The sequence below is a fragment of the Vigna unguiculata genome, chromosome 4, assembly GCF_004118075.2.
Source record: "Vigna unguiculata cultivar IT97K-499-35 chromosome 4, ASM411807v1, whole genome shotgun sequence".
Classification (NCBI taxonomy): domain Eukaryota; kingdom Viridiplantae; phylum Streptophyta; class Magnoliopsida; order Fabales; family Fabaceae; genus Vigna; species Vigna unguiculata.
Window position 1 is genome coordinate 33,257,069 of NC_040282.1, and position 70,683 is coordinate 33,327,751.

Genomic DNA, 70,683 nt, shown 5'->3' on the forward strand with positions numbered 1-70,683 from the left:
ATTTAATCATATCTGATAATCATAAATAACTTGTTAATTACCATGATGATATTAACTATTAGGAATTCTCTTTTAAGTTAGTTTAATGATCATATTTCTATGTGCACCATTTATATGTATAATTTAGAAAATGAGATCTATTAATCTTTATGTGATAAAGACCTCTACAAATATATTGATCTATTCGGATTATGATGTCCTACGCTCAATAATCCTATGGTCAAGAACTATTTAAATCAATATTATGTATTATTTCTCATTATTATAATAACAAGTCTTTAATTTTTAATTGAGGAGCTTATCATATGAATTAAATAAATATGAAAATGAACTAAAAATAAACACAATTTTATTATTAATAACATGACAAGATTTAATCTAGGGCATACCTCAAATCCAACTGTTCTCCTCCATTAATTTCATTGTTTATGAAAGAAAAATTCTCTCATTTTTGCTAGTTACGCTACCAGTTACTAAAATTATGTATTGCTTTACCTATTTATTAAATTAATCTGAGGACTAGAAAATATCTACTTGTTTGCAGGGGGAAGGTTGCAGAAGGTATAGATTTTGATCGACATTATGGTCGACTAGTAATCATGTTTGGTGTTCCTTTTCAATACACATTAAGCAAGTGAGTTTCATTTGACTAAATTTCTGAATAAGTATAATTGAAACTATTAGAGTTCTTTACCTATTTTTTGTCAAAACTACAAGGTTAAAATGTGAGTTGCAGAACTTACTAGAGTAATAATTTTTCAGGATTTTGCTAGCACGCCTGGAATATCTGCGAGATACTTTTCAAATTAAGGAAGGAGATTTTCTGACTTTTGATGCATTGGTTTGACTCTCTCTCCCACATACATTCATGCACACAATTAGTGCTGATAATTTGATCCTTAGATTATTACTATACTCAGTGAATATTTTCTGCTTATGCAGAGACAAGCTGCTCAGTGTGTAGGTCGTGTAATCCGTTCAAAGGCTGATTATGGAATGATGATTTTCGCAGACAAAAGGTTAGTATCCTTACATCCATCTGCTTTCATGAGCAAAGTAGCACATTTTTTCGAAAATGTGAGGGTTGCATCTGTTATTCTTTGCTGAAGTTAAGTTGCTTTAATTTGTTTGAGCCTCTGAAAGTTTGCTAGTTCCCAGTTTTGATTCAAAAAGTACAATGCACTCTCTCAGTAGCTTTATTGAATCCCTCCTGAAATGGATTAGAAGTTATTGCCTGTCTCCAATAATGTTTATAACTTCTACACTCTGCAGGTATAGCCGTCATGACAAACGATCAAAATTGCCTAGTTGGATTCTCTCTCATTTACACGATGCCCACCTGAACTTGAGCACAGACATGGCTTTGCATATAGCACGTGAGGTATGTCCTTATATTATGTTCATTCTATTCTTTCATCCTCTTTTTCTGTTGGTTATTTCCCTTCAGATAAATTATTAGCTGCTATTTTATCTGAAGGAGTATGATTGTCCAAATTGCCTGGAGTTGAAATTTGGAAGTAGTAATTAAGACCCTAGGCCTTCTCGTGCAGTAGATTTAATGATCTTTTGTAAACCTTTGCTTGACATTTAACTAGTAGAACCTATTGAATGCAGTTCCTCAGGAAAATGGCTCAGCCATATGATAAAACTGGTGGCACCGGCAGGAAAACCTTGTTGTCCCAGGAAGACTTGCAGAAAATGGTTATCAGTGGCATAGATGATATGATGTTCTGAGGCATCATCACTCTGCTTGTCCTTACTATTTTTGGAGCTGGTTATTAATTCCACATGTACTTCTCATCTTCACAGATATAAAAGAAGTGCAATTTTGATGTGAATGGTTAGTTTCTTGGAGCAATCCATAATGATGTTTTTTGTAGTACTTAATCATGTTTAGGCTTGCAGTGAGACCTTTTGCATACTTATCATGGGTTCCATTATTTAACCTATTTATCATTCTAGTTTTTTATACTTTTGATAATGATTCTTGATCGATATCTTGTAATAGGGGAATGTCTAGATGCCCCTCATTTGAGGCTTCATGAGTAGCTTTTTTATCTCTTTTGGACAGTTGTCGGAAGGTATATATAAACGTGAAACAAAATTAAACAAAACACTGAATTTATGAAATTAGAATCAGTATATATTTTTGGTTGGCAAAAGTCACTATGAGAATTAAATTTAATGATTGTTGTGTATTATACATGAATTAAATTTATGAATGGTGATATTTGTGAGGGCGTAAAATGTATTTTAATGATAGATCATGTGATGGTTTAATGGAATTGTAATCGATTGAATCCGTTGAACATTGAAAACGGTTTAATGGAATTGTGGCTAAATAAATTCATAAGTAAAAGTTATAGTATATATGGTTTTTAAATAAACATGTATGTTATTTTTTTTAGGATAACAAAATATAATGAAATTATTATTATTATAATTTAAAAAACAAATATAAGAAACAAAATATTATTATGGATAATTTTTATTTATTTTGTAAATAACATTTATTTTTACTCTAGATGGTTATTTTAGTTAAAAGAATAATTAATTTAAAAAGAATGGTCAAATAAAAAATAGTGAAATTTTAGAAAAATATGAGTAAACTTGGTAAAATAGTTATTTCAATCTTTTAAAAAATATTAATTAAAAAGTAAAATTAGAAATAAAATGTGTAAAAAAGATTTTTTTTCTATAATTATATATATATATATATATATATATATATATATATATATATATATCTTTTTATAATTTTATGTTACTAAAGATGGAAGTATTATTATTATATTTGGTATATTTGATTCTTAGTATTTAAAATGAATATAAATTTTGAATAAAGTATATCATAATAGTTATGTTAAATTAATAAATTAAAAAATGTCAGTTCACAATAACGGTTTTTACAAATAAAGTACATTACTAAATAGAAAATTTATATAATATAAAACTATAAGATATACATATACGATTGATATAAATTATTAAATTGTATGTTTCATAACAAAAAATGATGATAGTTGATAGGAAGGTGACGATTGGAAGTGCTCGACCGCGGTTTGCAATCTACAGCAATGTTAACTTCATGGTTGAACTTTGATGGTGTTTTGAAGATAGTTATTATTGATACTAAAATATTTTATTTTATTATTCAAACTCAGCATTTTTAAATATAATTTCATTCTTAATTTTAAGAATTTCATTACATCACATAAGTTTGCTTCAATAGTATTTGTCTTTTGCAAAATTATATTCTTTAATATAATAATTTTCTCAAGACTTTTGTATTAGAGATTAGAAGTCGTTCTTTATGTTAAGAAGTAAAATTGCGATACTCTGAGAATATCCTCTGTATGTATAATGTTACTGTCATTACTTATTCAAAGAAATTCAACTATTTCTCCCTTAAAGGACAATTCGTGAGACATTTTTTCTTGATAATTGGCTTCCACAGAGTACTTTAATGGAATGTTGAATACATTCTAATAAAAAAAAAAATTAAGAAAGTAAAATTTGGAAGTCTTAGAAAATTTTAACATTGGAAAAATACTTTGAAATGTTTTAAGTTGGAAGATCTAAAAAATACTTTTACTTCATAATTATAAAGTTTTTTCTTATAAATTCATGCACCAAAACAAAAGTTTTATTTCGAAATTCGTAAAAATACTATTGTAGACTAAAACCAAACACGTTCTTAAAATTCTAAAATTTCGAAAGGAATGTTTTTGAAAAACAAAAAAACTTAATGACATGGGCCATAAAGATTAGGCCTATGCTGAGCCCAAGATCCATAAAATTACAAATACTTTGAAACTAAAGAAAAGAGAAAGAACAAGAAAAAATTGACTCAAAAGGGTTACACGAAAAAACTTACCTCCAAGAGCAGAAGCACTGAAACTAGTGAAGTGATTGATGGCTACAGAGGAAGAGAGTGCGGTGAAGGAGCCTTTGGATCTCATTAGGCTCAGCCTTGACGAACGTATCTACGTCAAGCTTCGTTCTGACAGAGAGCTTCGTGGCAAACTTCACGTAATTTCACTCCTTTTTTCCTTTTCAATAATTTCTGTTTGCTTTCAACTTTTGCACTCTTTTTTGTGGTTACCCATTAATGTACAGACTGGAGTAGGTTTTCTTAGATGTGAAATTTGTGATTTTTAAGGTGTTTTCAAGGTAATATAAATCTGGGTTGCTTGCAATTAATGGCAAATTTGTGCCTTTCTGACTGCCCTAACGTTTGTAAGAGTAATTGGTTGTTAGTACTTTCCGGTGGGGATTGAGCTGAATCTTTGATGTTCCAATTTTGGCTTTTGGAAGGAATTCTTGTTTATTGCTGAATGGAAATTTTAGTGTTTTGAACTAGAATTTAAAATAAACTGGTTTGGGATGAGGGATGATAAGTATGTATTGTTGGTTTTTAATATTTGTTAAATTCTTTGTTGGGTAAGGACTTCATGCAACCGGTTGAAGATTAGGCTAGAGTAATATGAACCCTTTGGGATTTCTAAGCCCTTTATGCGGAAAGGATTTAAATGGTTGGATGAGAGTAGCATATAATGATTATATTGTTTTTGAAGGTTCTTTTAGTGCTTTAACTAAGTGACTTTTTTTGGAGGGCGGTTGGTTGGTGTTTTTTATGCAATTATTTATTTACACTTCTTGAATTCCTATAAGATTACAATGATTTTGTTAATTAATTTACCGAATGGTTCCTATTTGTTAGTTGAAACTAAGCTGTGTTTGCAATGAATTTTATGAATTACACGTACTTGTCGTTGGTCTTTCTTGTTCATTTGATAGAAGTATAAATATGAGAAATATCTTAACTGCATAGGTTTCAGAATTTAGTTTGTTATGAAATGGGTGATGAGTGGTAAGGTAAAGTTTCAGCACGAAACCTGAAATTCGGTGATCCTTAAATTTGTGATGTGCTTAATAGTTTGAGTCCAATAGTTTGTACCACTTGTAAAATTGCTTAACTTGAACTCTGGAAGCAACCTCTGTATATCCCCAATGGCAGTCACTTGTCTGACTGCAACTACTATGTCTAATTTACTTAGTTAGTTACATAACTACAACTATTAATCTTTCAGATCCAATCTCTAATAGTTTTGTTGCTTCTTATCTTCTGTGCAAAGAGTAATGGTAAAATCACTCTCTGATAGAAGTAGTTAGTTACCTGATGGAAAAAATATTTTTAAATGACACACAGAAGTTAAAATGAGATATAAGTTTGGAGTCCCTATGTTGTTATTTTAAAGGGTCTTAACAGATTAAATTTGGTCTGATAAGTGCTTAAAATATGCTTACCCTAAAATTTGTTTATGGATTCATATTTAGTACACGGGAAAGACTTGTCTTTCTTTCTGATTTATTTATTTGCATACTGCAACGCAGTCAAATAATCTGTTGTCATGACACAACTAGGGTTAATGGCATCTATTTGATATGTATCTAGTCTAAAATTATAAAAAAAATTATATCCAATTAAAAAGGTAATATACAGAAAATATGAATTGCTTTATATTTAGGCTGCCTAAGCAAGATTTTGTAAGGGGAGATTCGTTTTAGAACTATTGTATCTGGCTCCTTCTGTTTCTCAAATTGTACTGGGTTTTCAATTTGGCATTGCAGGCTTACGATCAGCATCTTAATATGATTCTTGGTGATGTTGAAGAGGTTGTTACTACTGTGGAAATTGATGACGAGACATATGAAGAAATTGTGAGGGTAAGTTACAATCAGCAAACAAGGAAAAATACATATATATTGTTTTTTGGCAAAGCTAAGTGGTAGAACTATGATTAATTGATGGAAAATTTGAGTACTCGTAGATTATAGATATGTTATACTTGAGATTCAAAACAAAGAAAAATGTATGTTTAAAGGGCTTAAAGAACCTCTCTCACTATCTTCTATTTATAATAAAAAACTGATACAATAATACATAGAAGATTAAGAGACTGCACTAGACACCTAACTAGGTACAGCTGAATATATGTTTCCAACACTTTACATCGTGTACTTAGGCTTAATGATAATACCTGCCTGTTTTGGAGCAGCCATCGGCATCAGTTATACCTGCCTGTTTAGGTAGAGGTGATAGTTTATTATAAGAGGTTAACAAGAAACATTTTTTGAATGGACTAAAGATATGGCCAAAGAAAGTGTTCATCATTGATTAATGTATAGTCAAGCTAGAAACATCTGGTTCTGGGTGTTTTTCAAATGAGACTACAGGCATTATGCTCTTCCACTATTGACCTTATTATTTCACAACTTGGATGCTAACAAATGTGCAAAGCTATTTACTTGACTGACTTTTATAAACAGTAATACATTATGGAGAGCCAAAGAGGAACCACCTTTGAGATTTGTTCATATGTAGGGAATGCCAAATGCATATATTTATGAACTTCAATCTGCATCAACGTTAAAATATCTTCTGCAAATGCATGCTACATTGTTTCTAAGATAAATTTCTTTGGATGATCTTTTGTTTTCTTTCTGATTGCAGACTACTAAGCGGACGGTTCCTTTCCTGTTTGTTAGGGGAGATGGGGTGATATTGGTTTCGCCGCCCTTGAGGACTGCATAACATGAACCCATGATGAAGTATGTGATCATTTGAATAACAAGTGTCACTGTTTATGAAATTGTACAACTTAAGTAGTTATCTTCTTTCTTATCATTAGATTAGCTACTTAATTGGCTTGTGTGCTAGAGATTTATGTTAGACAGTCAATTTTCAATCATCTTTTTTATAGCTTAAAAGAATCATGGCAAGCCCATGTAAACAAGGATTTTTGCTGTTGTGTGGAGCTGCCATTGTATCAGTGACTCCATAAAAAGAGTAGGCCATGATTCTTGATTTGATATCTCTTCTTCATGTCCTTCTTTATTTTTAGTTACAATAGAATATATTAGAACTGGGATGATATTCCAGTTTGATGCATCTAATTATGAAGTTTTCCGAACATTTCTTTTAGTCAAAGGGAAACTTTTTTCCGAAGAAAAATTTGAGATGATTTTCATTCATGATTTGAAGGATTCAGGTAGCTTATTATAGTACAAAGCACGGTGAAATCATTGATGATTTGTTTGATAGAGGTAAGAATTGGTTAAATCGAAATTAGTTGGTATAGTGAGAATATAAATTAAGGAACGTGGTTGAAAAAAATAAAGATGAAAATGTGAAGAGAGATATAGAAATAAATGATGAATAATACAGTGTGATCTTTTTTATTTTTCTCCACCAAAGCCATATCAACCATTTCCTTTAACGAATGAAAGTTTACAAATCCAGTATACAAAAATAAGTGTGTCTTATATAAAATTTGAGTTTTTAGGCAATTTTAATACTGTAAATATATTTCCACGAGTGATCACATGTGTCAATAAACCGAGTTTATTTTTTTAGTGAGTTAGAACATTCAAAGAAATCCAGAGTTTTTTAGATGTCTTAAAATTGCGAGAAATTAGGGTATGATTCACTCATTATAAAATCTGTTTGTTGAGCATTTGGCCATACAAGGTAGTTTAAGCCTTTATCACAAGTAGGTTCACAAGCTTAACAAAAAATCTAAGATTTATTCGAATTTATAGGGAATAAACAAGTTTGTAATCCTCTTTCAATTTTCGGATTTAGTTTAAGCTTTTCAAAGGAAAAATGTCTGACAAGGGGTTGAGTTTTATTGTTCATAATTAGTTAAAGTGCGATTGATTTTTTGTTTTTCTTTGCCCATTTTTAGTCTTTTCCTGGATATTTTTTATTATTTGTTTTGGGACGAATGGACATAATTTTTTGTATAAATTGTATATCTTAACGAATTGGGGAAATAGAGCTAACGGGTGTTTTGAAATGTGTATTTTTATTATAGTCATTTGAAATAAAAAGGTTTGCCGATTTAACTTTGAAATGCTTTTGGAGGCAATAAAAGCAGTAATTCTTCATCAGTAACATGCTAAATTGCTACTTTATTCTAAATAAATGTTATAACCATAACAGACATGCTAACCACTTTTATCAGCACATATACAGAGCAGCTAAGAAGTTCTCTATAAGAACCTGCTAATAACAATGGAGAAAAAAAAAACAATGGGAAAACAAGTGCTTCTGAGTAGCCAAAAGTACAAGGAAATTTAACCACTTTCAGTATCATTCTGCTTCACCCTCAGCAGCAGCAGCAGCATAAAGCCCTTTGATTTCCTCAACATCATCATAGCTACCAAGGAAAACGGGAGATCGCTGGTGCAACTTCGTTGGAACTAAATCAAGTGCCTGATCACATAAAACATTCATCAATTCATTGCCAAATGGTGCCTTTGAAACTATCAGCCATATTTCCTTTGATTGCATTTGGTAGGGAGAAAGAAAGAAGAATCGATGAAGGATTAATAGATATTAGTGAATTTCATGCTATTCCAACTCTGTTTTCATTCCATCAAAGAACTACAAAATACTAATGGATCTCGTTTCTTATTTTCATTTCACGTCACTTTCACTCTCTATTTACACTCTTCTCCACCTATTTTCGTACGAAGCAATAGCAAGAGTGTTTAAGTCTGATTCAAGTTTCAAGTTAAAGGAAAAGGTTTAATTAATATTTTACTCCTTGTTTTAATTTAAGTCATACGAAATAAGCATCAAACCGGGCATGATACAAACACTGACATAAAAGAAAAGACTTGGAGACATCACATACACGCAGAGAGAGAAACAATAATGAAATGAGTAATAAAACAAAATGTTAAAGCTGATGAAGTAAAGCCTAGTTAATATCACCGTGTGTCCATGCATATGGTGTCTTTCAGTTTTGTGAAGGTGTTAGTATGTGAACAATTGTCAGAAAGTGTTGGCCTGGGAAGAGTACTTCAAATAAGAGAGATGTTTGTGCTTTATAGTTTATATCTAAAAGCTCAATTCTTTAATTCTTGTAGGGACCGTTTTTTTGTTAGGTTGTTTAAACCAAGGAAATTTTGGCAGAGTCAGATAAAAGTGAATGTAAATTACCCTTTCCTTGCCCGTGAAAGACTGTCCTCCTGCCTGTTCCACCAAAAATGACATTGGGAAGACTTCATACAAAACACTACATAAAAAAGGTCAATTAATAAACCAACAATTTCTAATGAATGAACGAATAAATATGAAGGTTGAACATGACATACCGAAGTTTTCCATTTGGATTTTTCTTATCACCAGGGTACAAAAAGATGCCTCCGTAAAGCAATGTACGATGAACATCAGCTACCATGCTGTTAATGCATAGACATGTCATAAATTGCAAAAAGAAGTTGAAACTTATAGGTTAGTCATTCTGTGGTTTGATTCAAGAGCAGTACTTCATGAGGATAATGCAAACCAAAGTTGAGTTGAACTCATAATAGCTATTAACAAACTCTGTTAGCAGATTACTTTCAGACAGGTTAAACATTATATGTAGTTCTAAAAGCATAAATGAAATGACTATTGAATCATCCCATTATTCAGAACACACAAATTATTGTTTTTTCGTGAACAAACGAACCAAGTTATCAATTTAACAATTGCATCTATGGATTACATCACAGGTCTTTTTATCTTCTATGACTCATCCTTTATCTATGGTCCGGTAAATTTCAACCAGAAGAAAGTTCACTGTTCAGAGTAAATTGATGCCAGAAAATAAAAATCAACTGCTAGAAAATTGATGATTTGACAAACTATGGCAACGAGTGCTAATTAAAGATAGCTGTTAATACTTAAACTCAACTTTACTCTTAGTTGAAAATTTGAAAGCTTCATTATAGAACAAACCATTACCAAGGAGAGTCTTAGGGTGACTTCTTTTTACTTATTATTAAATGTAACTCTTCGTACCTGTTTTTAAATTTAACTTTGGTCTGATTATTATTTCTAATCGTTGTTTGCATTAGCTGTTAGAAAATAAGTTGCGGGGTGGCAATTAACTAATTCAACCGAGGACTAAAACAAGGGAGCTAAGTAAATTGAACTGCTTCAAGGATTGAGAATCTAATTATACCTTCCAATATATCTTAGAGACTTTGGCGATGAACCATCTTCTGGAAACTTGCATTTTTCAACGTAACTGAACAGAAGCAAAAAACAAGTTACAAGATGGCAAAATTTGCTCTGTAGTGCCTGAGAACACTTTAAGATTACTAAATTCGAACATACGCTGCAGTAGGACCATCCCAGTGTTTGGCATTTCCTTCATTAACTGAATAAATATTTCCTTTCTTTGGGATCTGCACAAAGAACAACACATCGAATGATCAGCATATGCCTCAAGTGACCCACAGATGGCGTGGTTATACGTGTGTTTATATTTTATATGAATTGTTGCACTGACTTTCTCTGCCTTAAAATCAGGTAAAGATCAATAAATACTGGTGCGATGATAAAAAAAATCATGAATATCAAAGAACACTAGACAGGAACATAATTCCTACTTTGGCAGGTTTAAATAGGGACTCTTTCAGGTTAAAAAAATCAACAGAAGAAGGAACATACGCCCTCGTACATTTCTATTATTCGAGGAGAACAGATCATGTCAATAATTCTTTTTATGTGAATCATCTAAATAGTTAATAAATATTGTTGGGCAAAATATGGTTCTTCAAAATAGTTTGAAATTGAACATAAGCTCTTATAAAATTTAACACATGTTTTTAGTTCCTATACAAAATACATGCTTTTAATCCCTGAAAAGGGGTTAAAACCACATTACTTTCGGTAGAAGATATTAAAAATGCATTCAGTTTTTATATAGATTAAATCTGAATTTTAAGATATTTGGAGGGACCCAGATATATTTTACCTGATATTGTCCAACATTTATTCTAAAGACGGAAAGTGATTAGTTGTCATTTTAACTAAATTAAAATAAGTTGAGCAAGCTCGTATGGGAAGTAAAGCCTCCGGCATCCAATTTTAAATTGCTCAGTCTTTGACCAAAGAAACTTTTGTGGACTTTGGGCATAGTTTAAGGACAAGAGAAAATTTTCCTTAGATTCAGTGTGAACATAGATTATCAAGCAGGCGCTGACTTTCACAAGAGCCGAGCAGCCAGGCAAGCATTTCCTGGGAGAAGACAATTTTTTATTAGTGACGCATAAGTGATAAGAGTAATACCTTAATGCCAGGGTGAGTTAGGATGAATTCACCAAGAGATGGGTCAAGGGTGAAACCATTAACACCAGCTCCAGTACTTATCACAAGCTGCAAAACCAATAGGTCAAATTGAAATTAAGTTATTAAGAATTGCAAGTTTACTATGAAAGCAAAGGAAAATTCTCAGTCCTCTGCTATTCAAGAAAAAAAAGAAGAATGAATATTGTTTTCTTCTTCCTCTAAAAATGTGAAACAAAAACTCATACCATTATGCTAAATTTTGTCCAAAAGGATAAAATATGTAACAGAATGAAGAACAAGCAGAAAACAGACGCACCCAACAAATACTGGTATCTAAATTCTAAGCAATAAAAAAATATATAGGCTTGTCATACCGTGCAAGAGCTTCCATACATACAATAACCAGCTGCCACCATTTTCTTCCCAGGACGCAGGACATCCTCTACAGTTGGTTCATGGACATCCGCTAACGTATAAATTCCAAAAATCTACAACATATTCAATTGGCAGACGCAATATCCAGTTAGTCTGGAATTTTAATCCTTCCATACATAACTCAAGCAGCTTCCATTAAAAGCACAATTATAGTATTATTATTATTGGCGGTGGTGGTGGACAAAAGTTACACGTACTTGTGTAGTTTCTTAGATGATTTTGTTACAGCAGTTTTTAGTTAGAATTGAAGTTTACTTAAGTAAAAACATTGCATATGAAGTCAAGGAATGCTAGTAACACATTCTTTCTATCACAGTTTATAATTGACTAAAATTTATTAAAAACTACAAAATCAGTAGATAGAATTCTTAAACCTATAAAAGTTTTGTAACTTTCTATGAACACTAATGTGTTAGAGATTGTTGTTAGCATTTTCTGTTAAGTTTAGACTATAATTTTAACTAAGAACAACACGGAAAACAAGTAAGAAATTGCATTTAATTTTTTATCATAGCAGTAAGAATTGCAAGATGGAAGAGGGGTCGTACAGTGCCAATGGAAACCCCACAATCAATGTTAGACGAGCCATCCAAGGGGTCAAAAACAACACAGTACCTGCCCAGCAATTGCAAACCAAAACATCGAACAAACTAATCAGAACAGAAAACTCAAAAAAAACATTTTCTATTAGGTTTTTAATTGCAGAAACTGTCCCGTGATGCAACTGTAACTTGCACAAGTCACAATTGCCCAACAAGTGACAGTGTTGTTGCAACTGTAATTTAAACCCTCGTACACAGAGCAAAAACTAACAGAACAAGGAAACAGGGAGAATGGACAACTTTCCACGCTTAGATGGCTCCACAATTATCGCGTCTTCGTCTTCTTCAGAAACCAAGATGCACTGTTCAAAGATAAATAACACTATTACCTGAAGCCTCATTCATTGAATCCCAGAAAAAATAAATAATAAATAAACATATAAATCAAAGTCTTAGATTATGATCATGGTTTTGTTGTGATTGTCAAGATGGCGTGACTTTGTGAACAAACAAGGGCACCACAAAGTGGTAATAAAAAACTTGATTTTGCAGGCAAAGGACTGCTTTTTTAGACCTTAAAATAACGAAGGTTTAAAAAAATTGTTACGGTTTCGTTGTAATTTCGACATTGTGTAAAATTGTTAACAAATGCATTCATACAGAATCCAGAACCCTTCACGACTAAATCGTAGTCTGAACCATTTTGAAAACCTCAAAATAAATCAAAATTTTCAATTGATGTCGGTGTTTTTGCTGGGTAAAATTGTGAACAAATAGAATCGTAAAAAAAAAAAAATCCCAAGACCTTGTGTTGCAACGCAGATCCTTCTTCAGAACCTCAAAATAAATAAAAGGAAAACAAAAAAATCACACAATCACTTACAGTTCGGCCACTGCTTACGAGAGCCTTGATAAAAACCTCATTGGAAAGAACATCTAGTTTCTTCTGTTCTTCACCCTTCATTCCAAACACACATGCAACCAAAATAAACAAATAATTAATGAAATAAATAAAATTCACACAATCGTTGATATTACAAGAAATTACAGACAAATAGCCACAATCGTAGTGGCATTGCAGTGTTGTAAAATCTCACAACACCAAAAAAAAAAACAGTAAAAAAAAATTTCATCGGATCTATTTATGAAGAAGCATGCACACACATACCTGAACATTGGTCTCTCCAGCGAGTCCAATAAGCTTAGCAAGTCCAGCCTGCACAGGTCACGACGTATTAATTCAAGCACAAACACATAAATCGTAAAAAAAGTTTCATTAGTGTTCATCATGATTCTGTAGTAAAATTAATGGAGAGATTGAAGGCAGTACCTTATTAACCGAGGAGCAAACGAACTTGCAACCGAGAACAATGTGATTGAGAAGGATGGTGAAATCGCCGCGTGACTCGGGGTGCTTGGATTGCTCGTTCAACACGAAACGCGTTATGGTCATCAAGTCCGTGCGCAGTGCATCGGCACTGTGGTCCATTTTCAATTCCAAGAATCTTCAATAACCTGAAAACTGCAATCCCACGTCGGAAACGTCACATGCGTGAGCGAATAGATGTATAAATTTAAAGAAGAAGAAGACGAAATTAAATGATAACGCTAAATAAAAAGTAATGAAGTAGAGACCAGTCAATGGCTCCACTTGGGAGATTAGGTGCGGATTTCGAGGTTTGTTAGAAAGGAGTGAGGAAAAGATAAAAGATGCGATGGGGCTAGTATGACACGTGGCAGTCCAAAGTGTGGAAGGTCATGTTTGTTGCTGATGCCGCGGATAACGATTATCGTACCTCACTTTCACAGGAGTTCAGTTTCTCTATCGTGAGAAAACGTGCCGTGTCTTTGCGGTTTATTTGAACGTCCCTTTCAGTATTATAATTTAAATAATATATTTAATGTGATTAAACGGTAGTGTTTTAGAAATCACTTTAATGTTATAAAACTTGTTTATGAAAATAACAGTGGTGGGCACAAAGAGTGTTTTGGTGTTTTTTTTTTTTGTAAAAAACTTCTGATGAATGAAATAGTGGTTCTAAAGAAATTTATTAAAAGAAAATTTCTTTTAAAAAATTTGTTTAAAGTTTATTTTTGACAATTGTAAATAATTTTGAAATGTAAAAATTATAAGGATAAAAATAAAAGAAGTAATAATTTGAGTATTTAGGTAAAGTGATTTAATATATAAATTAAAAAAAATTATTTTAATATGTATATATAAATTATAGTTAAGTTTGTGTATTCATTTGATCTCAAATTGAAGAAGACAATTTTAGATCGTTTTAAATTATAGAAATACTAAATTAAACGAAACAGTTTATGTAATTTTAAAAAAAAAATTAAAAATTTTATGACTTAACATGTGTCATGTACGGATTCCAATTTGATGAAAAAAATCAAATTATACATTTTTAAATAATTGAAAAACTAAATTGAACTAATAAAAAATAAGAAGAACAAATTAAACCAAACAAAATATTAGATGGCTAAATTAATAATTAAACCTAAAGTTAATATATTATTAAATTAAAAAAATTTTGAACAGAGAAACTCCAAAACACTGATACTTTCGATGCAGAATTTTCATAACATTAAAGTGATGACTACCGTTTAACCACAATAAATATATGGCTTAAATAGTCTTTTGGTCCTAGTTTTGGTCGACTTTTTTCACTTTAATCCTACTTTTTAAATTGTTTTCAATTTGGTCCTATTTTTCGTTATATTTTTTCAATCAACTCCTTTCCGTTAATTCCGTCCAAATCATTAACGGATGTGAACAGTAACTGCCACGTGTCATCTTGTGATTTTTTTGATTTTTTTTAAATTTTTTTTAAATTTTTTTTAAATTTTTTTTAATTTTTTTTTAATTTTTTTTTAATTTTTTTTATTTAAAAAAAATATACACGTGTCAAGCTTATATTATGCCACGTGTCAGAATTAGATTTTTGTATTCAATTTGGTCCTATTATTCGTCATCTGTTTTCAATTTGGTCCTAGTTTTTTTTAAAAAATTTAACATTTTTTTTCCTCTCCAAATTGAGACAAAATTTAATTTGTATATATTAAAATGCATATTTTTGTAAATATTTTAATTTAGAATTAAATTTAGTTTAAAATTAAAACGAAAAAAAGCAATAACACCATTAATTTAAATTTTTTTTTTAATTTAGTATTTTTTTCCTCTCCAAAGACAAAATACAATTTGTATATAAATGTTATATGAATATTCTTATTAAAATACATATTTTTATTAAATATTTTTAATTTAAAATTAGAGTTGGTTTAAAATTAAATATTTTTAACCTCTTAAAATTTTAAATTAATGGTGTTATTGCTTTTTTTAGTTTTAATTTTAAACTAAATTTAATTCTAAATTAAAATATTTAACAAAAATATGCATTTTAATATATACAAATTAAATTTTGTCTCAATTTGGAGAGAAAAAAAAATGTTAAATTTAAAAAAAAAACTAGGACCAAATTGAAAACAGATAACGAATAATAGGATCAAATTGAATACAAAAATCTAATTCTGACACGTGGCATAATACGAGCTTGACACGTGTACATTTTTTTTAAATAAAAAAAATTAAAAAAAAATTAAAAAAAATTAAAAAAAAATTAAAAAAAATTAAAAAAAAAAATTAAAAAAATCACAAAATGACACGTGGCAGTTACTGTTCACATTCGTTAATGATTTGGACGGAATTAACGGAAATGAGTTGATTGAAAAAATATAACGAAAAATAAGACCAAATTGAAAACAATTTAAAAAGTAGGACCAAAATGAAAAAAGTCGACCAAAACTAGGACCAAAAGAGTATTTAAGCCTAAATATATTTATTTAAATCGTAACCGTGAAACGGTGTTTCGGCATCGTTCCAACAGAGTCACAACACGCTTTCTCACAGCAGAGAAACCGAATTTCTTTCACAGTCTTCCTTGCACGTAAATTTGTAAATTTATATTTAAATCATTTCGCAGCTATCCATTTTTCTAACAATTTTTTTTTATTTAATTCAATTAAATTTTTATTTTAAAAAAATGTTATAATTAGGTCATTTCTCTTGATAGTACACTAATGATATTATTTATGTGTTACATATTAGCACATATTTTTTTTTAATTTTCTTATAATATTTTTTTAAAAAAATAATAATGTCATATGTCAATCTGATATTGTGTCACGTGAGATTGATGTGGTTATGACAGTACCACGTGTCAGCTATTGGATTTATGTGAAGAGTCTCAATGCAATCCCTGTATTTGTTATTTTGTCTCAAATTGATTCCAATTTTTTAAAATTGAATCAATTTCATTACTATATCAAATTTAATTTTTATATAAATTTTACAATGGTATTTTTATTATAATTAATATTTTTAACAAAACTAAGTTTATTTAAATGTATATTTTGCATTGAATTTTATTTAAATCTTGTTTTAAATATTTATATATCTATAATTTAAAGATAAATGTTAAAGTTGCTTTAAAAATAAAAGCTTTATAAATTTAAATATAAAATTTTAAAACTATTTTATAACAATTTAAAATAAATATATTTACTTAAAATTTTACAATTCAATTTATAAAGTTGTTATTTTTAAAGCAACTCTAACATTTGTCTATAAATTATTGATATATAAATATTTGAAACAATATTTAAATAAAGTTCAATGCAAAATATACATTTAAATAAACTTAATTTTGTTAAAAATATCAATTATAATAAAAATGCATTGTAAAATTTATATAAAAATTAAATTTGATATAGGGATGAAATTGATTTAATTTTAAAAAAATTGGAACCAAATTGAGAGAAATAACAAATACAGTATTAAGACTTTTCACATTCAATGGTAACACGTGGTACTGTCATGTCACGTCACTGTCTCAGCCACGTGATACAATGTTAGATTAACATAAAAAAATTTAAAAAAAATTTAAAAAAATTTAAAACATAAAAAAAAACACGCGTTGACACGTGACACATAGTTAACCCCGTTAACATGCCATCATAAATAATTCATTCCATTTTACACATGTTTTAAATTTTGGTTTAATTACTCTTTTGGTCCCTATTTTGTCTTAAAGTATTAAATTGGTCTTCTAGTTTTTTTAAGTTTCAATTTGATTTCCATTTTTGAAAAAAATTGATGCAATGTGGTCCTTTTCGTTAAATTTCTTTAAATTTCTTGAATCAATGATTTTTCATCAAAATTGAAGTTGTTAATCATGATGATTTGCTTTATTGATATAATTAACATAATTATAGTGCCAATTTTGATTAAAAAAAATATTGATTAGCTTCAAGAAATTTAACAAAAAGAACCAAATTACATCAATTTTTTTAAAAATCGGGACAAATTGAAACTTAAAAAAAAAAGGACTAAATTTCACATTTTTGGACAAAAAGAGTGATCAAAAGAGTAATTAAACCTAAAATTTTAGTAACATATTTATTATTATTTGTTTCTTCTATTATATTCTTAGTAAAATAAAATTATTAAAAGAGTATTTTTTTTAATTATTGTCATGTTTCTTGTTATATGTTTTTTTTTCTTCGAAACATTCATACACGGTATTACTTTAATGGTGATAAATTTAAAGATAAAAACCTTGAATTTCTTTTTATTTTTTATTTTACTTAATTATATTTTAAATAATATTTTTGGCAATTTCTTTAATTATACTTAAGAATTCATATTTTTTTTATTATGATAAATGTAAAATCCAATTCTTTTAAACACACACAGCACCCCCTCTAAACCAGTCCCTTTATCTTCTTCATCTCAATCTTCTTTTCTCCAATTCTTATTCAAACTTCAACCTTTTCTTGATGAGAGACTAATTTTAGAAGCATTGAGGAGTCATAAAGTCATTTATTTTATCCATGGATCAAAATCTTGGTTAGGGTAAGTTGTGTTCATCTCAGTTGTAAGGGGAAAAAAACCATATTGTTTTCTATTTTTCTCCAATATGTCGGTGTGCATGGGATTGTTGTCATTCCTATGAGTTTCTTAAGTTGTGGTGAACACATCCATGTCTTTGGATCACTGTTCTAATTATTTTGTTTTTCCCTTGCTTTTAGGTTGAAAGAAGGGTCCCAAAGAGTAAAATATGTCTTTGAAGCTTTTAACAAGTGTAAATCAATATATTGAGGTAAGGGAAGCTAGATTTTTTTTTTTTTAAGATTTCGAAATAAATTGTTTATCTTGGTCTTTGATTGCGTCTTGATGTGTTGGATTGATGAGTGCACTAAATTGGAGTGGTTTGTGTTTTTTTGTTTTGTTTGGATTTTTGATTTTGCATGCTGAGAGTAGGTGAAGATATGCTATTCTAGCTTAAGCGAGAGCAGTTTCGCCTAAGCGAGAAAAATCTAACTTTAGCGAGAATAACATAATTTCACTTTGCTCTTTGTTCGAGTTATTGCTCAAGCAAGAATTTCTAGCTTGAGCGAGAGCTCCTATCGCTTAAAGAAAGAATTTCTAGCTCAAGCGAGAATGTTGCAGAACTCTTAATTCCTTATTTTTAATCTGTGATTTACTGTGTTAATTTTAAAAGTATTAAGTATGAAGCTATGCATGAATGATGTAATATTCTTGAGACTTGACTTGATGTGTTTAACATGGGATATGCGTTATTCTGAGATAATGTGAAATATGTGAGAGTTTCATGGAGAAATTTTTTTGGTGGTAATATAGTGCATGTAATGATTTATGGATTAAAGTAAGGTTACATTTTGACACTCTAATCATTTAGACTTACATAGAGTAGAATAATTCATGTGGTGAGAGTAACAGGTGGACCCAGTTCTAGTCTAAGGCAGGATAATGACCTTAGATGATCATGGATTAATCTTGTATGTGGTAGGGTGAAACCCATTGGTAATGACTCTGCAAAGTAGTAGATGTCACCACAAATGCAAGTTTCTAGTGAATTTGATTTTATTACATGTATCCGGACAATTGAGTTAGCAGGTCTACTATGTTTGCTAATACATGTTGATTGTGTTGTTTAAAGTGGCTTGATTTTTTATTTTCTCATTTAGCTCACTCTTATCCATGTGTTTTTATTTTCTTGTTTGTTCTTGTATGTGATGTTTTATTTAATAATTTTATTAAATTGGACCTTACAATAAAAATTATTTTTTATATAATATTTTTATTTTAAATTCAAGAAATGAGTTGAATTTATTGTGTTATAATTTTTTAGTGATAAATTTGTTTAATATTTGGTATTTCGAATCAAGGAAATCATTAAAAAACTCACAATCATTGTCCTGACAAGATTTTTTTGAATAACTTATACATGCATTTACAATAATATATAAAAGAATAATAAATAATAAATTATGGAATTATTTTATTGAAACAATATTATATTTTTTGGGTTCTTTTCATGCGTATATACTTAACAAGTTTTAGCATAAGTTTAAATTTAAATAATATGTATAATTTGTTAAGTTTTCTTTATTTAGAAAGAATTTCATTAAACATATATAAATAAACATAATTAAATAAGCAATTGTGATCGAAAAAATATATACACAAATAATAGATAAGTAAAAGTTTCGAAATTTCAAGTATTTAACGAGAGTTCTGAATTTCTTGATAGTTTACAAAAATCTTAATTTATGAATGTTGCTTTTTAAATATTTTAAAAATAAAAAAGAAATCAGTAATTGAGACTTGAGAAAAGTTAAAGCAATACCTTTTAAATGATAAATTTTATTTAACATTCTTTTTTAAATGAGATATTTCAATTAACATATTTGAAGGAATAGAAAAAAAAAAATCCAACAAAACAAATTTTCACATTTGACTTAAATAATAATGTATTTTTCGTGAAAGGACTCCTTACTTTTAATTATAATTATTACAATATTTTTTTTACTAACTTTTTTTTTCTTTTAATAACGTCATCAACAAATACCTTATTAATTATCCTACAGTATAAAATTATTGACCGTAAGATTTCATATTCGTCTTAATCATCCTATAGAAAAGATTATTACTTGAAAGAACTAAATCATCAACCGATCATCAATAACTTATTTGATGATTTAAGAAAAATAACTAAAAGTGATTGTAAAATAATACTCACTTCCCCTTACATTCAAAGCCCTTATCCATTCATTAACTCATTCGTTGGCAAAACTTCTTTTCTTCTATAATTCTTTTACCTTTGTTGTAGCTACTTGTTGTTGATATTATTTTTCCAAGTTAAGGTATCTCTATATACACAGATCACACGTCTTTGTGAAACAATAACTTCTCATGAATATAATACTCATACCACATCTCATCGTCAAACATAAGATGTCATAGATATACATAGAATTTTTTGACTTGTTAATTATTTAAATAATTTAACATTAAAATTACACTTCAAACAAAATCTAGAATGCAAACAACATTATAAAATATTATTATAAATATATAATAAATAATATTTTGACGGATTTCGTACAAATTTGGAACGAATATATTTGTTACAAACCGTAGGAATTAAATAATTACAACGAGCTGTTTGAAAAATGATAGAAATTTGGTTGGTACGAGCAAATGAAGTACTTGATGAATCTAATTTCAAACTGTAGTTATATGAGGATGCCCACCAATGGCTATATCATCTGGAATATATTTTCCCCAAAACCAATGTGATTTCCAAACTCTATTCATCTCTTCAATCCGAACATTTCTTGTCTCGGGCAGGAGCAAGGCAACAAAAACGGTCATGATAAGCACAAATCCAGCAAAGAAGAAGAAAAGACCAAACTTCAAGTGACAAAGCATGGTTAGGAAAACTTGTGCAATGACAAAGGTAAATAACATATTTACAGCAACATTGGTGCCTTGGCCTGCAGACCGAACCTCAAGGGAGCATATTTCACTAGGAACCAACCATCCCAGTGGACCCCAAGACCATGCATATGCTGCAACATATGCACATATAAAGAATAAGAGAAGACTGGCTTCTCCATTGGTAAAATAGCCTTCACCGCTCACTCCAAACTTTAGAGCAATCATGATTCCGACAGCAAGCTACACATATTATGAACTTCAAATTAGTTGTTCATGCCAGCAAATGGCTTTAGTGATAAAAGTGTTATTTTTTAAATATTAAAATAACAAACATTGTTTATCGATTAAGTTAAGGTTTTTACCTGACAAATAAGCATTTGAATGCCGCCTTCGAGGAACAATATCCTTCTTCCAAACTTGTCCACAGAGAAAATGGAAACAAAAGTGGCAACCACATTAACACCTCCAGTGATAACTGAAGACATAAGGGAAGTGTCATTACCAAAGCCTAAAGTTTTAAAGAGGACAGGTGCATAAAACATGATGACATTGATGCCAGTGAATTGTTGGAAAAATGGAATCAGAGAGCAAAATGTGAGTTGAGGTCTGTATTTGGGTTTTGTAATGTTCTTCCATGGATGTTCAACATCTTTGGCTGCTTTAGTTGCATTAACGAGGTCTTGGAACTCCTCGTCAACATTATCCATGCCACGAATCTTTTGCAACATTTTCTTAGCTTCTTCTTCTTTACCTCTTTCGAGTAAGGAGTTAGGAGTGTCACCTAAGAAAAGAGATCCTACACATAACATGATTGCAGGAACTGCACCAACACCTAAAGAAATTCTCCAACCATATTCTAGTTTGCCGGTGCCATAATTAATAAGGTTTGCAACCAAGATGCCAATTGTGATCATCATTTGAAATCCCATGTTAAGTGCACCTCTTATCGATGTTGGAGCCATTTCAGACAAATACACAGGTACAGACTATTGGAAATAATAATAACAAAAAGGAAAAAGTTAAAAACAATTTAATCATGAAAATTTATCCATATTCAAATAACCAAATTTGAAAGCATTGACAACGATGCAAAGCCTCACCTGATTACAATATCCAACACCAAAACCAAGTAATAATCGACCTACGATGAGCATTTCAATGTTGATGGCAAAACCATTCAACAATGCACCAACAAGGAAGAATAAACCACCTGCAAACATTGAGGCCTTGCGTCCCATCATTCTTGTGGTGGTGGAAGCAAAGAAAGAAGCTACTAAGGCAGCAAGATATAAAGAAGAGGTGAACAAAGTAAGGAGTTCGTTGTCAAATTTGCAATATTGACTTTCATGGTCAGATTCATCTTTCATTTTTTCATAAACACTCGGAAAGAACTTTATTAAGAATGGTTCCATGGAAGTTACTCCTCCCGTGATTCCAAGATCATAACCAAAGAGTAGACCACCCATGGCTGCTACAAAACACGAGACCAACACGAATGTTGTGACCTTACTTTCATATTGTCTTCCGTTTTCTACCGCAGCAAAAGCTCCACCTGCCATATTTAAAAGATTATATTTTGAGTGGATCTCTTTCTTTGTCTTAAACTTTCTTTCTTTTCCTACATATGAGATTTTAAGTAGGAACTTGTTTTATAATCGAAAGTATGCTAATAATAACATCTAACGGATAAGGATGAGTTACAAAAATTAAATAACCTCTCTAACAACATTATATGTTTTTAAGTTTTTAATTATCTATCATGTTATTAATATCCTAATTAGTGTGTATTGTTTTTCCAGTTAGACCTAATATGTTATTTTAAGGACTTCATAAGAACTAGTTAGTCCAAATTTACAGAATCATTATTTTATAAACAAAGGTTAATTTGGTAGTTAATGATGATAGTCATCTGTTTATAATTCAAGAATATCAATTAATAATCAATTTATGTGTTCATATATTGATATTGTGTTGATAAGTATTTACAAATGAAATTAACAACATTTTAATATGATAAAGTAAAGTGCTTTTATTTTAAATAATTTTATGCTAGAGTTTATTATTCTTCATTATAAGTCTGGCATTGAAGTGAGATTTTGAATAATTGATAGAAAAAAAAATGTATGAATAATTTATTTAAAAAACAAATGAGTAGTTTTTTTATTTATTTGTTTGTATCCTTTATAAAATGAAAACTCGATCTTCTAAACTTGAATTCATCTTCACCAATAAGACTGTTCAAAACACACACATCGCGAAAATATATATGATCTAAATTTGAATAAATTAGTTCACTATACAATATGCATGAAATTCAACCAACATTAATTTTTATTTTTAAAATACAACAAACTCAACATACAATACCATTGTTATTTTTGCTATTATTTTAATCTATACTTTTTCTCTTCACTAAACTATGACTTCAAACAGAAAAAAATTGTTTGCTGTGTTCAGATTCAATAAGACAAATATTCTTTTGTATGAACATGCCAATATTCTCATTGACATTTTATGTATTTAAATGTATTTTTCCTTTTATTGACTTCCAATAAGTTAGAAGAAGGACATTCTCATTGTTAGAAATTCCAATTTGTAAATTAAAGTCCAGAAATTCCCCTTCTTTTACTTGAGTTGAAAAGGGAGCCGTCCTTCAACGAAAACAAAAATAAAATATCAAATATTGCACGTGTTTCATCTATTAATTTTACGGTGGCGGCAACCAACCAAAACAATGTATTGTTTCTTCTTTTATTTGTCAAACATAACACAATTTTAGCGCATAACTACCCTAATTTAGAGATATCAAAATGGAATTGGATTTCAAGATAAACTTATAATTTATAACCTAGTAATTTGCTCAAATCAAATATCACAATTATAATTTCACACCAATTTCAATTCTGACTTGTTGGGTCGTTGAAAATAATACATCTTGGAAAGTTCCACATCACCTGGGATATGCAATAGAGTGGGTGATAATGGCTATATAATGAACTCTAAGTTCATGGTTTTAGATGACCCAAGTCATTTAAGCTTGTATTTGACGTTTCTTATACATTTGTAGTGGAGTACAAGAAAATTATGATTTATAACTTAGTTATTTGCTCGACTCAGATATCATAATTATAATTTCACACCAATTTCAATCCTGACTAATATTAAAAACTATTTACATAAGAGGTAAATGATATTTAAACACTAGAAGTGATTGTAAAATTATAGTCACTTCTCGTGAAATTTAAAGCCATTACCCGTCAATTAACTCGTTCGTTGGCTAAACTTACTTCTTTTATTCTTGTCGTAGCAACTTGTGATTGGTATTTCTTTTCCTAGGTAAAGGTATCTCTCAATACTGACATCTCTCTTTGTCAAACAATAACTTGTCATGGATATACATAGAATCTTTTGACTTGTTAATTATTTAAATAATTTAACATTAAAATTACACTTCAAACAAAATCTAGCAAAATGCAAACAACATTATAAAATATTATTATAAATATATAATAAACAATATTTTGACGGATTTCGTACAAATTTGGAACGAATATATTTGTTACAAACCGTAGGAATTAAATAATTACAACGAGCTGTTTGAAAAATGATAGAAATTTGGTTGGTACGAGCAAATGAAGTACTTGATGAATCTAATTTCAAACTGTAGTTATATGAGGATGCCCACCAATGGCTATATCATCTGGAATATATTTTCCCCAAAACCAATGTGATTTCCAAACTCTATTCATCTCTTCAATCCGAACATTTCTTGTCTCGGGCAGGAGCAAGACAACAAAAACGGTCATGATAAGCACAAATCCAGCAAAGAAGAAGAAAAGACCAAACTTCAAGTGACAAAGCATGGTTAGGAAAACTTGAGCAATGACAAAGGTAAATAACATATTTACAGCAACATTGGTGCCTTGGCCTGCAGACCGAACCTCAAGGGAGCATATTTCACTAGGAACCAACCATCCCAGTGGACCCCAAGACCATGCATATGCTGCAACATATGCACATATAAAGAATAAGAGAAGACTGGCTTCTCCATTGGTAAAATAGCCTTCACCGCTCACTCCAAACTTTAGAGCAATCATGATTCCGACAGCAAGCTACACATATTATGAACTTCAAATTAGTTGTTCATGCCAGCAAATGGCTTTAGTGATAAAAGTGTTATTTTTTAAATATTAAAATAACAAACATTGTTTATCGATTAAGTTAAGGTTTTTACCTGACAAATAAGCATTTGAATGCCGCCTTCGAGGAACAATATCCTTCTTCCAAACTTGTCCACAGAGAAAATGGAAACAAAAGTGGCAACCACATTAACACCTCCAGTGATAACTGAAGACATAAGGGAAGTGTCATTACCAAAGCCTAAAGTTTTAAAGAGGACAGGTGCATAAAACATGATGACATTGATGCCAGTGAATTGTTGGAAAAATGGAATCAGAGAGCAAAATGTGAGTTGAGGTCTGTATTTGGGTTTTGTAATGTTCTTCCATGGATGTTCAACATCTTTGGCTGCTTTAGTTGCATTAACGAGGTCTTGGAACTCCTCGTCAACATTATCCATGCCACGAATCTTTTGCAACATTTTCTTAGCTTCTTCTTCTTTACCTCTTTCGAGTAAGGAGTTAGGAGTGTCACCTAAGAAAAGAGATCCTACACATAACATGATTGCAGGAACTGCACCAACACCTAAAGAAATTCTCCAACCATATTCTAGTTTGCCGGTGCCATAATTAATAAGGTTTGCAACCAAGATGCCAATTGTGATCATCATTTGAAATCCCATGTTAAGTGCACCTCTTATCGATGTTGGAGCCATTTCAGACAAATACACAGGTACAGACTATTGGAAATAATAATAACAAAAAGGAAAAAGTTAAAAACAATTTAATCATGAAAATTTATCCATATTCAAATAACCAAATTTGAAAGCATTGACAACGATGCAAAGCCTCACCTGATTACAATATCCAACACCAAAACCAAGTAATAATCGACCTACGATGAGCATTTCAATGTTGATGGCAAAACCATTCAACAATGCACCAACAAGGAAGAATAAACCACCTGCAAACATTGAGGCCTTGCGTCCCATCATTCTTGTGGTGGTGGAAGCAAAGAAAGAAGCTACTAAGGCAGCAAGATATAAAGAAGAGGTGAACAAAGTAAGGAGTTCGTTGTCAAATTTGCAATATTGACTTTCATGGTCAGATTCATCTTTCATTTTTTCATAAACACTCGGAAAGAACTTTATTAAGAATGGTTCCATGGAAGTTACTCCTCCCGTGATTCCAAGATCATAACCAAAGAGTAGACCACCCATGGCTGCTACAAAACACGAGACCAACACGAATGTTGTGACCTTACTTTCATATTGTCTTCTGTTTTCTACCGCAGCAAAAGCTCCACCTGCCATATTTAAAAGATTATATTTTGAGTGGATCTCTTTCTTTGTCTTAAACTTTCTTTCTTTTCCTACATATGAGATTTTAAGTAGGAACTTGTTTTATAATCGAAAGTATGCTAATAATAACATCTAACGGATAAGGATGAGTTACAAAAATTAAATAACCTCTCTAACAACATTATATGTTTTTAAGTTTTTAATTATCTATCATGTTATTAATATCCTAATTAGTGTGTATTGTTTTTCCAGTTAGACCTAATATGTTATTTTAAGGACTTCATAAGAACTAGTTAGTCCAAATTTACAGAATCATTATTTTATAAACAAAGGTTAATTTGGTAGTTAATGATGATAGTCATCTGTTTATAATTCAAGAATATCAATTAATAATCAATTTATGTGTTCATATATTGATATTGTGTTGATAAGTATTTACAAATGAAATTAACAACATTTTAATATGATAAAGTAAAGTGCTTTTATTTTAAATAATTTTATGCTAGAGTTTATTATTCTTCATTATAAGTCTGGCATTGAAGTGAGATTTTGAATAATTGATAGAAAAAAAAATGTATGAATAATTTATTTAAAAAACAAATGAGTAGTTTTTTTATTTATTTGTTTGTATCCTTTATAAAATGAAAACTCGATCTTCTAAACTTGAATTCATCTTCACCAATAAGACTGTTCAAAACACACACATCGCGAAAATATATATGATCTAAATTTGAATAAATTAGTTCACTATACAATATGCATGAAATTCAACCAACATTAATTTTTATTTTTAAAATACAACAAACTCAACATACAATACCATTGTTATTTTTGCTATTATTTTAATCTATACTTTTTCTCTTCACTAAACTATGACTTCAAACAGAAAAAAATTGTTTGCTGTGTTCAGATTCAATAAGACAAATATTCTTTTGTATGAACATGCCAATATTCTCATTGACATTTTATGTATTTAAATGTATTTTTCCTTTTATTGACTTCCAATAAGTTAGAAGAAGGACATTCTCATTGTTAGAAATTCCAATTTGTAAATTAAAGTCCAGAAATTCCCCTTCTTTTACTTGAGTTGAAAAGGGAGCCGTCCTTCAACGAAAACAAAAATAAAATATCAAATATTGCACGTGTTTCATCTATTAATTTTACGGTGGCGGCAACCAACCAAAACAATGTATTGTTTCTTCTTTTATTTGTCAAACATAACACAATTTTAGCGCATAACTACCCTAATTTAGAGATATCAAAATGGAATTGGATTTCAAGATAAACTTATAATTTATAACCTAGTAATTTGCTCAAATCAAATATCACAATTATAATTTCACACCAATTTCAATTCTGACTTGTTGGGTCGTTGAAAATAATACATCTTGGAAAGTTCCACATCACCTGGGATATGCAATAGAGTGGGTGATAATGGCTATATAATGAACTCTAAGTTCATGGTTTTAGATGACCCAAGTCATTTAAGCTTGTATTTGACGTTTCTTATACATTTGTAGTGGAGTACAAGAAAATTATGATTTATAACTTAGTTATTTGCTCGACTCAGATATCATAATTATAATTTCACACCAATTTCAATCCTGACTAATATTAAAAACTATTTACATAAGAGGTAAATGATATTTAAACACTAGAAGTGATTGTAAAATTATAGTCACTTCTCGTGAAATTTAAAGCCATTACCCGTCAATTAACTCGTTCGTTGGCTAAACTTACTTCTTTTATTCTTGTCGTAGCAACTTGTGATTGGTATTTCTTTTCCTAGGTAAAGGTATCTCTCAATACTGACATCTCTCTTTGTCAAACAATAACTTGTCATGGATATACATAGAATCTTTTGACTTGTTAATTATTTAAATAATTTAACATTAAAATTACACTTCAAACAAAATCTAGCAAAATGCAAACAACATTATAAAATATTATTATAAATATATAATAAACAATATTTTGACGGATTTCGTACAAATTTGGAACGAATATATTTGTTACAAACCGTAGGAATTAAATAATTACAACGAGCTGTTTGAAAAATGATAGAAATTTGGTTGGTACGAGCAAATGAAGTACTTGATGAATCTAATTTCAAACTGTAGTTATATGAGGATGCCCACCAATGGCTATATCATCTGGAATATATTTTCCCCAAAACCAATGTGATTTCCAAACTCTATTCATCTCTTCAATCCGAACATTTCTTGTCTCGGGCAGGAGCAAGACAACAAAAACGGTCATGATAAGCACAAATCCAGCAAAGAAGAAGAAAAGACCAAACTTCAAGTGACAAAGCATGGTTAGGAAAACTTGAGCAATGACAAAGGTAAATAACATATTTACAGCAACATTGGTGCCTTGGCCTGCAGACCGAACCTCAAGGGAGCATATTTCACTAGGAACCAACCATCCCAGTGGACCCCAAGACCATGCATATGCTGCAACATATGCACATATAAAGAATAAGAGAAGACTGGCTTCTCCATTGGTAAAATAGCCTTCACCGCTCACTCCAAACTTTAGAGCAATCATGATTCCGACAGCAAGCTACACATATTATGAACTTCAAATTAGTTGTTCATGCCAGCAAATGGCTTTAGTGATAAAAGTGTTATTTTTTAAATATTAAAATAACAAACATTGTTTATCGATTAAGTTAAGGTTTTTACCTGACAAATAAGCATTTGAATGCCGCCTTCGAGGAACAATATCCTTCTTCCAAACTTGTCCACAGAGAAAATGGAAACAAAAGTGGCAACCACATTAACACCTCCAGTGATAACTGAAGACATAAGGGAAGTGTCATTACCAAAGCCTAAAGTTTTAAAGAGGACAGGTGCATAAAACATGATGACATTGATGCCAGTGAATTGTTGGAAAAATGGAATCAGAGAGCAAAATGTGAGTTGAGGTCTGTATTTGGGTTTTGTAATGTTCTTCCATGGATGTTCAACATCTTTGGCTGCTTTAGTTGCATTAACGAGGTCTTGGAACTCCTCGTCAACATTATCCATGCCACGAATCTTTTGCAACATTTTCTTAGCTTCTTCTTCTTTACCTCTTTCGAGTAAGGAGTTAGGAGTGTCACCTAAGAAAAGAGATCCTACACATAACATGATTGCAGGAACTGCACCAACACCTAAAGAAATTCTCCAACCATATTCTAGTTTGCCGGTGCCATAATTAATAAGGTTTGCAACCAAGATGCCAATTGTGATCATCATTTGAAATCCCATGTTAAGTGCACCTCTTATCGATGTTGGAGCCATTTCAGACAAATACACAGGTACAGACTATTGGAAATAATAATAACAAAAAGGAAAAAGTTAAAAACAATTTAATCATGAAAATTTATCCATATTCAAATAACCAAATTTGAAAGCATTGACAACGATGCAAAGCCTCACCTGATTACAATATCCAACACCAAAACCAAGTAATAATCGACCTACGATGAGCATTTCAATGTTGATGGCAAAACCATTCAACAATGCACCAACAAGGAAGAATAAACCACCTGCAAACATTGAGGCCTTGCGTCCCATCATTCTTGTGGTGGTGGAAGCAAAGAAAGAAGCTACTAAGGCAGCAAGATATAAAGAAGAGGTGAACAAAGTAAGGAGTTCGTTGTCAAATTTGCAATATTGACTTTCATGGTCAGATTCATCTTTCATTTTTTCATAAACACTCGGAAAGAACTTTATTAAGAATGGTTCCATGGAAGTTACTCCTCCCGTGATTCCAAGATCATAACCAAAGAGTAGACCACCCATGGCTGCTACAAAACACGAGACCAACACGAATGTTGTGACCTTACTTTCATATTGTCTTCTGTTTTCTACCGCAGCAAAAGCTCCACCTGCCATATTTAAAAGATTATATTTTGAGTGGATCTCTTTCTTTGTCTTAAACTTTCTTTCTTTTCCTACATATGAGATTTTAAGTAGGAACTTGTTTTATAATCGAAAGTATGCTAATAATAACATCTAACGGATAAGGATGAGTTACAAAAATTAAATAACCTCTCTAACAACATTATATGTTTTTAAGTTTTTAATTATCTATCATGTTATTAATATCCTAATTAGTGTGTATTGTTTTTCCAGTTAGACCTAATATGTTATTTTAAGGACTTCATAAGAACTAGTTAGTCCAAATTTACAGAATCATTATTTTATAAACAAAGGTTAATTTGGTAGTTAATGATGATAGTCATCTGTTTATAATTCAAGAATATCAATTAATAATCAATTTATGTGTTCATATATTGATATTGTGTTGATAAGTATTTACAAATGAAATTAACAACATTTTAATATGATAAAGTAAAGTGCTTTTATTTTAAATAATTTTATGCTAGAGTTTATTATTCTTCATTATAAGTCTGGCATTGAAGTGAGATTTTGAATAATTGATAGAAAAAAAAATGTATGAATAATTTATTTAAAAAACAAATGAGTAGTTTTTTTATTTATTTGTTTGTATCCTTTATAAAATGAAAACTCGATCTTCTAAACTTGAATTCATCTTCACCAATAAGACTGTTCAAAACACACACATCGCGAAAATATATATGATCTAAATTTGAATAAATTAGTTCACTATACAATATGCATGAAATTCAACCAACATTAATTTTTATTTTTAAAATACAACAAACTCAACATACAATACCATTGTTATTTTTGCTATTATTTTAATCTATACTTTTTCTCTTCACTAAACTATGACTTCAAACAGAAAAAAATTGTTTGCTGTGTTCAGATTCAATAAGACAAATATTCTTTTGTATGAACATGCCAATATTCTCATTGACATTTTATGTATTTAAATGTATTTTTCCTTTTATTGACTTCCAATAAGTTAGAAGAAGGACATTCTCATTGTTAGAAATTCCAATTTGTAAATTAAAGTCCAGAAATTCCCCTTCTTTTACTTGAGTTGAAAAGGGAGCCGTCCTTCAACGAAAACAAAAATAAAATATCAAATATTGCACGTGTTTCATCTATTAATTTTACGGTGGCGGCAACCAACCAAAACAATGTATTGTTTCTTCTTTTATTTGTCAAACATAACACAATTTTAGCGCATAACTACCCTAATTTAGAGATATCAAAATGGAATTGGATTTTAAGATAAACTTATAATTTATAACCTAGTAATTTGCTCAAATCAAATATCACAATTATAATTTCACACCAATTTCAATTCTGACTTGTTGGGTCGTTGAAAATAATACATCTTGGAAAGTTCCACATCACCTGGGATATGCAATAGAGTGGGTGATAATGGCTATATAATGAACTCTAAGTTCATGGTTTTAGATGACCCAAGTCATTTAAGCTTGTATTTGACGTTTCTTATACATTTGTAGTGGAGTACAAGAAAATTATGATTTATAACTTAGTTATTTGCTCGACTCAGATATCATAATTATAATTTCACACCAATTTCAATCCTGACTAATATTAAAAACTATTTACATAAGAGGTAAATGATATTTAAACACTAGAAGTGATTGTAAAATTATAGTCACTTCTCGTGAAATTTAAAGCCATTACCCGTCAATTAACTCGTTCGTTGGCTAAACTTACTTCTTTTATTCTTGTCGTAGCAACTTGTGATTGGTATTTCTTTTCCTAGGTAAAGGTATCTCTCAATACTGACATCTCTCTTTGTCAAACAATAACTTGTCATGGATATACATAGAATCTTTTGACTTGTTAATTATTTAAATAATTTAACATTAAAATTACACTTCAAACAAAATCTAGCAAAATGCAAACAACATTATAAAATATTATTATAAATATATAATAAACAATATTTTGACGGATTTCGTACAAATTTGGAACGAATATATTTGTTACAAACCGTAGGAATTAAATAATTACAACGAGCTGTTTGAAAAATGATAGAAATTTGGTTGGTACGAGCAAATGAAGTACTTGATGAATCTAATTTCAAACTGTAGTTATATGAGGATGCCCACCAATGGCTATATCATCTGGAATATATTTTCCCCAAAACCAATGTGATTTCCAAACTCTATTCATCTCTTCAATCCGAACATTTCTTGTCTCGGGCAGGAGCAAGACAACAAAAACGGTCATGATAAGCACAAATCCAGCAAAGAAGAAGAAAAGACCAAACTTCAAGTGACAAAGCATGGTTAGGAAAACTTGAGCAATGACAAAGGTAAATAACATATTTACAGCAACATTGGTGCCTTGGCCTGCAGACCGAACCTCAAGGGAGCATATTTCACTAGGAACCAACCATCCCAGTGGACCCCAAGACCATGCATATGCTGCAACATATGCACATATAAAGAATAAGAGAAGACTGGCTTCTCCATTGGTAAAATAGCCTTCACCGCTCACTCCAAACTTTAGAGCAATCATGATTCCGACAGCAAGCTACACATATTATGAACTTCAAATTAGTTGTTCATGCCAGCAAATGGCTTTAGTGATAAAAGTGTTATTTTTTAAATATTAAAATAACAAACATTGTTTATCGATTAAGTTAAGGTTTTTACCTGACAAATAAGCATTTGAATGCCGCCTTCGAGGAACAATATCCTTCTTCCAAACTTGTCCACAGAGAAAATGGAAACAAAAGTGGCAACCACATTAACACCTCCAGTGATAACTGAAGACATAAGGGAAGTGTCATTACCAAAGCCTAAAGTTTTAAAGAGGACAGGTGCATAAAACATGATGACATTGATGCCAGTGAATTGTTGGAAAAATGGAATCAGAGAGCAAAATGTGAGTTGAGGTCTGTATTTGGGTTTTGTAATGTTCTTCCATGGATGTTCAACATCTTTGGCTGCTTTAGTTGCATTAACGAGGTCTTGGAACTCCTCGTCAACATTATCCATGCCACGAATCTTTTGCAACATTTTCTTAGCTTCTTCTTCTTTACCTCTTTCGAGTAAGGAGTTAGGAGTGTCACCTAAGAAAAGAGATCCTACACATAACATGATTGCAGGAACTGCACCAACACCTAAAGAAATTCTCCAACCATATTCTAGTTTGCCGGTGCCATAATTAATAAGGTTTGCAACCAAGATGCCAATTGTGATCATCATTTGAAATCCCATGTTAAGTGCACCTCTTATCGATGTTGGAGCCATTTCAGACAAATACACAGGTACAGACTATTGGAAATAATAATAACAAAAAGGAAAAAGTTAAAAACAATTTAATCATGAAAATTTATCCATATTCAAATAACCAAATTTGAAAGCATTGACAACGATGCAAAGCCTCACCTGATTACAATATCCAACACCAAAACCAAGTAATAATCGACCTACGATGAGCATTTCAATGTTGATGGCAAAACCATTCAACAATGCACCAACAAGGAAGAATAAACCACCTGCAAACATTGAGGCCTTGCGTCCCATCATTCTTGTGGTGGTGGAAGCAAAGAAAGAAGCTACTAAGGCAGCAAGATATAAAGAAGAGGTGAACAAAGTAAGGAGTTCGTTGTCAAATTTGCAATATTGACTTTCATGGTCAGATTCATCTTTCATTTTTTCATAAACACTCGGAAAGAACTTTATTAAGAATGGTTCCATGGAAGTTACTCCTCCCGTGATTCCAAGATCATAACCAAAGAGTAGACCACCCATGGCTGCTACAAAACACGAGACCAACACGAATGTTGTGACCTTACTTTCATATTGTCTTCCGTTTTCTACCGCAGCAAAAGCTCCACCTGCCATATTTAAAAGATTATATTTTGAGTGGATCTCTTTCTTTGTCTTAAACTTTCTTTCTTTTCCTACATATGAGATTTTAAGTAGGAACTTGTTTTATAATCGAAAGTATGCTAATAATAACATCTAACGGATAAGGATGAGTTACAAAAATTAAATAACCTCTCTAACAACATTATATGTTTTTAAGTTTTTAATTATCTATCATGTTATTAATATCCTAATTAGTGTGTATTGTTTTTCCAGTTAGACCTAATATGTTATTTTAAGGACTTCATAAGAACTAGTTAGTCCAAATTTACAGAATCATTATTTTATAAACAAAGGTTAATTTGGTAGTTAATGATGATAGTCATCTGTTTATAATTCAAGAATATCAATTAATAATCAATTTATGTGTTCATATATTGATATTGTGTTGATAAGTATTTACAAATGAAATTAACAACATTTTAATATGATAAAGTAAAGTGCTTTTATTTTAAATAATTTTATGCTAGAGTTTATTATTCTTCATTATAAGTCTGGCATTGAAGTGAGATTTTGAATAATTGATAGAAAAAAAATGTATGAATAATTTATTTAAAAAACAAATGAGTAGTTTTTTTATTTATTTGTTTGTATCCTTTATAAAATGAAAACTCGATTTTCTAAACTTGAATTCATCTTCACCAATAAGACTGTTCAAAACACACACATCGCGAAAATATATATGATCTAAATTTGAATAAATTTAGTTCACTATACAATATGCATGAAATTCAACCAACATTAATTTTTATTTTTAAAATACAACAAACTCAACATACAATACCATTGTTATTTTTGCTATTATTTTAATCTATACTTTTTCTCTTCACTAAACTATGACTTCAAACAGAAAAAATTGTTTGTTGTGTTCAGATTCAATAAGACAAATATTCTTTTGTATGAACATGCCAATATTCTCATTGACATTTTATGTATTTAAATGTATTTTTCCTTTTATTGACTTCCAATAAGTTAGAAGAAGGACATTCTCATTCTTAGAAATTCCAATTTGTAAATTAAAGTCCGGAAATTCCCCTTCTTTTACTTGAGTTGAAAAGGGAGCCGTCCTTCAACGAAAACAAAAATAAAGCATCAAATATTTCACGTGTTTCATCTATTAATTTTACGGTGGCGGCAACCAACCAAAACAATGTATTGTTTCTTCTTTTATTTGTCAAACATATAATTACCCTAATTTACAAATATCAAAATGGAATTGGATTTCAAGATAAACTTATAATTTATAACCTAGTTATTTGCTCATATCAAATATCATAATTATAATTTCACACCAATTTCAATTATGATTTGTTGGATCGTTGAAAATAATACATCTTGGAAAGTTTCACATAACCTAAGATATGCAATAGAGTGGGTAATAATGGTTATATAATGAACTCTAAGTTCATGGTTTTAGATGACCCAAGTCATTTAAGCTTGTATTTGACGTTTCTTATACATTTGTAGTGGAGTATAAGAAAATTATGATTTATAACTTAATTATTTGCTCGACTCAATTATCAAAATTATAATTTCACTCCAATTTCAATCCTAAGTAAAATTTAAAACTATTTACATAAGAGATAAATGATATTTAAACACTAGAAGTGATTATAAAATTACACTCCTTATAAAATTTAAAGTCATTATCCGTTCATTAACTCGTTCGTTGGTTAAACTTACTTCTTCTATTCTCCCTTCTTTTATCTTTGTCATAGCAACCTGTGATTGATCTTTATTTTCTTAAGTAAAGGTATCTCTCAATACTCACATCTCTCTTTGTCAAATAATAACTCTTCTTGAATATACATAAAATCTTTTGCCTAGTTAATTATTTAAATAATTTAACATTAAAATTACACTTAAATAAACCTAATAAAATGCAAACAACATTATAAAATACTATTATAAATATATAATAAATAATTTTTTGATGGATTTGGTACAAATTTGGAACGCATATATTTGTTACAAATAGTTCGGCTCACCTTTTAGTTTCGTACCGAAGCCCAACTTTCCTCTATATTGTAATATTTTAAAATCAAACCTCATTACATAAATATAAAAATAAATTGACTTCATTTGGTAAATGAACCTCGCATAAACATTATATGCAACATCTATCATAATCTTAGGCTTATGAATAGTTGTTTTCTCATTCTTGAACTGTAGAATATTATCCTGAACTATTTGTTTGATGTTTAACATATGCAGTAGCAAATTCTGATTGCATACAAAATGTATCTATGGATTTATCTATTAGTCACATTTGTGACTTCGATAAAGTAGTACAAGCAAATGAGTTTTCTCTAATTGTTATATCTCAATTGTTTTGAGGCTTATTGCCCACGTTCCTTTAGTTCTTTTCTCTTCAGGTCCCGTTAATGAACTGTTGTAACCTTAAAATCTGTCATTGGATGTGGTCTTTCTCACTCACAAACATTTGATTAGATTTGTTCTAGAGTCGATACTATGGTATATATTTGTAATGTCACTGAAATAATATTCAACATCTTAGGACACTTGGATCCCCATGGAACATGAAATTTTGAATAGCTTTAGTAACAACCGTGCAATCATGCCAAAAGTTTAGATTGGAGTCCTTTCATTTCATTTGAGGTAGGTCAAAGGGGAATACCAGTAAAGTAAATAGAAAACATATAACACTGAACACTTAGTTTCTTGGATCATGGGATATGCATGTGATGATTGCTACACAGTGCTTGTTTATTCCTTCAATGGTAAATAACCCCCTAAGTGAGGTAGGTCTACATAAGTATTTAGGTGTGTACCTTTTAAATTGGGACTTACAAATTTTTTTCTCACCTCAAGATTCAAACAATATCCAAAGAGTTCATGGCACATGAAGAGTTTACTTGCCAAACTAAAATATCACTCTTGTACCCTCTCAATGAGGTTAAACATATGCTTCATGAGCTATGGATTTCTCTTCTACTATCTATACACTGATAATGGTTAACATTTACAATGAAATCAGTGGTTTTATACAAGGAATCCTCCCTTCCCCCTCTATCAACAAAAGGATGAAAGCCTTGATAAACTAATTTTGTTTAGATTATCTTACATTGAAAAAATAATTGCATTTTTTATCTTGCAGCTTCCAGAGTACTTTTGAAGCAATTGATTACTTCTCATAAGTAAACAGATCCCAACCAGCCCATTAAACTAAAATATAAAGTTGGCATAAAGGCATGGCAACCTCTTAAAATAAAAATAAACTACTTGTATAAAAATAATATTAAATATTCTTATACAGGTCTAGGAGAGAGGAGAAAGTCTGGTTGTTGTCTCTGTAGCAGTATCCCACAAAAGGGACAAAACGGTTTTGAGGACACTGCTTCAGAGGAAGATTTAATGAAAGAGTCTGAATCTACATGAAATGAAGACATTCTAAAAAGTGGCTCTGGTGCCAATCTAAACCCTGACCTATGGCAACAGACACAATACCACAAGGGAGTAATGGGGCAAACCTGCATAGAAACAACACATCTCAGTAACCTGTGAGGCTTAACATCATCATCACTGGAATTTCCACCTTGACAAAAACCAAACTCAGGCGACTCAAATGGAACGGATGCTGAACAAAAACTGCATGTCTCAACTGCTGAACATCTATTGGCCAGGAACCTGCATTTTAAGAGAAACACATTACTGTAATTAGCATATTTGAAGTTTTGATCTAAATTTAAAGATTTGTATGACTATTTTACAAGCTTATGGTTGTTGCCGGGGCAATTAGATATATAGTTTTGAACTACCGCAAGGGAAATATGTACAAACAAGAATTTACAAATTAAAATTAGGAAAAGGTGTGCACATAAAGTAAAACTAGAAGTTTCGAAAACTAATCAACCTCTCAAATTAATGATTTTGTAAATAAATGGATACTCGTTAGTCACTCTTTTAACAGCAGCGTTACTGTTTCTAATTTGAATTTTTCTACCACGTGTTCGTTTTGCAATTTCTTTCCATAAATTTATTATGGGAAATCACCTTGCCCCTAATATTTCATTTCCTCGTTAATTACAACAAAATACTTATTTTGTAATGAGTGAAAAGAGGAAAGAAAATCTTTATTCAGGCCAAAACAAAATGTCACCAAAACAGATAGAAAGGTATCCATTTGGTTTCATTTCATGGAATCGTGTTAATATTCCATCAAACTATTCTATCATTTTAAGAATTACTTTCCATCAAGTTTTAAACCGGGGGCTGTTGCGTTGCCCTCACTTACAGTTTCCAGTACAACCACATTGTGCTTCTCTACCTTCTTCAGAAAAATGCTAATGTATGTTACTCAGATTGACATTTAGTTATCCTCAGGGACAAAAAAAGTTTATGCGCATAAGCAGAGCAAATAAAAAAATTATTATACAGAAGACGAACAGGAAAAAGAAACAATATCTAAAATCTAAAAGGTACCTTTTCTTGTGACTAACTTCTGAAACAATGGCTTTCAACTGGTCACCTAAATGTTCCTGGTCTGAAGCAATCCATTGTTCCATCTGCGCTAGTCCAACAGGATACCAACAACCATGTTGGGAAGATGTTTCAGAATTTGACATGCTAGTTCGGAAAATGGAAAAACTAAATCCCACAAGCCTTTTCCGGAGCTCTCTTTCACTGCTTAGAAGAATTTCTGTCCACTTTGTAATGTGTTTTTCCATGGAAGGACATACCCTTTCTAGCTTTTCAACCGTTTTGGTAAATCCAGTTATTTGATCAGCATCCAGCTCTGCTAATATTACACGTCTACAGATTATATTGAACAAATGCAGCAGTCGAGATGGAAGGTCTGACAAGCTTGAAGAGACAAATGATAAAACTTTTTCAGAAGGAAGATCCATATCCAATTGAAGGAACGATGATGAGATCCACTTAATGATTATATATTCTGCATATTTTGAATTGTCATCCTTGAACGCCAATAATGCTGTAATTATATCCCAAAGAACCAAAGGCTTATCATGACATTGATATTGGTTTAAAGACCATATGATATTGGTTCCCCAATAAATTAATTCTTTTTCCAGATAACTAGAATTTTCTTCAATGCAGCATGAAAAAGGGGATTTCAGCTGAACATCCATTTGTAGCCCGCCAATCCAAAAGTAATCAACGGCTGCCCTTAGCACCCTGTTCAAAGTTCACGAAGAATTTCAGATTTCGACATTTATACTTTCTTTCGGAAACGACAAGTGGTACAAAAAAAATAAGGAGAAGACCTAGTAGTATAAACATTAAGCTACAGTTGTTTCTTGTTTCAACTTTAAAGGTCGAATGTCATCCTAATCATTGTAAACATACACGATTTCTATCCGTTGCCATTCTTTAGCTACTTTGGACAGGATAGACTTGAGTAGCAATTTTGTATATAGTATACTTCCAATTGGTGCCAAATTCCAAATTATAGTTAACGAATAAAAATATGTATTTATCCCCTGAGCACCCCCCCCTCCTCCTCTGTCTATGTCCTCTCTCCACATACTCAACAAGAAGGGAAGGCAAGAAAATAAAAATTTGCAAATCAAGTATATACCTTCCTTCATACATTCGGTTCAATTTCTCAATATCAAAGCAATGAACCTGCAATAAATAAACAAGAATAATCAAACATAACATATTATGGTGAAAGCAAATAAAATAAGGAAAAGATAGGCTAAATCACAACATTGGTTCCTCTTTAATTTTTGATATGTTATTTTGGTTCCCTAATTTAGTCACCATGTTTTAGAAAATCTGCAAATTTGGTTCAATTCTCAACTTTACAAATTTATTTGTATTATTTTTTAATTTAGTTGAATTAATTATTTTTTAACCGTAGCTTAAATGATATGTTATATTTCAGGTTCAATTGATCCAAAATAAAAGAAATAAATGCATGTAAAATTGAGATTTGGACCAAAATTTCAGTTTTTTTTCAAAAATATAGAAACTAAAATCACAAAAAAGAAATTAGGGAAACCAAAATCGCATATTAGGAATAAAAGGTAGACCAAACTTGTAATTTAGCCTAAAAAATATTAAAGATGAAAATTAATTGCTATGTTATCTGGCAACATATTTATTTCTCATGTTCCGATTATTGTTATTTAGCCAATTATCAACCAACCCACTCAACATAATGCCTCTTTGAAAAAGACAGGAAAAAAGATTGACATATGTTGCAGGTTAGACCTAAGATTAACCTAAATTGTTAGATCTCAATGAATTAGGGTTAAGGAATGATTGGTGAACTACAAAGTGAGCTCTCACTTCTTAGTATTAGCTACAAAAATAATGGAATAAATAGTAAATTACAATTAAACACCATTGAACATAAAAACCCCGCTATCACTGAAAAGATTGTTCACATAAAATGATGTTATAGAAAGTCGATATAGGGAATTAATAGATGTGATTTAGTTAAAAGACTAAGGGCTTCAACAAAAACAAAACAAAAAAGACAGAGATTAAAGGTGACATTCAAATCCCAGGATATGACACTTTGCCTCTATTCGGCAGCAGCAGCCAAAACAAAAAGGCAAGGTTGTTTCCATGCTACTTGAGTACGTCAAAGATCCCCAGAAGCCTTTTCACTCTACATATGCTTAAAAATATTCACCTATAGCTCTATCCTACCCTTGGAGAAAAGCTCAGGGGACTGATCACCGGTAAACTTAGTGAACTCTTCTTTAATATCCTAGACATTAGGGCATATAATACACACTATCTGGGTATTTAAGAACAACATTTTTTATGCATTTAAAGATACGAATATGTCAAGGATTGATAATATAATAGCAAAATCTGAACGAAAAAAAAAAAAAAACATACAGTTGCAATGACAAGATTTCCAGGGGACACTGCTACACCAAAACATGAATCAAATGTATCTCTTGAAATCTGAAAGGAAAAATATGTATAATTTAGTAGGAAAAAGCAAAGATCGTACTCAAAAGGAAATAGAAGCTATAAAGATAATAGTAACATACATTGATTGAACTGTCACGAGGCATATCAGAATTGAGGGTTACTCCATCAAGATGATTCTCACGCAAAATCCAGCTCTGCACTAAATTATCCTATCAACATTCAAATAATAATCCATCCATTATAAATACATTTAAGCAATACATGGTAAAAGCACACACACACAAAAATTGAAAGACATTGTATCAACCATAAAGAAAATGAAAGAGGGTCTTGCAACATCTTGCTGAATGTATTTTAAACTGTAAAATGCTCAATGCTTAATATAATTAAATAATCTTGTTTTCAAGCTTTCCAGTTAACCTATGTAGAAAATTAATCATTCTTGGTATCAAGTTTTTTCCTCATTATGGAAACTAATTAGTTGATTGAAACCATGAAATACAATGAGAGTTTCAAGTTCTGTTGCTTCAACTACAGTTTAGTTGCTCCTCTTGAAATAGCTAACAGTGATTTATGAGGAGCACCATCTAGTGGCTACTATTGTTTTTCAAATGCAAATTTATAATTCAAAACATAAATCTAACACACTTCAATTATTTTCGTAGTTTAAGTCTACAGTTGAATTGTAGTTTAACATTAAACTTCAGCCATTCAAACAAATTCGGATTGGGGGTGTTTTATCTCTTTTCTGTCCATTTGGAAAATTGTACAAAGACTCAATTGTCCTCACACTCATCTTTAATGAGTCAGAAGAAATGAAACACATGCATATAGTAGAAACAGGTTTCTTATTCCAGGCTCATGCCAAGCTCCCCTTTCTGTTAAGGACCATGCCTTTATCACTGCAGCTTATTAACAGACTGCCCTTTCTACACATTCTTAAAGGTCATTTTGCACTTTATTTCCATTTCTCAGACCCTATAATCCAAATAAAATGCCCCTTTGCTAAAATAGATGCATATTCCTAGGCTAAGCCATCTATCATAATGGACAAGTATTCATTCAGATGGTAAAATTTATCTCTGAAAATATTGTTGAGATCTCACATTGAATAAATAGTGTTGAGAAAAGAGAAACTGAGAAAGTATAAGAATTCCGTGTACACACAAGTATTTTTATTTATAATGAAGAAGACATACATTGATAAAGAATAAAATCAATAGTTAATAGTGAGAAGTATTAGCAAATATTTCTCTACAGATGTTATCAAATCATATCATATTTTCGTATTTAATGTAATAAGTCATATAATATTTCCCTATTTAATGTAATTATCATATCTTTAACAAATACATGCACTAACATGCCTCCGGAGATATTGTTATTTAAATCCCAGTTAGTTATATAGTTCTAAGGTTCTAGAATCTTCTGTGACAGACTTCAGAGACTAACAGAATTGACAACTGTCTTTTGACTATAAATGCACTTATGTAGTCAGATCCCATATTATTCAATTCCGAAACACAAAAATCACAAAAGTAACTTTTCAAATTCTCTCTTTCTATCATTCCTTTTCCATTTTATCTTTCTAGTGTGCAGGGATCCAACTGTAATCCATATAATCTACACAATTATCAAATAATGTTTAACCATGGAAATGAAAATCATGAATGTAATAGGTAGAAAAGAAGATAGAAATGCTCAAGAAATATGGTATGGATTATGCAATGTATTTGATGTCCACGTAAGTATGATATTTCTTTTCTGCCATAGTCATAAATTGAATGACAATTTTATAGAAAAATAGTCAAATCACTTAAGAAAAAGATTATAACCTGGCTACAGCTGTACAGAAATCGTCCACCGAATGCCCAGGTCAAACCTGTAACCTAAAGGAATTAAAAATTGTAGAGATCAGCAGAAGATGACCTGTTTTTCTTTTCAACTAACTCCAAAAAAAAAGAGGGAAAACACTTACAACGTAATCATGAGCATAATATGAGCCAAGCTTATCAAATTCCCTTGATGATATGTCGAATAGCCATATTTCAAATGAACCAGAAACTTTGCCAATGGCTAAAAGAATCTTGGAAGGGTATTGAACATGCACAGTTACTGAAAGTACAGAAACTGGGACAGCATTGAGAGTCATAACCTATTTAGGAATTCAAAGATGCACTAACGAATTATTCACAAAAAAGTGAGGGAAATGAAAAGTGATGCAGAAAATGCATAGCAAGTACCTCCTTCAATAGCGAGAAGGAAGTTTGATCCACTTTTGACAATTTCAGCAATTTGTCATTGTCAGCCAACCAAATCTTCACACTGCAAAGAACATACAAGATACTTTCAGCTAAATTAAGATGTTAATAACAAAATGTAACATTCTACAAAAAGGTCAATCCAGTTGGAGTACAAGGGAAGTGTACTTGAATACAAGATTCTTGAATGAATAATATGAAAATAAAAAGTTTGAAAGTACACTTCTCTAGGGTCTACAGCATTTGATCTTGTAAGCATAAGATGGTAAACGTGAGTGACTTAGCTGACAAATCAAACATCATGGAGTCTTTCCCTACCTTTTCCTAATGGAGACGTGCAGTTTCTTCCATTAAGAGGCATCAAAATAAAATAAAAAAAAAATATCTATTTTCACGAGATAATGGATGAATGGCAAAAATGAGAGACATTTTTTCAATTTCAGGCTAATCAAACAAGTTTAGTTTCAGGTTAATGTGACAGGTTTCAAGTCCATGCAATAACGTAGGATGTAAAAGGTTAACATTTGTGTGTCCTAAGAACACATTTGAATTCTAATAGGCCAGAAATGGTTGCAGTCTACACACTGTCATCTCAATTTTTGAAAGTTCCTTTTTCCGGGGTGGTGGTGCCAACATTGCTAACACCAAAGTGAATATTATATAGATAAGGAGAAACCAGATGAATTTTGATTAGATTGCTGGAAATACTAACATTTAATTATTATTACTTTTCCAAGAAGCTTAGTTATTGTGACTACAAAAAGCTTGGAGGCGGTTTGATTTGTACTCCATTTTTATCCTCAAAGCTTCACAAGGTGAAGTTGCAGAAAATCTTACCAAAAGATTGTGCAATTCAAATTTTTGAAAGAGTTATATGCAAGCTGGGAATAGAAACCATCTAGTCTCCAACTTGAGAGGGAGTGTTGGAAATAAGTGTGTCTATCATTATTTTCTTTTGTAATCATTATTGTTACAAATAATATCACTCTACTGAAAGGTAATAAAGCTAAAGCAAATTCAGAAAATAAAATCTCAGTTGTTAAATTTTTTTCTCCACATCAAGTGCAACTCCCATTGTCACTACAATGATGCGGATAAAGCTCAAATAAAAAACCTCGCACAAGTTCCAGAAGTGTATATTAGTAGTTTAATGAGATGAAATCGGACTGATAATAGATATAACACACTTGCATAAGCATGCTTAAACTCACCTGCCATCAGAGCTTCCAGAAGTTAATAAAATTTGAGGATTTGAAGGATCAGAAGCAAACAACAACCAACTTATACTAGTAACCCAAGAATTGTGTGCATGAAGGAGGCCAGCAAACTTCACAGTAGTTGGAACTTCTCTGTCTTCAATAGTATAACAATCTGGTGGATGAAACCTCCATAAAGAAATTTTACCAGACTTCCCTCCCACAGCAAGCAGACTGAAAGAATCGCAAACTGGATAATATTCAGATGCTAAATGCAGCAAGGGAGACCATGAAACAACAAGGGAACATAGCATTGCACTACGAGAAGCATATTGATCAGCACTTATCAGGGGCAACGAGTGGTTCTCAGACTTTTCTTTTAACAATTTCCCATTATGTTTATACAAAGAATCCATTTGATCTGATGCATTTTTCTGCAGGAATGATCTAATATTAGCAACTAACAATCAAATAAATGCAAACTATAGTGATCTTTTAGAAGGCTCATAAACAAATCGTTTCTAGTCAAACTTAACCCCGATTTGCATGAGAAAATGATGCAAAGATAACTAAATATAGATAAAGTTTACAACAAGTCCTGTGGTGGTGCTTTTTTACTATGTCTTTTGATGAATCTGGTAAGAAGCAACAAAGAAATTTTGTTATTTAAGAAAATGGTTTTGCTAACGAGTGCTCTAAAACCAATGATTAAGAAGTATTAAATACATCCAATTACTTAAAATAGAAAGCATTGAAATACTCTCTCTTTTGATAAAATATTTCTATTTTTGTTCACTCGACTCATGTCTTAGCAAACTAGTTAGCATTTCCCGTAGGGGCTAGAACAGGCATTTTAACACTCACAGCCTGATGGCAAAACAAGTCCATCATTGGAATCTCTAGACACATAAAGGTCATTGCACAAACATCAAAACTGCAGTAGAAGTTAATTGTCTATAAGGAGAAACAAAACTTATGAACATGTATAAAATGCAGATGCTTGAACTGTATTTGCACATTTGACGAGGAAAATAATAAGGAACATAAAACTAGTTTATGCACACTCCATAGATGTCATTTAAAACTGTCTTTCACATGTTATAAACTTATCTTAGCTTTTCTACAAGCATCTAATATATTATGTCAGATATTGAATAAGAAGAAAATGGTTCACAAGTATAACCTGTCTTGCTAACTAATTCACCAGAAGGAAATTTAGAAAAAGAAACTCAACCAAGGTCTAAGAACATGAATAAGATAACTTACATCAAATACATCCAATGTGGAAATCCCTATACCTCGAAACTCAGTACATTTAAGATGCTCATACAGCCTTTTAGTTATGTCCACAACCTGAAGAAAATAAGAACGGCTTATTATGCTTAAGGCAGTCTACACATATAACATCAAAATATTCATTTCTTTATATAGCACAAATGCATGTATGGGAAATAGAATAAACCCCAAATACTTAATACAATACAGGTATGATATGACATAAACACAGGAATTCAAGAAATTCTTATAAGTTCAAGATTCAATTAAACATAAGTATCTCAACATGAATTTTAAAAAGTAACATAACTTACATAAATGTACAATATTTGTGAAGAAATATTGACAATTTCTCAATAATACATACCTCAATCCATTCAGCACAGTAATCACAAAAAGGCGGACGATAAATCTTCACATGTCCTTCAGAGGTGCACACAGCGATCAAGCACCTGTAGCAAGTTATGTCTTTAAATATCCATAAGACAATATTGAATTTTTCATGAATGAACAAACTATGACGCTGCTAGAAGTAAATTATGACCCCAGGAAGCCCTAATCTATAATATCAGATATTTGAAACCAAGAATCACTGTCAAAGAGACTTTTACATCTGCAAAAACAGAGATTCAAAATCTAGAATCACCATGTCAAAAAGTCGTAACTGGCAAGAAACCCTATTCCAAATAATATGAGCAACTCAACATGTGCCAAAAAGACGGACTCTATGATTGCCTTCTAGTTCTAGGATACATGAAATTATTCAAGAAAACTGAAATCCATACCCTGAATTAGCAGCCATGCCAAGCGGAGACCATGATATTGATCGGACAACAGGCTTATCATCCCTATACAAAGCTGTTGGCAGGAGGCATCCAGAGAGTAAATCTGCACGTAAAAGTTATGTGTTAACACTACATGGTTAGTACCTGGCCAGTGAAAATTTCTCATTTTCATTCAACATCACCACATGTGAAATTTTAACTATAGGCACAACACTAATAGAAATAATGCTGCATAATCTTAAAATTCGGGGTTTTAGCTAACTTAACCCAATCAATTCATAAATGAGGAATACTCTCCACTCATATGCATTATTTTGACAACATTACTAATCAACAAGAGATCTCTAACACTATTCCTCACATCAAGGTCTGGATATCCCTTGCCTGAAGTTCAAAAAAGCTGGACATCTAGAAGTGACCGATAATCAGTGGCCCATCAGTCCAATAATAACCATAACCATTAGGATACATTCTGATATCAGCTTACAATTTCAACTAAGACCTAATTCAACCTCAAAAGCTAGTTGATGACACGAGGGTAGCCCCCGTTCATATATCCTATGTCAAATTTTCAACACACACCTCGAATTAAGAGACTAAACATCTCAAGCATAAAGTAGAAAAAGTAAGTAAGCAAGACCGAACATCTACAGGTGGCCAGATAAATCCAACAACATCCACTGGGATAAGTTCTATACCATCTTAAAATTTGAAAAGAAACTAACCCAACTTCAAAAACAAGCTCATGAAGTGAGGCTTAGCTACACTTATACACACTAATTTGAGTCATTCACCATAGATAAGACACGCCAAAATAGCTCATCGAACTCACTAATGCACTAAACAAGCGAAGCAAAACACTAATGACTAATTAACCCGAGTGATTTTCAGAATGAAGGTTGCAGTAATGGCAGTACCTTGTCTTTCTACAATCCCTACGCGAAGAGGCTGGTTTGGGAAGATTTTAATCACGCCTCGTGGTCCACCAACAGGCAAGTCAGGTCTCTGAAAACAAGAAAGAAAATCAAAGGAACAAAGTTATTAGATGGAAAAAAGAGAAAGGAAAGTGAATAGCGCATTCAAATTGTATGCATGTTATATTGAGTACGAGAATGGTGACGAGGTGGCCGGAAGCAACGGCAATGAGGTTGTCGTCGGACCAAGTAATGGCGTTGGGAAAAGAAGGAGCGCCCAAAAGTATCGCAGGCTGTAACGGACTGGGACAAGGACGCGCCATGCTGTAGTTTTTTGAAGAGCGAAGAGAATGTGAGTGCGAGAGTGAGGGTTCGAATCCCTAATATCATACAAAAAAATAAATATCAATTTAAAAAATAATCTACTGAACTGAATGATTCTGCGTGTGTGAGTGTGAGAGGATCCACTGTATGAAGGTGCACGGTATGGTCGATGAGCTTCAAACAAAATAGGGTTCTGGATTTTTGTCAACGGTCGCTAACGGAACGGCTCCTATTAAAATATTGGACAATATTGAGTTTCCACATCCAATATTTTTTAAAGATTATTTTTCAATATTGAAAACAAATTCGAACGAAATGATAGGATTTTATAATATAAATTATGATAAGGATTTTGTAATTTGGATTTTGATAAACTTTAATTATATTTTAGAAAAATTAAAAGACTTTACGTTTTTTTTATAAGATTTGAAAAAATTATACGACTTTCAAACAAACACATTTAAAATTACAAAAAATTAATGAACGAATTTATAGGAAATATAAGGTTCAGCTCAGATAGAAAAGTAAAACCAATAAAAATCAATATTTTAAAAGTGAATGAGTTTAAGAATTTCAAAATATTATGAACAATCTTTTTATGAGTTACTAGAGAACCTATCGCTCTTGTATATATTGTTTTAAATATAAATGATAATAGGTTAGAAGATGATAATGATTAATATATTAAATAAATTTGTATTTACTAAAAAAAATAGTTAATAAATAAATAAAAAGATAAATAATTTTATGAAAAATAAATAAAAATAAACATAAATTTTAAAAGATTTAATAAATAATTATATTATAAAAGATAGAATTGATATTATAAAATAAAATGTAAACAGAAAATAGGAAAATTTTTTATATATCGTTATAAATAAAGTTTAGAATATTATTAACTAATCTTTATATAAGATACTAACCTATCACCGTTAAAGAACTTCACTCCTCTGATGTCGGGAAGATGATCAGAGAGGGGCTTGACTCCTCCGATGTGGACACCTTCACGGTGGAGAGAGACGAAGAAGTCCGGTGCAGCGGTGATAAAAAGCAACGGCGCGGTGCAGTACTGCGGTGTTGATAAGAGAAGGCGCGAGATTAAAATGGTTAACAGAGGGAAGTTCGGCATGAAAGGTTAACAGAGGGAACAGGGGCTTTTTGTCAAAATGTTATTTTCAAAAGAAAATCTCTTTTTCTTTTTCTTCTTTTGTAAGTTTGTATACTATGGTTTTATTTCATAGGCACGTTTTTAACATGTGGTATATTACATCAACGATTTATTTGTTTACATTGTTTTGAATGGTTAAATATATTGTTTTCCTTACCTTTACATTTTGTGATAATATTTAAATTGTTTATATCTTTTGATTCATTCATGATTCAATGATTCAATGTTATTTTAAAAGTAATTTTAAAATATTAAATAAAATTTATATAATTAATTAAATGGTTAAATTCATGTATTTATAAAGTTAAAATTAAATGAGAAAATTTTTTAAGAAGAGACTAATCTCAATTTTCACTAAAAGATAAGAAACCAAAACATATTTACCTCTTTTCTATCTAGATCAATATAAAAAAAATAAAACTTTCAAAATATAATAAATTTACTATTATTACTATGTTATAATTTTTAAGAAAAGTAATATTATATATTAGCTTAAATTTACTTACAAAAATATTCATTTATAAAATATATGATGATTATATTATTTTCACTAATATTTGTATAATTTTTTTTACAATAGATTAAATTTATGTATTATAACATTTTAAATAAATATAATTGTGAATAACTAATTGTAATTAATTTCAAATAATTTTATATTTAATTAATTTCAAATAAATTAATTTTTATTTTTTCCATTTAAATAACTTTTTTTTAAATTAAAATAATGACTTTGTCAAATTTATCTTTTAAGTAACATTTTTTTAAATTGATATTTTTTATTTATCTGTTTTTTAAAATTTAACCATTTTTTAAATTAAAATGATTAATTATAAAAAAATTGTAAAAGCTATTTATATTTATTTTTATAATTATAATAATTATATTTTTATTTTTAATAAGTACCATAAAAAGAAACACATAATAATAATAATATTATTATTATTATTATTATTATTGTTATTATTATTATTATTATTATACAATATTTTCACTTGACCAATATCTTTATTTGTAATGTAAGTAATCTATTATCTTTGCAATATATTTGTAATGTAAACATACGTAAATAAGTATAGATATATTATTATATGATTGGATAATTAATTCATTAAGCAGTTATCTTAATTAATTTAGTTTTGCTATTGTAAGGATTAGGTGAACTCCTAAGATTATGTTTTCATATCTCTTAATCCTTGAGGTCGACTTCCTATTTGATTAGGATGTCCTCATTACTTGTACAATATCCTCTCTTCTCCGCCAAAATGCCTTCTTGTGCCTTTGTGTTCGAGAAGACCAAATACACTTGTATATTTAAGTTAGTTGGAGTTTTCAAGAGGAATAAATATGTAATTAATTAATAGAGTCTACATTGATGCATTGTATTTGTAACATTTTAATGAGTTTTTAAGTGTCTTAATTGTTTTGTTTCGTAGTTAGTATTCTATTTATGATGTTAATAGTTGTAACTTAAAAGGTGTGAAACATGTGCAATAGATAGTTGAGAGTGAGTTCAATGTATCATAATCGAGATAAGATTAACTTTCAACATTTCTACTTCTTTAATATTAGCAGTAAGCAAAATATGATTTGGAAAGGTATGTGGTTAGCAATCGTTGGAGAGGTATGTGATTAGCAATCGTTGGAAAAGTTTGGAAACATTGGAATAGAGTTATCTTTATAAGCATAGGAAGGTAGATCCAAAATAATTTTTTTGTTCAGCTCAAGTAACCGCATGAGTTTGGATGAAACGTCAAAATTGTAGTGTTAAATTCTCTTATAGTGACTGGTACTTATACCCTTCTTTGTGCTTAAAATCTGTGTGATCTAGTAACTCTTGTGTTCTTAAGAGTCGCAAGTGATCAAGTTTTGTTGAGGCTTGTTAAGGAGGATGCATGGGTATATCTTTGAACACCATAAAAGGTCACTCTTTCTGTTGCTCAAAAGGTAATAAGAACATAGTGATGGCTAGATTTGGTTGTCACCTTCGCACTTTGTGTATAAGTTAGCTAACTTTTGAGTTGTATATTGTTTTGCTTTTGCATTTAGGATAGGCTATGTTTTATGAGCATGTGTATATGTTTTATGAGCAGGTTTATTGTTTTATGAGTAAGTGTATATGTATTGCTCACCCTCTAGTCTTTTTGTATGGTATGTTTTAGATGCTCTGCATCACTTTTATAAAGGACTATCTTGTTTTTTGTAAAAGAGTTAGAATCCATAAATGTTTTACTATATATTTTGTTCTTAGAAGAATAAGTAAGGATAGTTTCACAAGATTAGATCTTCGTATTTCATAATCCTAGATGATGTTTTCCTCTATGATCCGTATAAACTCCTTACATATATTATTTTTGTCCGGGAGGGAAATATGTAAATACACTCTTATGTTCGACTTAGTTAGGGTTTTAAAAAATAATAAATTATAATTAATTAAGAGTGTCTATTTTGAACTTAATGTATTTGTGAAAAACAAGTAGATGTAGTGATAATTGAATTGCTTATCATTTTTTTTTTTCAAATTTCGCAAAGTTGCGTATGATGGAGTGATGAAAGGCTTATGATAGATTATTTGTAAAAAAACATTTATACAAATTGTATATTAGAAAAAACTTTCCTTATTTTTGTTAGTGTGGATTGTATGACATGCATACAATTTAAATAAGCCTGGGAAAGTAAAACTTTAGTCTATAAATGCATTCTAAATCCAGTTTTTGATTAACTTGATAAAATTCAACTAAGTAGGCTAATGCCGAAAAGATGTAAGCGAGAATTTTTTGATTTCAGTCACTTTTTTATTAAAACAACTTAAGTCTTATTTAAACACACAAGCACTCTTAATTAAAACTCTATTATATCTGAAAGGTTTCCTTTGTCAAGATAATATTCATGCATTTGAGATTAAAGTGATGGAACAATCTTCTGTTACATGTAGTACATACGGGGAGAGACGTTTGAGTGAGTTTCAACCGTGAACCAGGTTATCATGGGTTTGAGACAAGTTTCAACCGTGTATATGTTCTTTTTTATTTTTGATGATTATAATATTTTTCAAGGATTCTCATATATTTTTCTCTAATTCAAACAATAAAACAATTAAAAATAACCTACCATACAAACTTCTCATACTAAATAATAAATATCATAAAAGACTTCTCTTACCTTGATTCCATTTCCGGTATTTGAACTCGAATTTTGTGCAACTTCCTTCATGTCTATTTCTTTTTCTATTTTCCTTTCACCTTTCTTTTCAATTTCTAAGATTCTTTACCTAAAAGGATTTTTATGCGCATCTATTCTCTTTAGTCCCTCTTAATAAGGAAATGAGTTTTGTTGTTATTACTCATCTTAATTTTAGATTATGAATCCAAAAATATATCGTAAGAAGCATCAAACCATCAATATAATCAAATTATCCCAATATTAAAAGCAGTTCCTAATAATATAGTAGTAGTAGTATGCGAAAGCGTACCTGATCAGTAATTAAGAACAATATAGATGAAAAGTGATACCTGATCTTCCAAATAAAATCAATGAAAGACTAAAATTAGTTTACGTGTGAGACAATACTGCTCTCTTTCTTAGTAGGTTTTTTCTAGAACGTATCTTACAAATGTGTATTTTACGTCGTCTCATAAAACTGACCAATGGGATATCAATTTTATATCCTTACCAGCATAGACCAGGGACTTCTCAACAAGTTTCTGAATACTTAAGTCTATCATAGACAATTCATCAGAAACCCAACATGTATTATCTATAAATTAATAAAAATTATGCAATATAATTGATATTTATAAATAATATAATTTATTAATTAATGTTAATCCACAATAATAATAAAATAGAATAAAATAGAGAATAAATTGAGGCGTAGTTTTACCAATTTAAAATTCTTTTAATTGTCATTGCTACAATAAAATTTCAAAGTGCCAACTTTTTTCCTCCTCTAAAAATATTTATATTTTCTTAAATAACTAATTTTGATAAATTCACTATTCCATGTTTTTTAACTAAAAACAACTTACAAAATAAATAAAAAATAATAATAAATTATATATTTATATAAGATAATTTATTATTGGTTTTCACATCTTTCCAACTTTAAAAGTTTTCTTCTTCGGAAAATGTATTTACCAACAAACAAATGAGGATAAAAGACCCTCATGTTGCTAGTACTAGTGCGCAATTGCTACTGCACTACTATTGCCACTGTTAATGTACTACTTCTATTGCTACAATTTTAATGATAAACCAAGTGAAAACTAAAATCTAACCAGCCATTGGAGTATAAAAGAGTATACTATTATAAAGCTATATGAATAGGTGACTACGATATAATCAATGTTTAATTAAATTGATGAAAACGAATTTGTGCCTGAGGGAGAGCATGGAAGTGATATAATTAATGCAAATGCTTTTAGTGCTAGTATTACTAAGGATAAAAATTAAATAAGTAAATTCTGACGATTACATTTATGCCAAGCCAATATATACATATGTTTTACAAAAACATTCTACATTTCAATACAGAAACTAGTTCAGATTTGCTTACCTGAAGCAAAGAAATAAGGGAAATTTGTAAAAAGGGGTCTGTTAAGGCTTATTTGTAAAATGGGGTCGGTTTGAAAAAAAATTGCAAAAATGGATCGTGTCGTCCAGCGGGGGACGACATTAAGGTGAAGTCGTCCTCCCAAAGGTCGGTTTCCTTTTTTTTTCTTTTTTCTTTTAATGAAGTCGTCCGGCCTCCGACCGGTTTCTATGATGAAGTCGTCTGGCAGGAGGCCGGTTTCAGTTTTTGATTTTTTCTTTTTCGTTGCAGTTTTATTTTATGATTTATAAATTTTTAATTTTCAGTTTTTTCAATCATTTACATTTCTTAAATTTTTGTATAGTATATTTAATTTGTTGGTATTCTTTTATTAGTATAATAAATTAATTTAAAAAAATACATCATATAATAAAAATAACATAATAAAAATTCGCAACCAATACATAATAAAAATTACATAATGAAAATAATATAATAAAAGTTACATGAAAATTGGATAAAGTAATAAATTACTGACGGTAGGGACAGTTGCCCCTATGATGTCCTTCATTTCTACAATATGAACATTTGCTTCGTCTGTTTGGATTTGGTTCATCCATCTCATTATGGATTCTATTAGTTGGTGGTCTTCCCCTTACCCTACGACGCATGTTTGGGTCTGGAATGAAATTTGGTCCGGTGTATATGGACCAATATTCTTTATTCCTAACTGGATGAAACTGTATTTCATATGCTTTGTTGATGTTGTAGAGGCTATAAACTGGGTAGATGTATGTGGTTAGGGCTATATGTGCGAAAGAGCAAACAGCTATTACGTGATGACAAGGCAGTCGAACAACTTGAAAATGACCACAATCACACCACCAATCATTTAATTTAACTGTAAAAGACATTGGTAGGCGATGATCATGTGGAGAAAACATCTCTTGAACTTGAAATTCATTATTGTCTCGTGAGTATCGACGCACTTGACACATTCCCGCTTGTTGTTGATTTTTTCTAATAATAGTATTAATTTCCTCGGGATACTAGTGGCCTGCTCGTAACATGGAGTCTGCCTTAACCCCTCTCTCAACAAACCATGTTGCGGTCCTTTCAAATGTTGCCTTAATTAGGGCACAAATTGGTAATGAACGAGCTCTTTTCAAAACAGAATTCATACATTCTGCCAGGTTTGTTGTCATGTGTCCGAATCTACTACCCCCGTCGTAGGCCTGAGTCCATTTTTGTAGTGGTATCCTATCGATCCAAGATGCCACTTCTGGTGAATGTGATCTCAAAGCCGCAAATTTAGCATCGAATATGGGTTGTTTGACCTCGTAAGCTGTAAAAATGCAATTATATTAGTTAATTTAATTATCGAATGTGATGACTGAAAGAAAAATTTTATTACCCATATTCTTTAACCGGTTTTTCAATTCGTGATTCTTGAATTTTTTGTTGAAATTGGAAGCAATATGACGTATGCAGTATACTGATTGCAATCCATCTGCTTCCCATTGTACTTCTTCAGATTGTAGGGCCGCCAATATGCCTTTCCCCCTGTCTGTTATCAAGCAGAGGTTTGGTTGTGGTGTAACGTGCTCCCTTAAGAGTTGAAAAAACCATATCAAGGCCTCCTTTGTTTCTCCTTCCACTATAGCGAAGGCCAAAGGGAATATATTACGTGACCCATCTTGAGCTAGTGCTGTTAACAATGTCCCTTGATATCTTCCTGTGAGAAATGTGCCATCTACTTGGACAACTGGCTTGCAATAATTGAACCCTTGAATGCATGGGCCAAAAGACCAAAATACGCGTTCCATAATATAGCAAGAAGGGTCAGGTTGGCCACTAACAAGTCTAGGAGATCCAGTGCACTGAATTATTGTGCCGAGATTGCTTTCTTGTACAACTTGATACCACCTGGGAAGTTCATTGTAAGACTCTTCCCAATCTCCAAACTCCTTAGCAAGCACTTTTTGCTTACCATTCCAAGCTTTGTCATATGAAACTGAATATCCGAAACGATTCTTGATTTCAGCTACTAAACTTTTGATAGGTATGGAAGGATTTTCCTTTACAGAGTTCATCACAATAGAACCAATTTGGTTGGAATCAAGATTGACATGATCTGCAGATTGCATGGTTGACAAACAAGTGTGGATTCCGTCAATCTTTCTAATCTCCCAATTCAGACTCCGCTTGCTATAAGCAGCCCGTAAACGCCACAGACAGCCTTTTTTGTGGTCGACACATCGACATATAAATTTTTCAGATTTGCTCTCAACAACCACAAATCTGTAACCATTGTCGATGTGGTATTGCTTGATATATGACACTGTGGACTCTTTTGTGTCAAAAGACATCCCAATGCATAATGAATTTTCTGTCACTGGATTTGAAGCTTCAATTGAGGTGTGACTTGATGAGCCAATATGATCTGTTGTATGGGTTGTATATTGGTTGGTAACCAACTCATCTTCACTAAAATTAGACAAAATATCTGGATATTCACTTTGTCCTGCCATTTTCGTGCAAATATGGTGAAGAGTAAAAGTTTCGTACGGTTAGAAATAATATGGGGAGAAAAAACTATGAGACTTGAAGTGTTTAAATCGTGTGCAAATAATCAGTATTAATGGTAGCAGTCAACCATATTAAATAACCTATTTTAATGCACTTTGACGTAATTAATTTGCACAGATTCTTAATAAATAAGCCGTTAATGCCAACTACTTCATTAAGCCAGCCGCATTAATAACAACTACAAGCCAGCGCATTCATTAAGCCAGCGCATTCATTGAGCCAGCGACTTCATTAATTGAACAGTGCAGAAACCGTTAAGGGCCCTGGCGACATTAAGTGAAAGTCGTCCGCACTAATGACGACTTCACTTTAGTTGTCGTCCGCACTGATGACGACTTCAGAGCTGCGCCACCTGACAACATCACGCGCGCGCGAATCTGCGCGCATTTATTTCCTCGTTGACCGTGCTCGTCAAGTGTGATTCCTGCTGCGCTAGTTCCAAGCCACGAATTCAGGGAAATAGTGGAATTCAGAGATTCCTCTACTCCCTATGCCATCACAGTCCAATTTTTGCCATCACAGTCCAATTTTTGCATGCAGTGGTCTAAACGGTTGGCAACTTTAAATGGCTTTTCTGAATGCATGCTCTCAACCACATTGCACGAAAATTTTAAATTATTGATGGGAAACTGCTGTGCATTCACGTGAGGAACCAAGGCATTGGTTTAAATACGTTCAAGTTGCATCCATATGCATCAGATTCATATATTTCGGTTGTGTATTGTGCTTAGATTGGGAGAGAATTGTTTGAAGTTTGCGCGCTGTGTGATAGTGTTGAATACTTCATCTTTGATAGCTTCTATTTTCAAGGTTCAAGTATGATTTAATACTTTCTTTTAATTAATTTGCACACTTAGATTCTAATTTTTATTTACCATTCTTAATTTATTATGGCACGAAATGGATGCCTACCTCACGATATGTCACTACTTCGGCTTCAGCATGAGCATATCACTCACGACTTATGGGAAGGACGAGAACGAGTTCTTAGACCGAGAAGAGCTGAAGTTTGGATACTGAACAATCAAGACATACTTGATCCCCGTGTCATAAATTTAATGCATCAAGCTGGATTCGGACACGCCGTGTACATCCCAGACATGGATGTCAACCATTTCCTCATCAGTTCTTTATTAGAAAGATGGAGATCAGAAACTCATACATTTCACTTCCCCCATGGAGAAACTACCGTGACACTAAAAGATGTAGCCGTCCTCCTTGGCCTACCGATAGACGGAGATGTGGTAACTGGTCCCACTACGGTTGACGACATATTCGCCACCTTCCATGAACATCTAGGTGTCATTCCACCACCGATGGTGATAAGGGGGAACTCAATTCGAGTATCTTGGTTAAACACTACTTTCCAACAGCTTCCACCCAATGCAAACAATGAGGTTATTGCTCAATACGCGAGGGCGTACATTCTCACATTGATTGGAAGCATTTTAATGCCAGACACGTCTGCAGCTAGGGTACATGTCATGTATCTACTTAGGCTAGCTGACTTGGATGTCGTTAGAAATTATAGTTGGGGCTCTGCAGTCTTGGCTTGTCTATATCGTTGCCTAGATCATGGCATTCACCTATGCCAAGAAAATATTGGTGGATGCATGATTTTGTTACAATGTTGGGCTTGGGAAAGGATTACTTCTATAGCCCCACCACTTCAACCTTTAAGTGATCAGGAGGTGGCTGATGGGGATGGTTTCCCTGTCTGTAGAAGGTAGAAAGCTAACTTTTAAATTATTTTTTTTCTTGTCATTTAACTAACTTTAAATTGCAACATTTTTATTTAGGTGGATGAACGTAACGCATCGGATAAATCCAGCTTCAATTTCAGTTACTGATTTTCGGTTGAGATTTGATCAAATACGTACAAGACATGTAATACTTAAGGTAATTGCAAGTTATTTGTTTTTAAAAGTTTAAAACTAATGTCTACAATTTGGTTTCAGTTCTTATGGAGGCCTTACATTCAACCCGAAGTTAGTCGATTGATTGTGATTGACATCCCTCCGGTCTCCAGAGCAACAATACCAATAATTTGCTTTGCGACAGTAGAAATCCATCAGGCGAATAGGGTGATGCGTCAAATTTGGTTTAAGATAAAACATTCTGCCTGAGCCCGTTAACCTGGATCAAGTTCACAGGGATGACTTGAGGGGGAGAAACGACAGAGATTGGGTGGCGCATCATCACCAATGGATTGCAATTTGGAATGATCGACAAAATCAGATCATTCAAGGTACACCGTTCAGCGGAAACGGTCATTTGCGTGATGAAACACCGTATATGCAGTGGTACATCAACCACACTATCCGCTATATATCTCCATCAGAATCTTCCGACAATGAGGTTATTTATAATACATTTGTAGTACATTTGTTTATCATACATACTTATTCATGCCAATAACCATGTTATTATTTTACAGTACGACATATCACAAGAACCTTCTCAGCCTGCTTCACAACCCTACACTGCCCATGTTGGGTCTTCTCCAAATTTCATGCATCATCACCAACCCTTTTTCGGACAGTCCCCTATGGGTCAAGGTCAAATGTTTAGACATTCACATCCTCAATTTGGCAACCCATCAAACACCTCATTCCAACACATCCCTTCCTCATACGGTTTCTTCCCGCATCAGTCAACTTATGGTGCTGGTCCATCACATATGTTTGGAACCACAACCATGACACCACCATCTGCGTATTATCCAGGATCTTCATCATCAATGCCATTCTATCCTCCACCAATGCCTTCCCAATCACCACAAATTCCTCAAAATGTCCAAAGTCAACAAGATGAAGATGACGATGACGATGATGAACCACAACAACAACCACTAACACGTCCCAACAGACCCAGAAGAAGACCAACATGTGGAACCGGAGGACATAGATGACTGTTTCATTATTTTCAAGTTACTAAATTATTGTATTTTAATTTTTAATCATTTAAAAAATATATTAAAGTTTCTTTTTATTTTTATTTCAATTTATTATCATTTACTGTTAAAAAAAAACCTAAAATGAAGTCGTCATCTGCAAAGACGACTTCACTGACACCAAAGTGGAAACCGGCCTTCAGGAGGACGACTTCAATTTAAAAAAAAAAAAAGTGAAACCGGCCTTTGGGAGGACGACTTCACCTTTAAAGTCGTCCTCCCCCCTGACGACACAACCCGGTTTTGCAATAAAAAATTCAAACGACCCTTTTTTACAAATTCATGGTCAAACTGACCCCTTTTTACAAAATTCCCAAAGAAATAAATACTATGAATTCAAAGAAAGACGTTATTTTAATTATGTACCTGCTACTCGTCTTTGAGCCACCTTTGGCACATTATTGTGTTCAATGCAATGCAACCATGATGGTATTGGACCAGACAACATACTCTCACTCACATCCAGCATAATTAAATTGTTGCAATTCTTCAAAGAGGAAGGCAATTTGCCTATTAAACTATTGTTTGCCAAAACCAAAGCTTCCAATTTAACAAGTGTGCCCATGGAGATAGGAATCTTTCCTGACAATTCATTGTTGCGTAAATCAAGAAACAATAATTGGTCTAAAGATTTCCAACAATCTGGAAGTTGTCCCTTTATTTGATTATCTGATAAATCTAAAGTGGCCAAGTTTGGAGCTGTGACGTTTCCACATAAGAATGAAAATAAATCAGAAAATTTATTTGAAGAAAACAACAACTCGGAAGCTTGTAGTAAAAATAATGGAACTTTTCCCTGAAATTTATTCGAACTTAAATTTATAGATGGTCTACGAGGAAGCTTGAAGTGCATATACTACAAGAATTTTTTATTTTTTCGTCAGCTAAAAACCTACGGTACAATTAAAAAGTCGACGATAATATGCACTTGGTGTTGGTCCACGACGGCAATGTGACCCACGTCCATTTCTTGGATGCAAAGGTCATTTGCGTCGGCTAAATAGGTGTAACATTCCATTTGGATATTACGGATTTAAAAAATTAAAGTAATTAAAACGAATAACAAAAGCATAAATACATCGCATTTATGAATAAACCTTATTTCCCAAAAGCGCGGAAAATTTAAAACTTTTATTATCGTATAATAAAACACTGCTCCATAGTTTATAAAGCGAAAAATTATTCAAATATCTCTCAAGAGTTTACATATCATTTTCAAAACTAAAATCAATAAACATAGTAATAAAATCCCAAGCAATCCCTCACTCCGTGTCTAAGCATCACCAGCACCACCTGCATCAACATCCTCTGCTCACGTGTACCGCGTACATGATCATCACCAAACACAAGCATATAGGGTGGGCTTATGAAATCAACAAACATCAAAGTAATATATATATATATATATATATATATATATATATATATATATATATATATATATATATATATATATATATATATATAAACAACCATATATCTATATTTTCTGCAAAGACCCAAAACACAGTCTCTTTCTCTATTCTCTATCATCTGGCCACAACCAGATCATTCGTGTTCTACCACTTCTAGTAATTACCCCAAGGTAATTTGCTGCCAAACCTATCGGCCACAACCGACAGAGCACGTGCGGAAACCATTGCCACAAATCATACACCGTAACGCCAGGTGGAGTTCCCAAATACGAACATAGTTTGTAACGTCCCAAGACTACCAAACTCGTTAGCTATTTAGTGAGGAGGGCAATCTATTTGGACCCATCCGTACTGGCCACAACCAGCACACTCACACTAGCAACACTCGCCAACCCGAGCTCAACTCAAGGGTTCCTTGTGTTCATCCGCCATCCTGAGCTCAACTCGAGGGATGCCATTCCGAGCTCAACTTGAGGAATGCACGTGCTCAACCCTTATCCCGAGCTCAACTCAAGGGATACGTTCCGAGCTCAACTCAAGGAACTCAGCAATCTTACCTTTGAAGCATCACCAAAAGCCTAGTAGAACACCCTATAAAGTCCAATAACCAGGACTTACAGCAACCAAATCGCCTAGCGGGGGACACGTACTGCTAGGCGCTATCTGCTTCCAGACCGCCTGGCGGGGGACACGTACCGCTAGGCGCCAAGCGCCTCAAAATAATTACAAAGTCTGCAACAACCGCTTGGCGGAACCGTTCACACCGCCAGGCAGACGCGACCCCAAGCGCTACTGTTTCGTCCTCTATCGCCTAACGGAACCTCCATCACCGCCAGGCGCCACCTGCACCAGAACCCCACTGTTTCTGCCTTTATCGCCTGGCGGAATCTCCCGCTCCGCCAGGCGCCACTCGCTCCAGGAACTCCCTGTTCTCCCAACTACCGCCTGGCGGACACCTCCATGTCGCCGGGCGCTGCATCAGTAAATTCTGACAGCAAGAAGTTTCAATCCCTGTGATGCGCTAATTGTCAGACTTGAGCTTATAATCTACACCAATTCACCCCAACACAATTTGGTCCACCTATATTAGAATTCACACCAGATATGACTTTGTCCAATATCACCACACCGATTACAACCTAGATTTTTCCTCCCTATTCTGATATTAACAATATGAGTTAACCATTACAAGTTCACAACCTCACACCACCTGCCTCACAGACCTTCTTTCACGACCTGACGCTTTTATGTCAACTAGTGCCTTTGAATTATCTGATTTCAAGCCTGACCTTTCTGCTAAGTCCAGTGTGCCCAGCCTAAAGCTCTAACCCTTGCGCACTCAAATTTCTAAATCTCACAATGATCCACTTTATTCCATTCTTATGTTATCTAATTATCCTTACTATCCAGGTTATAATTAACTAATACTTTCAATTTCCAAAATCACACGAACCTGCACTTTCCCACATGATAACAACAAGTACCCTTAACTGAGTTTCTGCCAATTGATTCCATGAGCAACAAATTCGAAATACACCAACCCTAAAGCCTCCATACACTGTTTCATTCAATTTATACCCCATTTACATCAAATTCATTACTATATGATCTCGAATCCACATTTCATTATTAAATTTGGCTTCCACCTCCATCAGAATCATCCAAAAATCACAATAACATCGAAATCGACCTATATCGGTTCGCGTCGCCTGGCGGATTATTCGTCTCCGCCAAGCAGCTCATAAAAACATCCAGAATTTGGTATAAAACCATGCGTCGCCTGGCAGCCAAGAGTGTGCCGCCAGGCGGTTCCTTCCCAAGAACCCTAAAACCCTAGAATACATGTGCCGCCTGGCGGCTATGAACAGCCTACCAGGCGGTTTCTGGAAATTTTCCAAAAATGCGTAAAACCAATCAGAAACGACAATTGTTCATACAGATCATAACATATCATGCAATTCAATTACAAAACATAACAGAAATGCTTGAGAGCTCCCAACGATCACCAATGACCTTCCCCTTGGCTTCCATTATGAGGTGTTTTTACAGCCACCCTTGGCTGTTATTTTCTCTAGGGTTTACGTTAACCCTTCACCTTCATGCCAAAGCCAAAAGTAGCAAAAATAATGTTTAATTTGGGTTTCCCAGAGTTGAACCCACAATTATGCAATGCCAAATCCATGTCAAACCATTATGCCAATTCATATTTCATGCTAACTAATATAATTCAGATATTATATCATATGAAGCATGATCAATCATGGTATTAAAACAATAAATAACTAGATACACATAATTTCACACACATAAGACTTGAACCCAAGTCCTCTCATACAATAAAGTACTCTCAACCACTTGAGCTAGTACTTTTCCACGTCATACCAATCAGAAATTAATGTCATAAATTATTTTCCCACCCGCATTTATTAATTAATTAATTATTTAATTAATTAAATTCCACGGGTCTTACAATAGGGACGCATGATTTCTGCGAATTTCTCGTCGGCTTAACCGATGAAAATGAATAACAAATATAATAATAATTTTCCATGCGTGGGTCAAGCCCACAGAAAATTAAAAGGAAAAAGAAATTCAAATAGTTTTTGTCGCTCAATACGACTCAAATAGGAAGATTTCAATGCAACATTCTGACTTTTGAGTGGGCTATGCGTGGGTCAAGCCCACGAAATACAAAAATAGAAGCTGAAATAGGTTATTTTCGTGGGTCTGGCCGACACAAACAATTAGAAATTCAATTGTTAGCGTCGGCTAAGCCTACACAAATTAGTGTATAATTTGAAATGACCAATCTGTTTCCAAGCGGATCCCAGAAGCCTTGTCCAATTCCTCAACCTGCATCTAATACCTATCCAGACACATTTCAAACAATCTAATCAATCTAGCAATCCAGCATATGATTTCATTCATTCAATCCAGAAATCGGGCATATGATTTCATTCATTTACAATTGAAATTGCAAACAAAAGTTAGTTGTGAGTTTCACAAAATTCCTGGAGTCTAAGATCAGATTATAGTCAAACAAAAAGTGTCAATATTGGCAGTACAATCCCACTAGCATTCTAAGATCAGATTATAGTCAGACAAAAAGTGCCAATATTGGCATTACACTCCCACTAACATTTCGTTCTATGTTTTCCTACTTAGCCTATACTAAGCCTATACTAGTTATTGGCAGCAAAACCTACTAGCATCCACCTCCAAGCCACCATTCGCAATGGAAAAGAGAATGATACAAGAAAACCTGAAAAATGAAAACTAAAATGTAAGAGATTAATCTCTAAAGTCACTTTATGAGTATCCTATAATATAATTAAGAAAGTAAATTTTTTTAAAATGTATACACAATTTGAACAAAAATAAATATGTACCATCTTCAAGGAACTGGATGATCATCCAAGTCCTCATCATAATGCGGATGCACGCGACTGGTGCCTGTTGAACTGCCTCCACCCTGTTTCTCCAACATCATGGCTAATTGTTGCTTGATCAAACTCAATTCTTCTTGAACGAGAGCATATTTTTTATCAGTTTCATCAGCTCTCATAGTGGCTTGTTTTACTTCTTCTAGAAGCCTCTATGTCTCAATCAATTGTCCTGGTCTTGATGAATTGTGCGGGCTAAAGTAGAAGGTTGAGTGAGGGATGACACACCATGATGAATGTTTGCAGCCAAGTCCCCAGTGCCATAAACTCTTCCTCTACTTTTCCCTCCAGCAACATATTTCCAGCATTGAATCTTTGTTGTTGTTGTAGCTCTTGCAGAATTATCCGTCTCCATGTCTCGCACACGCTGATGATATGTCTCCTACTCATTCATAATATTTGAAAGTGTCTGAATTGTATAGATTTAAACCAAACTAAACCAACTATTAAAAACCTACATATACTTCACGTGCACTGTATCTACCCAAGCACCATCCTTCTTCTTATGAGTGACAAGAAACAACTCATTTGGATTCATAAGACGCCCATGTTTTCGCTCCTGAGAAAAGTTATGCAATTAGTAAGATTATATCACCAACCTTGCTTGTATATCTAAATCCAGAAGTAAGAGTTCCAAGTAGGAATACAGCTATGTCTAATATTTCAAAGAAATTTTATGAACACAAAGAGAGGGTGAAACTTGCAATGCATAAATCTCATAGCCGAATTTGTTTAACACAATTTGATTTTGTTATTCAAAGTTTGATCCTTCTACTTGTGAAGAAAAGATTAATGTTTTAAAGAATAATATGTATAAGTTGTTTGAAGAATATGTCAATTTAAATCCAAATGAGTCAAAGAGTTCAAGTTCTCAAGTTTCTCCTCGACCACAACTTTCTTCTTTTACGAATGATGAGCAAATGATGGATGCATTTGGTGTGAGTTTTTAATTATCAAATTTCTCCTTAAACACAATGTGCTTTATTTCTTACTCATGAATGACATATTAAATATTTTTCATATTGTCTTAGGAATATGTTGATTATTTGAGCCAACATGTTAATGACATTGGAAGGTCTGAGTTGGATCTTTATTTAGATGAAGGGAATCTTGATCCAAATTTTTTTGATAAGTTGGATGTATTGAGCTATTGGAGGGATCGTCGAGATCGTTATCTAAACTTGTCTAAGATGGCTTGTGACGTGCTTAGCATTCCAATCACTACCGTTGCTAGTGAGTCTGCTTTTAGTCTTGGTTCTCGTGTGCTAACCAAATATCGTTCTTCCATTCTTCTAGAGAATGTTGAGGCACTCATTTTAACACAAAATTGGTTGCATGATTTTGAACTAACAGGTAACATTATTGTTAGTACTGTAAAATTAATTTAATGATTTAATACTTAATCTTTTAATATTATTAGTTAACCTTATTTTTTTCTTGTTTTATTGTAGATGAGGATAAAGAAGATGCTTCAAGAGATGAAAATGTTGTGGATTTATCCATTGAAGACTCTAATACTATAGTTTGATAAGTAACAAGAATGATTTGATGTTAGATAGTAATTTATATTTTTGTGATTTTGGTTTGTATTTGAAGTTTAACATAATTTGAGATTTTATTTGGATTGTATTGAAGTTTATTTAGATTTTAATCAAAATTATAATTTAGTTTTCTTGGGATTGAAGAAAAAAATTTTGTGTGTGCTTTTTTTTTAATTAAGTGAGCCAGTGAGTCAACCTGTTTAACCCGCCAACCCGTGGTGGGTCGGGTCGGGTTCTAATTTTGTTGGCTCGCTAATAAGTGAGCTGGATTGGGTTGACCCACTGAGTGGCCAACCCGTCGCGGACCGAGCCGGGTTGGGTCGGGTGACCCGTTTTGACAGCTCTAGTTTAATATTTTCTATATTTTTAATATTTCATTATCTTTAAATATAAATAGATCACAGCTAATTCACGTTTTCTGTCAATTTATTTTCCACATTAATTTCCTTAAAGGATAGTTTTTCCAAAAAATGAAGTTTATTATCTTTTCTTTTCATTTCGACAAACTTAAACCTTATTCTTCCAAAGTGATTCCGTTGAATTATTTTATTCAAATATTTCTGTATATAATACGGTTGTCAATACTTTTTTTCTCTTTCCTACAAGTGTATTTTATAACAAATAAATATCATAAAACGATATATCATCACCAAGAAAGGTATACATTCTTAAGACATCTTTACAATTTCTTGAGAAATCATTTGAAAGTAGAACCTTTTACAACACATTATGAAAATACATTTAAACCAACAACTGATACAATACAAGATCTTGTAACATGAAGAGTCGCTTACTTCAAATTGAAATAAGATCACACAAAAAGGTAACAACCAGCCACCTGCAAAACAAATGTAAAATTAAAATAAAATTGATTGATATAAATAGTAAAATTATATGAGAGTAATTTCCCAGTTTTCTTTCGCTAAATAAACAATTTGTTAGTTCACGTTAATTCAGCTATATTTGCACATGTGTTCACTTTTATAATCATAATCAACAATTTTAGAAATATTTTAGGTCCGGATATTTGATAAGATACATCTCATTTGTGTTTTGGTGTTTTGTCTCGTGGAAGATGGTGTTGTTTGTGAATTGTGTAGGTTGAAAATGAAACATAGTTATTTATAGAAATCCTTTTTTCATCTTTATTTTTATTGATATTGTGCATGAGTCGAATTATCCGAATGTTTCATTATTTTATTTATATAGTAGTGATTGTTGATAAAAAAAAAATTAATGATTTTAGTTGAGTGGTGTGCATTCAAATTTGAAATATATGACTATGAATAGGGGATGAATAGGTCGATATCTAATCAAGAATAAAAATTTCTTTATGAATATAAAAATATAATGAATTACAAGAACTAAAATACATGTTATTTGAAAGAAGCAATTTTTGTAAAAAGAAAAGAGAAAATAATATACATTGCCGATCATAATTTGAAACTTTTTCTAACTATTCTTAATTTTGTACAAAATCCTGGTGATTGTTTTTTCATTAGTTTGTGATAGTAATTATGAATTAGACTTAGGCATATTCACTACAACGTACCTGCTAGCGTAGCTTTGATCGACTTGCAAAAGTTTTGCAATATTCAGCATAGTTGTATCTCAGTTTGTGAATTTGTTCAAGAAGCTCAGGTAAGCAATTCTCCAAGGTTTCCAAATTAGAATTGGTCCTAATAAGCCCCAAAATCCTACAAAGAATCCTACTCCCATGCTCATGTATAACGCTTCAAAGAAATCATAATCATCTCCATCCTTTTCTGTTGCTGCTTCTGCCTTTGCTGTTCTATTCTCTCCAGGACAACTTTTGTTGATTTCTTCACCACAAAGATCAATGTTTCCTTCAAAACTAGAGCCTTCAAAGGTCTGCAAATGTCTTCCCAATGGAATTCTCCCAGAAAGAGAGTTGTATGACAAGTCTAGTTTTCCTAAGAAATCAAGTTGGGAAAGGGAAGAAGGAATTTTACCATGCAAATGATTTCTTGACAAGTCAAGAGATTCAAGTGAACTTAAATTTCCAATCTCAGAAGGAATTTCTCCACTCAAATTGTTTCTTGATAAATTTAAAGAAACCAGCCCAACCAAACACACAACTTCTTTAGGTATTTCACCTGTGAAATTATTGCTTGAGAGATCAATACTCTTAAGATTCAATTGGGGATCTGTGAACACCTGTTCCACACCTTTCCACACCCACGTTATGTCAAGCCTGTAGGCCAAAGACACGAAGAAACCGTATATTTCACTATAAGTAGCAGTATTGTACTCATATATAAGGCGCTGAGTTTCACTTCTGTTGATGCTCTTTTCAGACATGACAGTAAAATTCTTTAAGCATGCTGGAATTGCTTTTGATAACTTATTCCTGGAGAGATTCAACAATTGAATATGCCTTAAATAACAAAGTTGAATTGGAAAATGTTCAGATAAGTGATTCCCTTGCATGTTCAAGATTATCAATTGCTGCATGCTTTCTCCAAGCCATGATGGTATTGGACCAGACAACTTATTTTCTCCCACATCCAACATAAATAAGTTAGTGCAATTCTTCAAACTGGAAGGCAGTTCACCTGTTAACTTATTATTTCGTAAAACCAACGCTTCTAATTTAAAAAGGTTCCCCATGGAGATGGGAATATTCCCAGACAACTCATTGTTGCTCAAATCAAGAAATAGTAATTGGTTTAAAGATTGCCAACAATCAGGGATTTGCCCCTTTATTTGATTGTTTGATAAATCTAAGGTTGCCAAATACGGTACCATGATTTTGTAACATAAGAAAGAATACAAATCTGAAAATTTATTTTTAGAGATGAACAACCCTGAAGCTTGCAGCAAAAATGATGGAAGTGCACCCTCAAATTGATTTGCATTCAGAATTATAGATGGTCTGTAAAGAAGCTTCAATGGTATATCAGGAATTTTCCCATTGAGATTATTGTGAGACATGTTTAACCCACTCAAAGTTTGCAACTTGTTCCAAAACCATACTGGTACAGAATCATTAAGCTCATTATCAGATATATCTAGCCATATTAAGGAATTTTGTGTCTGGAGCCAACCAGGAAAACTCGGACCTAGCTTGCAAGATGCTAAACTCAATGTTGTTGCTTGAAAAGGAGGAACCCAACTAGAGACAAATCTTACAGACAATGTGTTGTAGGATAAGGATAAGCTTTGTAATTTGGAAAAATTAGAAAGATGAGATTCAGTGACATCACCCTCTAAAGAATTCCCATCCAAGTATAAATTCTCCAACTCAGATAGCAATGTGATGCTTTTTGGTATCTTGCCAGTAATTTGGTTATATGATAAATCCAAATTTTGAAATACGTGTCTATTGCACCATGAAGAATTTTGAAAGAATTGAGAAAATTCCCCATTCAACTTGTTATTTCCGAGGTATAAGGTCTGCAATCTGCACATGTTCCCAAAGAAAGACGGAATCTTTCCTTGTAGTCTGTTGTCGGAGACATAAAAGTGTTTGAGAGAGTTCATTACTTTTCCAAATCCATCTGGAATGGGACCTTCTAACATGTTGTCAGAAAGGTAAAGGGTCTGAAGATTATTGGTACAGTTCAGAAGCCAGTAAAACATTGTAGATGATTTCAATAGATTTGAGGAGAGATCGAGTATGACAAGGGAAGAGGAAGAATTAATTGTGGAAGCATAGGCAATAGGAAAACTTCGATCTGTAAGACTGCAGTTACACAGACGAAGCTTTCGTAGTTTAGAGCCAAAACTAAAATTGCCTTGAAATACTGATGCTGATAGATTATTCAAAGAGAGATCAAGTATATCAATAGATGGAAAATTTGAGAAAAGAAAAGATGACAATGCAATGTGATTTTCTGTAAGATAAAGCTCTTGTAGATTAAGGCTAAAATTTGATAACAGTTGAAATGTTGAGGAAGTTAGCACATTAGAAGACAGATCAAGGATAGTAAGAGAAGTTGAAAAGTTGGAATGAGAAAGAAACAAAGTTTTGATATTAGTATCTGAAAGAGAACAATGAACAAGCCTCAACTCTACTAAGTTTGGAATGAGCGCATTGATAGCTTGTAGCCACTTGGGCGAGGTGCTGAGATTATGCAATGAACTCAACTCTAGAGTTGTTAAAGAGTGGAGATTAGACAACCACTCTGAATCCTCAGCTTCTATATTGAAATCACCGCCTAACCCAAGAGTTTGTAAGTTAGGAAGATTCTCATTCCGAAAAGGGATGGCTCCAGAAAGAGTGTTACCTGCAAGATTAAGAAAGTGTAGTCGCTTGAGATTCCTAAGTTCAAATGGGATGGCTCCGGACAGAGAATTCTCTCCAAGATTAAGATATTGTAGCTGCTTGAGATTCGTAAGTTGGAATGGGATTTCTCCAGATAGAAAATTCCATCGAAGATCAAGATATTGTAAGTGTCTAAGATTCCCGATCTGAAAAGGAATTGGTCCTTGAAGAATATTGTTTCCAAGGTCTAGACACCTTAGAAGTGAAAGATTTCCAAGTTGGAAAGGAATCCTCCCATCAAATTCACAAGATGAGAGGTTGAGATATTTTAAGTTGGTGAAAGAGCCAATGGCTTCTGGGATGTAATTCAACACAAAATTACTATCGCTGAGGTCCAGATGTTGAATATATTGCAAGGGAACGAGTGAAGTGAGATTGATTGCACCTTTCAATTGTGTATCCGAAAGATGAAGTAGAATTACATGACCAGTTCGATGGTTGCATTGAATGCCTTTCCAATTGCAGCAATCTGTATTATTTTGATTGTATGTCCATGTAGAGAGTATGCCATAGTCATCTACGAGGCTTTGTTTGAAGTTGAGGAGTGCTTCTCTCTCCTTCTCTCTGCACTTTGCATCAGGACTTGGTTTGATTGGCGTTGTGAATCCGAGAGAAAATCCTGAGGCATGGAATAAAAGGAGAGCAGCATATAATATTTTGAGAGAGTAACGCCTCATTGTAACTTGCTGAAATCTTATATAATCTGAGTTTTTCTTTTGGTGATGTTAAGAAAGCTTGATTGAATCATCATTTATATCAGTTCATAAACAAAGCGTTCAATTGTTCAACCACTACAGTCCACAAACCTATGCTTCAATTATTGCCAAAACCCAATGCAGAAAGAAAGTCCTTTTTCTTATCACATTTTTATTCCTACTACGCGCTTTGTTGACTACTGACCAACACAATTGGGAATGTAAAGTAGATTTTTTTTTTTATCTTTCTATTTTTATCTTTAAATGATGATCATAATTGATTTTTGTCGACAAAATAATATTTAGC

General features: G+C 32.1%; 10 protein-coding genes across 11 annotated transcripts in view; 2 read left to right on the forward strand and 8 right to left on the reverse strand.

Annotated features, from left to right (window-relative positions):
• The window catches only part of LOC114182177 (general transcription and DNA repair factor IIH helicase subunit XPD), a 9,176-nt gene extending 7,198 nt beyond the window's left edge, over positions 1-1,978 (forward strand). Inside the window, exons 8-12 of the mRNA XM_028068974.1 lie at positions 545-634; positions 763-841; positions 943-1,019; positions 1,273-1,381; positions 1,615-1,978. Of these exons, the coding sequence (XP_027924775.1) occupies positions 545-634; positions 763-841; positions 943-1,019; positions 1,273-1,381; positions 1,615-1,734 (475 nt within the window). The 3' untranslated portion in view covers positions 1,735-1,978. The remainder of the gene's footprint in view (positions 1-544; positions 635-762; positions 842-942; positions 1,020-1,272; positions 1,382-1,614) is intronic.
• A 1,849-nt stretch (positions 1,979-3,827) lies between these two features.
• On the forward strand, positions 3,828-6,955 carry LOC114181805 (sm-like protein LSM3A). Its single transcript, XM_028068368.1, has 3 exons — positions 3,828-4,032; positions 5,635-5,730; positions 6,518-6,955. The coding sequence occupies exons 1-3, from the start codon at positions 3,916-3,918 to the stop codon at positions 6,596-6,598; spliced, it is 294 nt and encodes a 97-aa protein (XP_027924169.1). The 5' UTR covers positions 3,828-3,915; the 3' UTR covers positions 6,599-6,955.
• Positions 6,956-7,946: 991 nt separating this feature from the next.
• LOC114181804 (fructose-1,6-bisphosphatase, cytosolic-like) lies at positions 7,947-13,879 on the reverse strand. Of its 2 annotated transcripts, XM_028068367.1 has the most exons (13): positions 13,747-13,879; positions 13,442-13,633; positions 13,280-13,327; positions 12,995-13,069; positions 12,412-12,473; positions 12,118-12,184; positions 11,509-11,622; positions 11,135-11,221; positions 10,178-10,248; positions 10,023-10,088; positions 9,169-9,255; positions 9,014-9,089; positions 7,947-8,281 (listed from the first exon to the last, which is right to left on the reverse strand). In XM_028068367.1, the coding sequence occupies exons 2-13, from the start codon at positions 13,598-13,600 to the stop codon at positions 8,159-8,161; spliced, it is 1,035 nt and encodes a 344-aa protein (XP_027924168.1). In that variant the 5' UTR covers positions 13,601-13,633; positions 13,747-13,879; the 3' UTR covers positions 7,947-8,158. The 2 variants fall into 2 exon arrangements, with proteins under 2 accessions (XP_027924168.1, XP_027924167.1); XM_028068366.1 differs by lacking the exon at positions 13,747-13,879 and having other exon boundaries at positions 13,442-13,711.
• Positions 13,880-20,707: 6,828 nt separating this feature from the next.
• Positions 20,708-22,482, reverse strand: LOC114180767 (sugar transport protein 10-like). The gene is made up of 3 exons (XM_028067059.1): positions 22,024-22,482; positions 21,286-21,909; positions 20,708-21,163 (listed from the first exon to the last, which is right to left on the reverse strand). Exons 1-3 carry the CDS (start codon positions 22,480-22,482, stop codon positions 20,708-20,710), a joined length of 1,539 nt encoding a protein of 512 aa, XP_027922860.1.
• Positions 22,483-24,579: 2,097 nt separating this feature from the next.
• LOC114180768 (sugar transport protein 10-like) lies at positions 24,580-26,354 on the reverse strand. The gene is made up of 3 exons (XM_028067060.1): positions 25,896-26,354; positions 25,158-25,781; positions 24,580-25,035 (listed from the first exon to the last, which is right to left on the reverse strand). The coding sequence occupies exons 1-3, from the start codon at positions 26,352-26,354 to the stop codon at positions 24,580-24,582; spliced, it is 1,539 nt and encodes a 512-aa protein (XP_027922861.1).
• A 2,097-nt stretch (positions 26,355-28,451) lies between these two features.
• Positions 28,452-30,226, reverse strand: LOC114180769 (sugar transport protein 10-like). The gene is made up of 3 exons (XM_028067061.1): positions 29,768-30,226; positions 29,030-29,653; positions 28,452-28,907 (listed from the first exon to the last, which is right to left on the reverse strand). The coding sequence occupies exons 1-3, from the start codon at positions 30,224-30,226 to the stop codon at positions 28,452-28,454; spliced, it is 1,539 nt and encodes a 512-aa protein (XP_027922862.1).
• A 2,097-nt stretch (positions 30,227-32,323) lies between these two features.
• On the reverse strand, positions 32,324-34,098 carry LOC114180770 (sugar transport protein 10-like). Its single transcript, XM_028067062.1, has 3 exons — positions 33,640-34,098; positions 32,902-33,525; positions 32,324-32,779 (listed from the first exon to the last, which is right to left on the reverse strand). The coding sequence occupies exons 1-3, from the start codon at positions 34,096-34,098 to the stop codon at positions 32,324-32,326; spliced, it is 1,539 nt and encodes a 512-aa protein (XP_027922863.1).
• Positions 34,099-37,345: 3,247 nt separating this feature from the next.
• On the reverse strand, positions 37,346-47,803 carry LOC114181302. The gene is made up of 14 exons (XM_028067724.1): positions 47,624-47,803; positions 47,433-47,520; positions 46,516-46,618; positions 46,098-46,182; positions 45,722-45,808; positions 44,471-44,889; positions 43,242-43,323; positions 42,977-43,153; positions 42,834-42,887; positions 41,118-41,207; positions 40,960-41,028; positions 39,683-39,729; positions 38,566-39,279; positions 37,346-37,770 (listed from the first exon to the last, which is right to left on the reverse strand). Exons 1-14 carry the CDS (start codon positions 47,750-47,752, stop codon positions 37,392-37,394), a joined length of 2,523 nt encoding a protein of 840 aa, XP_027923525.1. The 5' UTR covers positions 47,753-47,803; the 3' UTR covers positions 37,346-37,391.
• A 6,698-nt stretch (positions 47,804-54,501) lies between these two features.
• Positions 54,502-55,983, reverse strand: LOC114180772. The gene is made up of 2 exons (XM_028067063.1): positions 54,867-55,983; positions 54,502-54,797 (listed from the first exon to the last, which is right to left on the reverse strand). Exons 1-2 carry the CDS (start codon positions 55,981-55,983, stop codon positions 54,502-54,504), a joined length of 1,413 nt encoding a protein of 470 aa, XP_027922864.1.
• Positions 55,984-66,019: 10,036 nt separating this feature from the next.
• Positions 66,020-70,454, reverse strand: LOC114182585 (receptor-like protein EIX2). Its single transcript, XM_028069482.1, has 2 exons — positions 66,946-70,454; positions 66,020-66,231 (listed from the first exon to the last, which is right to left on the reverse strand). Exon 1 carries the CDS (start codon positions 70,356-70,358, stop codon positions 67,005-67,007), a length of 3,354 nt encoding a protein of 1,117 aa, XP_027925283.1. The 5' UTR covers positions 70,359-70,454; the 3' UTR covers positions 66,020-66,231; positions 66,946-67,004.
• Between the last annotated feature and the right edge of the window lie 229 nt (positions 70,455-70,683).

Bases quoted from the DNA above. Each gene is read 5' to 3' on its own strand.
- LOC114181805 (XM_028068368.1), top strand. From the start codon at position 3,916: ATGGCTACAGAGGAAGAGAGTGCGGTGAAGGAGCCTTTGGATCTCATT. The intron at 4,033-5,634 runs GTAATTTCACTC...TTGGCATTGCAG, and splicing joins AGCTTCGTGGCAAACTTCAC to GCTTACGATCAGCATCTTAA. The intron at 5,731-6,517 runs GTAAGTTACAAT...TTCTGATTGCAG, and splicing joins CATATGAAGAAATTGTGAGG to ACTACTAAGCGGACGGTTCC.
- LOC114181804 (XM_028068367.1), bottom strand. From the start codon at position 13,600: ATGGACCACAGTGCCGATGCACTGCGCACGGACTTGATGACCATAACG. The intron at 13,070-13,279 runs GTATGTGTGTGC...TTTGGAATGAAG, and splicing joins CTGGAGAGACCAATGTTCAG to GGTGAAGAACAGAAGAAACT. The intron at 9,090-9,168 runs GTATGTCATGTT...TTTTTTATGTAG, and splicing joins AATCCAAATGGAAAACTTCG to TGTTTTGTATGAAGTCTTCC.
- LOC114180767 (XM_028067059.1), bottom strand. From the start codon at position 22,482: ATGGCAGGTGGAGCTTTTGCTGCGGTAGAAAACGGAAGACAATATGAA. The intron at 21,910-22,023 runs GTGAGGCTTTGC...TATTTCCAATAG, and splicing joins GTGTTGGATATTGTAATCAG to TCTGTACCTGTGTATTTGTC. The intron at 21,164-21,285 runs GTAAAAACCTTA...TAATATGTGTAG, and splicing joins TTCAAATGCTTATTTGTCAG to CTTGCTGTCGGAATCATGAT.
- LOC114180768 (XM_028067060.1), bottom strand. From the start codon at position 26,354: ATGGCAGGTGGAGCTTTTGCTGCGGTAGAAAACAGAAGACAATATGAA. The intron at 25,782-25,895 runs GTGAGGCTTTGC...TATTTCCAATAG, and splicing joins GTGTTGGATATTGTAATCAG to TCTGTACCTGTGTATTTGTC. The intron at 25,036-25,157 runs GTAAAAACCTTA...TAATATGTGTAG, and splicing joins TTCAAATGCTTATTTGTCAG to CTTGCTGTCGGAATCATGAT.
- LOC114180769 (XM_028067061.1), bottom strand. From the start codon at position 30,226: ATGGCAGGTGGAGCTTTTGCTGCGGTAGAAAACAGAAGACAATATGAA. The intron at 29,654-29,767 runs GTGAGGCTTTGC...TATTTCCAATAG, and splicing joins GTGTTGGATATTGTAATCAG to TCTGTACCTGTGTATTTGTC. The intron at 28,908-29,029 runs GTAAAAACCTTA...TAATATGTGTAG, and splicing joins TTCAAATGCTTATTTGTCAG to CTTGCTGTCGGAATCATGAT.
- LOC114180770 (XM_028067062.1), bottom strand. From the start codon at position 34,098: ATGGCAGGTGGAGCTTTTGCTGCGGTAGAAAACGGAAGACAATATGAA. The intron at 33,526-33,639 runs GTGAGGCTTTGC...TATTTCCAATAG, and splicing joins GTGTTGGATATTGTAATCAG to TCTGTACCTGTGTATTTGTC. The intron at 32,780-32,901 runs GTAAAAACCTTA...TAATATGTGTAG, and splicing joins TTCAAATGCTTATTTGTCAG to CTTGCTGTCGGAATCATGAT.
- LOC114181302 (XM_028067724.1), bottom strand. From the start codon at position 47,752: ATGGCGCGTCCTTGTCCCAGTCCGTTACAGCCTGCGATACTTTTGGGC. The intron at 47,521-47,623 runs GTACTCAATATA...TCTTGTTTTCAG, and splicing joins GCCACCTCGTCACCATTCTC to AGACCTGACTTGCCTGTTGG. The intron at 37,771-38,565 runs GTACCTTTTAGA...CTTAAAATGCAG, and splicing joins GAAGTTAGTCACAAGAAAAG to GTTCCTGGCCAATAGATGTT.
- LOC114180772 (XM_028067063.1), bottom strand. From the start codon at position 55,983: ATGGCAGGACAAAGTGAATATCCAGATATTTTGTCTAATTTTAGTGAA. The intron at 54,798-54,866 runs GTAATAAAATTT...GCATTTTTACAG, and splicing joins AAACCGGTTAAAGAATATGG to CTTACGAGGTCAAACAACCC.
- LOC114182585 (XM_028069482.1), bottom strand. From the start codon at position 70,358: ATGAGGCGTTACTCTCTCAAAATATTATATGCTGCTCTCCTTTTATTC.